Here is a 56827-nt window from a genome sequence, read left to right on the forward strand (position 1 = left end):
CCGCACACCCAAAATTAACTTGAGTGCCCCATCAGGTATTATTATTCATGTACATTCTAGACTTGCGTCTAACAAAGCAGTCATGTCAAAACGAACGATTATGATTAAAATCCATTTAACCAATAACTGAAAGCATTCTTACTTTTTGGTAGTACTAGTACTTTTATTTACAAACTGAATTTATTTGCATTCAAAATTACTTAAATTATAATCATGTGATGTGATCATTGATCAAGCATAAGAAGTTTACAATGAACGAAAATGAAAGACCTAAAAAGACCCTATTTTGCGGACTCGAGGAGGACTCGGCCGAGTCCTCAGGGTCCCAGTCCGAGTCCAAGTTCTTAGCTTCCGAGTCCAAGTCCGAGTCCGAGTCCTTGAAAAAAGGACTCGAGTCCGAGTCCGAGTCCCGAGTCCTCCAACACTGCAAATAGAGGGTTATTTGTTGAAAATTTTTTTAACCTTTGCAAAAAAAGAAAAAAAATTACAATAGATTTTGCCAACATTTTAAAAATGTTGTTGTATTGTGTTTTTTCATGCAGAACATTTCAAAATGTTTTCAAGACCTGCCATTTTGACTAAAACCAAAGAAAAACAAACCTTTTTAAAATGTTTCAAAACCATTATGCATTTTGTTGTTTCTCATTTGAAAAGGCACAAAAATGCTAAAAAAGACACCGAACAGGCCTAATGTGTTCCTGGAGTTTTGGCAAGTCGGTGACATCAATACACATTTCAGTTGATGCAGCTTCCAAATCGCAATCATTCGCTGTTCACTCAAAAGTGCTGGCGTACACATGCACTCGTTTGAAGACATGGCTAAGATGCATTTGTGAGGTTCAACACATTGACATCACTAACTTACCAGAACTAAAGATGCATATTACCATATTCTCTGTTATTAAAGCCCTGCTATCTCAAGAAATCCAAATGGACTATAGGGATTAAAACTGACAGGCCTGTGCATGAATAATGTTGGAACCTTCTTTTGTTGACAATCTGCAGATATCCCACCATGCATCGCCAGCCCTCGAATTAAGGATCTGAAGGGGCATGCCAACTTTTTTAGGGCAAGTTAATAATTCCCTTGGATTTTCACTGAAAAGGCAAGGCAGCTCGGCAGTTTGTAATATTTCAAGAGGGCATCATGGCAAGTGTTGAAAATTTGAGAAGGGCACCAACGCAAAGTGAACAAAACACACACAAACAGTCTGATAGATGATTTTATAATGAAGGGGCAGGGCTGGGGCACCGACGGCAACTTCATTAGAGGGCATGGCAAGTGACTGCCTTGGGTGAAGGACATATTTTGAGGGCATATACGGCAGTGGGGATGGGCACCCACAGCAAAATGCCATGGGTGCCGTGGGTTAATTCGAGGGCTGTGCATCACCTTTTTGTAATTCCAAACTTAGTAACAATCTACATTGATATCCCCTGGCAAGCCCCACTCATCACTTGGTTCAATCATATCATCCAACACTGAATCTAAAGTGTCTATTTCTCTAGTCCTGATAATATGCCCAATGGTGACAAAGTCCAGATGTAAGAACTCTTTGAACATTTCTTCAAATTGCTTATCAGCAGACATTATACTGCCTAAACTCTGCTGAAGGTCTGTCATCTCCTTGTCCTGTTGACTGCCACTTACATCTGAGCATGCTGCTGAAACTGCGACATCGACGTCTTTCTCAGATGAAGGTTTCCTGTCCACCTCCTCTTGGTTCTCAGATTCCACCATGTTTACAAGGAACACCCCTTGAAGGATTTGTAGCATGAAGCAAACCCTTTTAGCGGCCATCTTGCTGTCACTCAACATTCCCAACATCAGCCCAAGACATCCTGTGTTCCTCAGACAGTTCCTCAAGGAATCCAGTCCATCTTCAGAAGACTTTGACAACTGAGCTAACAACTTTTCCTGAGTAAGATTCCCACAATCAAAGAGCTTATAAAGTTCCTTAGCAACGGTATCACATGACTTGTCGTTCTTGACAAGCTGTGGCATATCCAAACTTACAACATACTCTGGTACATGGAGCTGGTACAGACAACCCCAGAAATCCAGTGTTTTGAAACTTGTCTCAACATCAGATGAATTTGTGGCTTGATACATCGTCGACAGAATCTGGTTCCCGATGTGTTGACTTGGAAGAGAGATCATTGATTTGACATCCTTTGTATCTTCTCTGCAAGATTCCATTGCCTTGTTATCAATATCTTGTACCTGATTGTCACTGGCCGCTTCTGAAGTTGATACATCCACCTCTGCTTCAAGAATATCTTGAAAATAGCCTGAGACTACACCAGGAACATCTTTAGGTGCTGGTTTCCTGTTCACTTCGTGTGGCGCAGATGGTAGAGAGGACATGGACACTGAGGGCGCATCATCTTTCTGTACTTGACAAGCTTGTAGCACACTTGATTTGATATCACTATGGTTTGTCAGCCATCTTGTGAGTGTTGCTATGGCAGCAGACCTCACAAACGGATTACCAGAAACTCTCAAGAAGTGCACAATGTCACTGACAACTGCAACCTGAAATGAATCAAAGAGACAGGGTGTATCAAAATTAAAAACTGCGTATTATAATGACTTGATAACACAAGTTTACTTAAATCCCCAAAGCGTAGGAAATTTTATTCAAGCAGATCATGCAGTGTATAAAAGCTTAGCCTGAGATGTTTAACTTGCCTGAAGTGAGTGGCCATTCACTTGTAATAGCCTGCACTGACCATTTAGCGCATAGATCCTTAAAACACTGAAGCTAAATTACCCCTGATTAGCGACATTTGGGGGTAATAAATTTTGTTCCACTGGTCTCATTTTCCGAAATTGGACACCAGAATTTGATCTCAAATACCATGACAGCTTTCAACACCTACTGTGAAGACAGCATGAAGTGCCTACACTGACCAGGGCTGGAATTGCTAGATGGGCATAATATAGTATGGTGTGATACTACAGCATCCAAGTGCAGCTGCAAATTGTGGCCAATGATGACAGGTTGACTATTGTGTGTTAACACACCATTTTATGCCCATGGCAATTAACTGTCAAAGCTGAAATAAAGTCTGGCTTCACAAGTTTGAAGGAACTATTGACAACATGCCATGGTCTTTTCAATTTGGAGAGCACTGCATGTGGTTGATATATGAAAGCGTACCTATTCTACACAGTAATAGACGTTGCAATTTTTCAAATCACACCAATTTCACAAAATCATTAAGATCTTTAAAGAATTTGGAATTAACAAAGGTGAGATATCAAACTGCAGCAAACAAATTTCTACACAGTACGGGTACGTCAGACATCAGCTGTTGTTTGAAAGACACATATTACGAGGAGCGGAAAACACCAAATTGGTGTATTATGACCTGTGACATTCTTTTGTGGAGAGCGACTATGCTTCAGTGGTCATGAAAGGATTCAAAAGATAACCTCTGCCCCAATAATCCCAAGCTATAGTCTGAAACTGCTCCTCGGAGGATGTATCATAATTGAAGAACTCTGACTGACAATCATTGAAGACTGAGCTCTGCAGTCTAGTCATGCATGTGCTCACCTCTGTTACTTGACAATGTTGTAGCATATCTTGCCATAGTTTAATCTTCTCATACAGTATAGGTAATGACGACACTGCTGATGCCTGGACAAAACCCTCATGGTCTCCTACACAGTACAGGTATGCCAGGCATGTACTCACCTCTGTTACTTGACATTGCTGTAGCATATCATGCCATAGTTTAATCTTCTCATACAGTATAGCTAATGCTGACACTGCTGATGCCTGGACAAACCCTCATGGTCTCCTACACAGTCCAGGTATGTCAGGCATGTACTCACCTCTGTTACTTGACACTGCTGTAGCATATCTTGCCATAGTTTAATCTTCTCATACAGTATAGGTAATGCTGACACTGCTGATGCCTGGACAAACCCCTCATGGTCACCTACACAGTACAGGTATGTCAGGCATGTACTCACCTCTGTTACTTGACATTCCTGTAGCATATCATGCCATAGTTTAATCTTCTCATACAGTATAAGTAATGCTGACACTGCTGATGCCTGGACAAAACCCTCATGGTCACCTACACAGTACAGGTATGTCAGGCATGTACTCACCTCTGTTACTTGACATTGCTGTAGCATATCTTGCCATAGTTCAATCTTCTCATACAGTATAGGTAATGCTGACACTGCTGATGCCTGCACAAACCCCTCATGGTCTCCTACACAGTCCCAAATTATAACGTGGTATCTCCTTTTCTTGGCTTCCATTAAATCAGAATCTAAGTGCAAATAACAACAGTATAAATTATGGTATTTACATGTATGTTCGGGGCACCTGAATTAAATCCAGTGTCTCAAAGCTTGTGTGAAATCAAAAACCTATGCCTATGATTTTTTTTTATTACTAATATTTTTTATGTGTCGCCAGTACAGGCTTTAGGACATGCACTGCATTTTGTAGAGAAAGTATCCAATGTCTGTTGCAAATGTTAGAATAGTAGACAAATAAAGTCACTGCTTCAAAATAATTCTTCCCTGTGTTGAAAGCTTCAAAACTTGAAATCAAACAGGAATTTTGCCTTTTTGTTTAAAAAAACAAATTTCTTGATTTTTAAAGATGACTATGTGCACAATTTTACTAACACCTGCGGCAGCTTTGAGACTCAGGATTTAATTAAGATGACCTTATCTATTGTGAGGATCAGTCACCAATATACAATAGTGTATCCAATAAATAGGTTTCAATGCATTACTTACAAATATGCTGTATACTATACACATTCCACAATGTGGGCGTCCAGGAGAAAACGCTAAACAAAGACCAAATAATTTTCCCCTATTATAAGCCGAACAAACTTTAGGATTTAGAATCTAACCCTTGCCATACTGAGTGAATAATGGCCACTAGGACACCTAAGGCTGAATCTATTATTTCCCAGCTGCACATACCCTCGTCAGCTAACTTCCAGAATCCAGGAGGTCTGCTGACAGTATACTGTGTGTTACACTAATACTTGTTTGTACAGCCACCTGTATTTTACTCAGCATTAGTATCTTACCATTGCCATACTGAATAATAGCCACCAAGACACCTAAGGCCGAATCTCTGATTTCCCAGCTGCATATATCCTCCTCAGCTAACTTCTGTATACAATCCAGCAGGTCTGCTGACAGTATGCCGTGTGTTGTACTCAGTAATGTGCTGCTTATATACAGCTTGGTGAGAGTGTCCAATGTTTTACACATGAGCTGTAATAATATAAAAAGAAAAAGTAGAAATATTGAAAGTTCTAAAATATAATGTTGACATTTTGACAATATTTCACTGATTTAATTTTGTGATTATCACGCAAATGAGGCTGTCAAATTTGTCACTATACCGAAAATATTAATTTCTCGATCCTGCAAGTATGAACGTACTGCGTGCACTGCGTAATGTCGCAAGTTTAGTGGAATGACACGATAGTGCGATCGATTATGCATGCACAGGAAATGCAGCGCTACCCAAAGCGTGTGTGGTAGGCGTTGTACGCGCTAAACGCAATTGTCATTGCGTGCCAATTGCGCTCTCAGGATTGAGAAACTATTAGTTATGAAATAAACATGAGATATTATGATCAAAGTGGATCATAATATATCATAATACTAATAACAGAGTGTCCGTCCGTCCGCGCGCTATCGCGTTCGCGCGGTTCGCGTTCTCGCGGTGCACTATCGCGTGCACGCGGTGCGCAATCGCGGAGTATCCACGGGAGTGTGCGCGGAGTACAGTGCGCGCATCGGAAAGCATTACAGTGTGACTAACAGGTGCATCTCATCGGACCAATAGGCCTATTCAACACATATCCTCCAACTAGCAGGACTGGGCTTGGAAGAGGCGAATGATGGGTTTCCAGATAATGGTAGGACTACCGAACTACCGAAGTACCGGTAAGCATCAGAGCTACAAAACAAACAGAGTTGATTAAGTTGTGTCAAGTTGCGTCAGACGCATTTCATAGTACAGTAGTTTAAAAGGTCAGGGCAGGTATATGGGTAACAGGTTTGGGTAATTAGAAATAGGCCTATCACGAGAAGCACCCGACCCGAGAACCGCGAAATCTAGTTTATTATAATTATGGATCTTTTGGTGGTGCAGTTAGTTGTATGTATGAAATTCAGGGAGTTGATCCTGGCAGTGAAGGTCAATTACGGAATGTCCAAAGGTGTGCGCTTCTTAGCTGCAAGTCCCTGTGTTGTTGTTTTTAAAATGATTTATATGAAATGATATCAGCGACAACTGTGTCGAGGCTTGTGGATCAACACCTAGGCATTGCGCAGCCTGTGCAATGCGCACTATAAACTACTACACTATTTTTAAAGTTCAGAATTCGGAAAAACCTTTTAAAGGCGGCAAAACTTACAGTTTGATCACCAATGCTTGTTGTCAACACATGTGTCAGCGAAATGCAAATTTCTTTCAGAACACCTTGTAGAGAATCTACATCCAGACAGGAATCGTCACTTTTACCTGATAAATAGAAAAATAATTACATCACATTTTGTCTTAGTATTATTCATTCGGCTTTGGTTTATAGCTTGTAAGTTGAAAGCACTGAATTTCATTGGTTCCTGCATGTTGTCTATCATACGGTAGATGGCAGTGGCTATGTTGTCACAGGACACGCTTGTTGATGTGAGCAAGATAGCAGTATGAACAACATAAAGGGTAAACAAGTTTTGTTAATTTCACATTATGGGGAGTTAGTTTTCATGACAGTAACTTAATTTTTGATGAATAAAATAGTGTTAGTAGTTATTCAAATAATATCTACCTGATTATATATGAGAAAAAAAAACGATACAAATTGTTGTTTTTTCTATCCTCTATTGTATGATACAGTTTGTCCACTCTGAAGTACAAAGTACCGACGCGGACGCACACAATGTGCCGACTTTGAAGGCACGCATACTTGCATCAGAGACGCAGCACTGGTTACGCGCTGTATACGCGCGAGATGTCACGTTGTACTTCAGAGTGGACAAACTGTAGACAATAGGCAGGTCCAATATTTTAGTGTAGCACCAACTGTATTTGGTATCCACTACTCAAAATTGAAGCCATGCCTATCATCTATCACATGAGGATAGTAAAAACAAAAAAGCATATTGTTCATCCTCTAGCATAATATGAATGGACACAATAATTGAGCAGAACTGCTACTCAGCATGATATGGTGGGTCAGCAAATAGTATAAACATCATGTTTTTATTTGTTTTGTTCTGCTAATTTTTTGTTTTGTTTGATGTTAATTTGTTAGCAAAAAATTACCTAATTATGATTGTTAATTTGGTCCAAAATATGTGACAAAATGTCATTCAATATTCATGATGCTGGCTCGTTCAGTATCTTATAATCCAGATCAGACCAGACTAATATAGATCTTTTAAAATTACTTGCTTGTAATGATTGCAACTCAATTGTCAACATTTCCGACTTTGGCCTTAGTGGATCAGACCGGGGGTCCATTTCACTAAACTTGGCAAAATTCACAAAGTCATACTGATTGCACCACAACTATTATCTATTCCAGCTAAAGTGACACCTCTTTAATGGACCTTTGGATGTATTGTAATATACAAATACAACATGTTTTGAGGGGAAGTAGTCAAAACTACTGGTCCCGAGGTGTTGGATGATTTGACTACTTCCCGACGCGTCATCTTTCCCGAAATGAAACATGTTGTATTTGTTTTACTATACCTCATAAATATTTTCACTATCACGGTAAAATTGTAAACAAAAGTCAAAACACACGCCAGACAACGTGCCGGCCGGCATGGTAAATAAGCTTAATATTTTGCTTACCTGATTTTATTGCAGGATTTCTGTTAAATCAATATTACATTTTGACCTATATTATTTAAAATATCTTTTTAACTTTCCATAAATAACATTTTGTTTCATAAAACGTCAAATTCGTGGGTATTATCCATCGGTAATCTCGGTAAAATAACTGCCGCAGACGCCATTTTCACGATAAACGCATCTGCATAATCGCCGTTGTGTAGCATAATGCTACGCCTGAAGGAACGGTGACACGCGGGGTAGAGACACCGTGTGGTAGTAGGGTTGCGGAAGTTTTTACTACTTCCCCGCGTGCGCGTAATCGCACAGGTGTGGGGAAGTAGTCAAAATACCGTACTCGGACGCTGGCGTTATTAACCAATACGATGTCTGGATTACCTAATAAATATTTATGCTAATAGATATTAGCATTTTACTTTGAAAAATCAATTATAACAGGGCTCTACAATTAGTACTAGTTTCCATGCCCCTCCAGTGAACATTTGCCTAATCCTACCCAGGACAACATATGACCAAATCTGATCCAATCAGTCTAAAGTCAGCAATAATGAAACTGAGATATAGGCAAACAGTGAGGAGAAAAAACAAGAAAAAAACATAAGAAAACCTGGGTATTCAACGTCAGTAAGTGTAGGTACTGAGCAAGTTAGTAAATGGTAGTATCTCAATTTTCAACATTTCCGACTTTGGCCTTAGTGGATCAGATTGGGTTCCATTTCCACTTAACTTTCAACCCTTCGTAAGTCAAGTAACCATTCGTAAAGTTATGAATACCCAATACTAGACGTAACTTTACGAAGGGTTCCTGTAGTAAATCCCTATTACTTACAAAGGGTACCCTCGTAAGTAAGTTAAGTGTAATGGAACTTACGACTCGTCGTAACAAGTCGTAAGTTACAAACAATTTTGAGACTTGGGAAGCTTTGTAAAATTTAGTGAAATGGACCCCGGGTCACTGGAATTAGGACACATATCAAGCAAAATCAGTCCGAAGTCAGACATATTCAATTTTAAGTTTCTGAAAGGATTGTAAACAGCATTTGCAAAGCTACATTTTGCAGAAAACCCAATTTAATTTGGACAACCAGTTCAAAAGATGTGAGCAGTTAAAGAGTTTCCAAAACAACAGGAAACAAGAGGCTATATCTCAAAATCAATATTTCCGCAACTTCTGACTGATTTTACTTGATCACATCACATATTAGAAAGAACAGTAAGGAAATTTACCATGTGTTAACTTATCCAAGATAGACGACAATAGAGTCAAAGCAGCTTTAGTGACCTTTGATGACCTGCTGAGTTTTTGACCCACATTGGTGACATCTGTTCCATCAGGTAGTTGTTGATTGTGAGACCAACAGAGAGATAACAAGGAGGAGAGATGTTTCATAAGATGAATATCTTGAATGAGTGTCAACACTGGTAGCTGTGAATGAGAAGTAAAAACATAATGTGACGATAATTATTTGTTTGTTTGTTTGTTTAAACAGGTGCTCCATGCAGAGACACACTTGGGTCATGATGTGACCAGTAACTTCACTAAAAAATGCTTAAGCTAGGCTACAAAGCTAAGCATGTTGGCCTAAGTGAAACAAATCCAAAAAAACAAAAAACAAATTTGAAGATAAAGATCAAGCAAAAGAAGGCCACTCCCAACAAATCAAGTGAACAATTTCAGCCTCTGGATCAAAAGAAAGGAAACTATGAATCCAACTGGCACTGGGCTTATGTTCCACAATGCTGGTCAACTACTGTTAATCAATTGTCTGTTTTGTTCATAGGCATGTAGCCATCCTACAGAAATGTGTAACTTTATTTTCTCTGATTGCAGTAAGTTGATTATAGTTTTGTATACAAGATCAAATCTTGTTTCATAAGATGACTGAAGGGGACACACAATATGCAATTCGCTGTTGAAGTGACGTAATAATCGGATTAACTACCATAGCAATGGGGTAAAACAATTTTTGAATGTATCGCGCTGCACTACAAGCAGGTTGTACTGACAATGTACTCATTACATGTTTATGTCTGCAATCATATTCGCTGTCCTAGTGCACGTTAGTAACCATTGGTTACTGGTTCAAGCCTGGGCTCATACACCTGTGCCGAATTTTGATATGCCATAGGCTTTTGTGTTGTGATCATTTCGATCAGTGGTTCGTAACAAAGAAAGCGTGAGCCAGTTGACCTAGCAACGGTCATATTCTAACTGCTAATAGATTGATATAATACCGCTCCTTTCAAATATACTAATCTTACAGGTGCGAGTGATCAGCTTGATATTGATCAATGCAGAGGTACCACGTGAACGTACCAGTGCAGCGCCGTATTTCAAAAATTGTTTTACCCCATTGCTATGGTAGTTAATCCGATTTATTACATCACTTCGATGACGTATACACACGGAAATACTCAAAGTGTACATACATGTATTATTGCAAGAGCTCTATAAAGATATCAACATGAAAAAATGTTTTTGAATTAGAGAATAAGCGATAGGACTTTTGTTTTTACTATCCTCTATCATGTGATAGGGGATAGGCAGGTCCAATATTTTGAGTAGTGGATGCCGACACATTCGGCATCCACTATGATAAATTATAATGTCTTGATGAATTCAAGTGCATGAAAATATTGGATCCAAAACATAATAATGATAAAATTGGATACTTCACGCCCAATTTTTATTGGCCTTGCTATGAGTTTTATAATATTGCACTCATCTCGTTTAATATTTTAAAACTCATAGCTCGACCAATAAATATGGGCTCAATCGATTCAATTTCTATTTTTACTTTGTTTATTCTCATTCTTAGTTTTGTGTTTACAAGCTAGACCACACCCACTGACTAAGAATACCTTTTCAACAACCTCCATGAGTGTGTCTACACACTGACACACCAACTTCACACAGGACACCTGGCCTTGGACAATCTGCAGGACTACTTCATCCTGGACTTCTGCAAGACGTGTAGCAGAATCAGTATGAGGGTTGATGGCAAATCCAAGCAGCTTTCTCCTTGGTCTGGGTACATCTGGAGATGACTGGAGGATGGATGTCAGAGGTACTAGCAGCATCTGGAGTTGTGATGGATTACTGTCTCTGCGAATAGCATCAAATGGTATATCAATTAAGGATTTGTCTCAGAAAACCAAACACATACAATGCATGTTAAAAGTTGTTTTAACACCTATATCAAAGTTGCACTGTATTTGGCCTTATTTCCATTATTTTTAACATCTGAAATTAACCTTATCTCACATCCTTCCCTTCCTCACCATGTAATCAATGTTGGGTAATGCCAGGTATACATCATTGCAGGATTCAGCATTGATCAAGGAAGGAGGGGGCGGAGCTCATTTACATTACCATATTGAAAGTGTCCAACACTTTTAACAAGCATTGTAGCTTGTGAAAAAGAAATCCATAATTTTGCATTATTGACCATCTTAATAAAAAAAAAATTTCTTCAAAATGTCATAAAAATATTGAAAGAATTTAAAGCTAATGCAGATACATTTTCTGCCACTTAGCCATGTTCATTAAGGCCCACCCAAAAGATTGCTTGCATGCTGGTCACTTTTGGATAAAAAAAAAGAAAGAAAAAGAGCCATCTATAAAAAGTGATCAGCTCTAATCGGCGAACCTTATGACATCGCGGATTAATATCAACATATTTTATTTTGAGAATTATCTTGTGACATCTCGCCAGAAGCATCTCAAGTTATTCATTGTAGTCCTATACTTTGTCTACTTCCTTTAACGCGCAAAATATATATCATACAGGTGAACTATAACACTCTTGACATGGATCTACCTTTCGGCATAGTGGTAAGAACTTAATAATTCTCGCCGATTACGAGCTGATCAAAGTATAATCCCAACCTGAAACCTAACCCTACTCCTAATATCTACATCTAGAGGTGGCAGCCAGGGTCTTAGCTAGAAATTGAGGGTTGCCCGTCATTTGAATAAAATTGCTCGTCCTAATTTGACCTTTAAAACATTTACCCGATGTCTATAGCCCATTGGGGGTTAAAAGAGTTCAAATATGTGCTGATATGGCCTTGTTCTACAAATCTGGTCTACTACAAAGGTCAATTGGATTCTCTTATAATACAGCATCTGTCAAATGCATTAATTTTGCCTGTCCCAGGAGCAAACTCCCTGTCTTAAATGATGGCCAGATGGGTGGCTAGCTAAGACACTGGTGGCAGCAGTATAATGTGACATGATCTGGTCCATGGAGGCCTAGGAGGCATTTTAGACAATTGAGTTACTTACATCATTACCTTATACAAACATTAAGCTATCATGAACTGAAAACACCAACAGTCTAGCATACTTGGTTCTATGAAGTTATGTCTTTTTTCTTATGTATTTTATTGGTTTTTTACTTCATATTTTGCCTTTATCTCAATTTCAAATTTGCCGCCTTTGGCCCCCATGGACCAGATTGTGTCATAGATTCTAAAGCCTTACCCATTTACTGATCTGATTTAACTCTGAGTGAAATTAAAATTGGTATACTTACACTTGTTTCAACAAATCATCTGGCATATTTTGAATCATTATGAGTCGTGCATTGTGCAGCGCCCTTGCTATCTGTAGGCTGCACTGAATTCCTTGCCAACGCAACACTTGGATGGGAAGCTGGAAGAAATCTGACAGCAATTTCACTTGCTGGGCATCCTGGGAGCTGTATGAGGTCAAAATAAGATGCACAGGGAAACTGTTATGCTGAGATACAATCTTGCAAAGTCAAATGTGATGTGATCAAGCAAAATGAGTCGGATGTCGGGAATATTGATTTTGTGATATAGCGAATAATAGCATTCAACATCTTTTGTATTTTATTGTTCTGAGCAACACCAAAATGGCCATATCCCTGGAACCATAATAGTCTAATTATTATGGTGTTTTCAGCAAATTAAAGCTCTGAGAATGGATCATGATCATGTATTGAAATTGAAAACTGAATTTTGATTTTGATCGACATCACACTCATTTTGCTTGATCGCATCACAAATATTGGAATGCACTAATTTGCAATGCAACATATCTTTACAGGCGTTGGCATTTAAAAGATTTTTTATCACGGTGTTGTTGAATAATTGTATTACACTGTGATTTCAAAGGTTCTGTTACATCCTGATATCACAGTGACTCGTATTATTCATGTTAGTACTTAATTTGGTATGAATGGAAAAAGAAGACCAATATACCTGTAATATACCTATAATACCATACACCTCCTATAGAAAACATGACCTTTATCTCCCAGACAGAGGGTTTAGATTTCCGTTGTTGAACAGGAAAAACCTCCTTAGTGCTTATGCCCCCTGAACATGTTTAAAACAAAACTCCCAACAGGTTTAATAGGAGGTTTTACTTTAAACATGTTCAGGGGCCAATGATACATGTTTTCCTGCCCAACAAAGCTATTCAGGTAACCCCATTTGAAATTCACACTACATGTGTGGATGATTAAGGTCATGTCTTCCACAGGGGGTATGGATTATAACAGTCTGGAAGAGTCCATTTATACCAAGTTAAATCTCCAAAAATATACTCAGAAGTGTTATTACCTCCATGGCCAATTTGTCAATACAACAGGCAAAGCTTCCACCACAGCAAGACGCACATCTCTTCCAAATTCCCCATCTTCCTGTAACGTCTTATAACACCAGGCCATCCATGACAGCTTCTCATCCAGTAGACTCAATGTGGCACTGTCCCCACATTGCCAGAGTCTCTTCACTACACCTATGGTTGCCAGTTTGAGTTTAGTTGTATGAGTGACAGGTTGATGTGTTACCAGATTGAGGGAAAGTCTTGATTGTGATGATGATGATTGAGTTGATGACTGGAAAAATATGGATGGAAACACAAACAAGCAAGCATTACTGCACCAAATCTTATCAAACCACTAAGGGAAACATCAAAGAACACAGCCAAATGGATATATTTTTGTGTGCTTTATTATATCATTATGAATTCGGCAGGCGGCCGAATCCGGATTCGGCTTTTGGTAAATTCCTTTTACGCACACATTACTTTTGAATTAGAGAACAAGGGATCAATGCTGTACATAATAGAGGGCAGTATATCATTTTTTTAACGGAGATCAGATGATAACAGCATAATAAGTAATCAAAAGAGGGCGACATACAGGGTTAGCTAACAGTGCATCGCAGTACGGTCAATGACGATAACCGTTAAAAAATCGATATGCTGCCCTCTATAGGTAAAGTATAGATCCCTTGTTCTCTAATTCAAAAATAATGCATGCGTAAAATGAATTTACCAAAAGCCGAATCCGGATTCGGCCGTCTGCCGAATTCATAACGATATCTAGTCAATGAATTTGTGTTGCACAAGCACAATATATAAAGCGAGATATGTGTAAGGAGATTCGCGTATACTGGGCGCATAAAATGCATGCAATACTTATAGAGTCATCCAATTTTTGTAATAAGTTTTTTTTTGCAACCATTAGAATGCCTAAAAAATATTTTAAAACTTAGAATGACTTTAGTGGTATGATAAATTTGTTATTAGTTTCAATAACATCACTATCAACATCACTATGGTATGTTGGTATCACTATGGTACGCCCACCATCACTAGTTTCAACATCACTATGGTATGGGAAATTATTGTGCACTCAGTGTTATACTGGGTTCAGCCTTCGGCTCAGAATGTATTGACTTACCTGAAGGTTGTTATTTAGCCTCTGCAGCAAAGTACAAAGTTGTTGCTCAGTAGATTGTAAAACTGAAGAAGAGGTAGCAGTTGTAGCAGAGTCTAATTTGATCATTTTTGCTGGTACTGTGTCATCAGTATCTGTGTGGTTGAAGACAAGAGATATATAGAAAAGAAAAGAAAAGCCCAGTGATATATATTGCGCTACTACGCACAGGCACAACGCCTAGACGTTGATCCACAAGCCTCAGCACACTTTACAGGTTGTCGCTGACCACTACGGCCCCACATCATTCCATAAACCATTGAACAATAAATCAGGGACTTTGCTGCTACAAGAGCGCACACCCTAGACATTCCACAAATAACCTTCACAACCAGGATCAGCTCCCCGAGTTTAGTACGAGTTACAACGAGACAATTAGCAGTAAGTTCCTTGTCCAGGGGCATTTCAAGCTAACTCAATTTTTCACGAGATCGTACTAGGCACCGCCAGGGTTCGAACAGAGATGTGGAGAAAAATAGAAAAAAGAAGAGAAAGAAAGATAGGAAGAAAGAAGGTGATAAAGCGCACAAAAGAATTAAGATAACAGTACACATATATGTGTACATCCATATGCACTTGCACTTGTCGACTGCTACATGTGTCTCATTTCACATAATAGCTAGGAATAAATACCAGGCTAATCTCAATTGGAGGTCACTTCCAATAATCACTAAGTCTCATGGTTAAAGAATGTTCTCTGTATTCCTAAACCATGCGACTTGGGAATGATTTGAAGTGACCTCGACTTGAGATGAGTCTGGTATTTATTGACTCGCCACTAATTGCAACAGAATTTTTTTCACTCCTATGAATGTCAGAGATGTCCACTGAACAGCATATAAAAAGTATACTAAAATATACTTGGTGGAAAGGTAGTTTTTGGCGGGAAAAGGTCATACAGGGGTCAAATTTCAAAATTGCTCCAATCATTTTAAAAACTATACCAAGTTATTCCTCTAGTCATAAGGATTCAGAAAAAATATAGTTTGCCATACCTGTGATGTACGGTTCTTGAGTTATAGCCGAAAAGGTCAAAGGTCAAATGTTGGGTTCAACAGAGGTCAAAAAACTAAAAATTGTCTGATTTAAACCAAAATGGTCTCAAATTGTTCGGCTTGCAAACATAATTCATTTAAAGAATATTGCACTGTTTAGGTTGTTTAATAACATGCGTAACAACGAAAACTAGGTCGGGGTCAATAGAGTTCAATGGTCAATGACCTCTTTTACCCTGCTACCTAGGTAACGAAGCATCCAAGATATGGCAAACTATTCTTCTTTTGGAGTGTTTTTAAAGGACGAACACATTGAGACCATTTTAAGGAGATCGGAGCATTTTTTCGAAGTTGACACACGTGGAGCTCAAAATTTGACCTTTGACCTTTTTGCTTATAACTTGAGAATGGTACAGCACAGATATGACAAACTATACTTTTTCTGAATCCTTAAGACTAGAGGAATGCTTTGGTATAGTTTTTAAAAAGATTAAAGCAATTTTGAAATCTGACCCCTGTATGACCTTTTCCCACCAAAAACTACCTTTCCACCAAGTATATTTTGGTATATTTTTGGTATGATGTTCAGGGACATCTCTAAAATGTATAAAACTGAAAAAAATTCTGTTGCAATTAGTGGTGGGTGACACCACTAATTTGTTTAGATTGACTGGACTATATGTGAAATGAGACACATGTAGCAGCCGACAAGTGCATCATTTTGATATGGATGTACACATATCCTAAACACAGACAGAAATGTCATTATTGGAACCAGCGCCCAATAGTTGCATTTAAGACCTCATTTGTTGAAATCATTCAAGAAATATAGACACAATGATCCAAAAACCAAGGAAGATGCATATTCCAAAGTTGCAGTTTTGTACACAAAGCGTTCTGGAAAAAGAGTGCCATGCTTTCCATTGATTAACACCAGGCTTTCATTGATTAGAACTGAAGAGCAACTTAACATCATGAAATAGAATGGTGTACATCTAAAGTGCACTTTTTTAGGCCTTACCATGATATGCATCATGTCTTACCATCTGTTTTCTCTGTTGCTTTTCTGAATTTTTCTTTCTGCTCGTTCATAACAAGCCAACAAAGTTTGTGGATCCATGAGCTGATGAGATCCTGTGCTGAAGCCACTACAAATAAACTGCTGTCATCCAAACAGATAAACGCAACATCAACAGCATCTGAACAATATGAGAGTACATGTATATCAAATTAAAATGATGCCCTAAATGTATTTGCCCTAAATGAACAGCGCGTATGTAAGATAATATCATCAGTCGCAACACATAGTGGCATAGAGTGATTTTGGTAATTTTTATGAAATTTGGCCAAATGATTTTAAATATCAAATTCTTCAAGTACACCAAGTACATATAAGAAAAGCTCAACTATAGATGAATCAAACAAGCCAAGTCATGGTCAGGATTTGGTCGGCCATTATTGGGTCCCCGCATGCACCAAACTGGTGTTGTGAGTGCCCAATTGGGTGGATTAAACCCACTTAAAATTCGATGTTAGATTCTTTTGTGTTGTAAACTGTCATCATTCTTTTGTCTATGTGCAACACGGGTGATAGAATGCAGTTTAAAATACCCTCCAAGGCTGCATCATTTCACATTTTAGGTGAGATAGAGCCAACGGGAACCCAGCTAATGGCTGGCATTGAGGTGTAGGAATGTGTGAAATTGGATTCGTCTATACGAGCCGAAATGCCCAAATCTTCCGTTCCACATAATGACAGATGATGTAGTGTATGATACAAAAAGACACAAAGTCCGATATGCTGTTTTTCACATAGTGGTGTATGTGTGACGTATGCTTAAAAAACGTGCCGAAATGCCCAAATGGCCCGTTTCACATAGTGGTGTATTAAGAGCTAGATATATACTATAAAAGTTATGTTAAATAGTTTAATCCTTTAACTTCATTTCAAATTTCAAATGGAATTGGTCCACTGAGAGAAAATATTGGAAGAATACTGACTGTGTTATTAGTAGCATATCCTTCAAACCCAATTTTGCATTTTTCCTGCACGTACGCCACTATGTGTTGCGACTGAGAATATGTGACACAAAATAATATTCGAGAGGATCACAAGTAAAGAATGAAAGCCAATGAAATTATAATAATTAAACAGAAAGGGATTTGCGACAGCCTGACATATAATAATTTGAGAGTGCAAGCAAATGTATCCCCATGAGAACTACTTGCTGATTGGCCAAAATGAATATTGTGTCCCATTTTGAACCAATCAAGGAGGGTATTATCAATAAGATCATCTGCAAATGCAAATAAATAGTTTAAACCCTAGGCATAATTGGCAATTGAAATGAGCATTTCAAGTTATCAACCAATCAGAAATGCTGTTAGATGACCAGTAGTCCAAATGGTTAAGAACAGTGGATTGAACCAGCACACTTGGAGCTCCCCCAACTGAGCCACACAGAACTGAGCAGTTCTGCTGTAGTTTAAAACTGATTGCAGTAGCAAGCAAACAGAGTTAACCAAAGTACCATGGTAAATACATGTAATAGCATAACATCTAGGAAGCTGGAGCATCTGTGAAGAAGCTAGTCCCCAATTTATACCCATCTTTGCAAAATGAACTTGTTGCACACTTCCTGTATCACCATTGCTGGTACATTGGGATATTCCATTTACATTCCACATTGCCAGTGGCAGCCTTAGGAATTTTTTGGAGGGGGCATGGGGGGGGGGAAGTCAATTTCATCAGGAGGGGGGCAAAATCAACAAATTGTGCACAAAATTGCAGCAAAAAGTGGTATTTTTCATCATTTTTTGTTTTTACTGGGGAAACAGGGGGACAAGAGTTCTGACTGGGGGCATTTGCCCCCCCCCCCCTGTGGAAGATTTTGGAAATATCTTCCACAGGGGGAGTACTAATTTCAAATGGAATGAACATATTAAGTGGCTCCATTTGAATTTCTTGCACCCTCTGAAAAAGATTCAACATGAATCTTCCACTGACAGAGGATGAGTTTCAAATGGAAATGCTAAAGGGTTCATTCTATTTAAAATTCATACTCCCCCTGTAGAAGGTATTTCCAAAATCTTCAACAGGGGTAGTGTGGATTGTATAAATGGAATATCCCATTACATGGTTCAATTCACTGTTTTTACCCAATTTTGCCTGATTTTCAACTAATTTTGTCTGCCGATTGTTAGCTTTGATTAGATACTATTTTTTATTTCATAAATTATTTCAATTTTGATCAGCTGTCTTTGCTATCCACTTGGGTCTTTTCTATACTGCACCAATAAAGTATCCTTACACTTGGAAAAATAATCACAATTTTCTCCAAAAAAAAGTTGAGATTGTTATACCACTGGATACCTCTGGCTACATAATGTTTATGTACCAAAAATGTCTTGCAGATTAATTCGTTTAGCAAGAATATCGCAAATTTGAATTTCGTTCTGGTATACCAGAACGAAATTACAACAGTGGCCTATGGAGCAGTGTAATACACTAAATCATGCATTACTCGCAAACGCAAAATCGGAATCAACTGCAATTTTGGGATTAAGCTTTTTTCCTGGATATGAAAAATGTCATAAAAAGAGCATGCTAGGATCACAAAAATAAAAATACCTACCAGTTTTGCCCAGCAAATACTGCATCTCGCTAACCTGTTCCACATCACTTGGTTTCATGAGCTCATTAACAGCTACTAGCCATGCATTCCTGACACTACCCTCATCCCAGTAGCCACATGTCCTTGCAGTCACCAACAAATCTATGAAACAATGACCTAGTATTTGACCTTTGACCTGATTCTGACCTCCAATGATAGCAGCATAGTTTGGAATTGTAGTCTCACTCGCATGCCAAAGTATGTTCCAGTCTGCACATGTTAATAGAGTGCTCCATAGTTTAAGGGCAAAAGTCATGACCCATGCTGGACCTTTGCTTTCTTTGCAAAAACTACTGAAGAAATTAACAACTCCAGTTTCTTCTTGTAACAGATTTCGTAGAAATTCTGAAATTAAATACAAATGTGAAAAAAGACATAAAGATCATTATGTAATCAATATCCTCCAGCAGAAATATGAAAAGAATTTTAATTAAAATTTTTACAAATCAGCAACTTAAGAGGTTCACAAGTTTCAAGCAAAATAAATCAATTTTTTTTGCGTAATTGAAATAATATAAAAGTTACTGGTACAGTGGTAGTCTATTTTGTTTTACACATCTGGTCAAATTTACAATGTCATACATTGTTGCATTCAGTCTTCAGTCACAGTGGCTCATTATGTAAGGAAAGGGGTACAATGTATACATAGTTTTGAAAGTTCTGGATCTGGATCTGGATTAGGTACTGCCCAACGCCCCTGAGGAGGGGTCACACGAGCAGGGTGGTGCTAATCTGCAGATGCTTTGGTGGTTGCTTATTTCTTGCTTTCTTTGTCTTTGATGTGCTGTTTGACTGATGACTTAAACTTGTCCTTGTCTTCTATGTCTGTGATTTGGTGCGGTAGGTTGTTCCAGTCTTTAATTGTATGGTTTATGAATGAGAATTTTAAACAGATTTTTGATGCTGGTAATTGTGAGGAGCATTGGACAGGGCGCAGGATATTATGCATTGGAATGGCGAGGTGACCCATCAGAGCTTGCTGGAGGACTGAAATTCTTGTTGTCTTCCTCCGATCTACAAGGAGCTCCCACTCGAGCTCTTCTTTCATTGATGTCACACTGCTGTATCTTTCGTAATCTGCCATTACAAATCTTGCTGCCCGATTCTGCACAGCTTCGAGCTTATGTGTGAGTTCCTGTGTATGTGGGTCCCACACGGATCCACAATACTCCATCCCTGGACGGATGAGGGATTTGTAAGGTTTTTTATTTGTCTAGAACATGAATACAGGTTTCTCTTAATAAATCCCAGAATTCTGTTTGCCTTTGCTGCTGTATTAATGTGTGAGTTCCAAGTTAGCTTTGAGTTCAATGAGAGTTGACTGAGCTTACTGAGAGTTGACTCAAGTTACACTATATTGTCCATTCAACCCTCATGGAGTCTGATGCAGAATAATGATCTAAATTCTACATGCTTTGTGAAAATTGACCAAACTGCAACTTTCAAAGCCGCATCTGTTCATATTTATAATGAGTCATTGCAACTGAATGCAACAATACATTAGGTTTTACTGCCTGAACAGAATTGATCACGTCTCACCTTCTTTTTCAACCAAATCTACGGTAGTTAGCTACCAACACTTAACCACAAATTACCTCAGGCAAAAGTCACTTCCTAAACACCACACAAGGTCATTTATGTAACTCGCTTGAACACATCTGTGTCATAAACTGCCAGGCTAGCTGTACTCTGTACAAATTGCCTATACTGATTCCGAGGACAAGACCTGTGTCACAGTCGCATCCCCTGCTTTGTACGCGTCGACTCAGGTCACAGTCTGTAGACGTGACAAACAGTGCAGGTCAGTCAGTTGCAATCTGTCTGCTGCCATTTACGTGATAAATCTGACAGTCACCTTTTTGTACCATTCGCAGAGCGTGACGTCTGCACAACAACAGCCTATAAATATGGGCATTTGCGGCGTGACGAACAGACTCTTACACAGGTACCGAGCTCACACTGTCCTCACTTTTGCGATCGAAGTAGCGCCTCTCTTAATTTAGTACTCTCAGACACTGCCATTAGCTATAATGACAGCCTTGTGATCTGGTCACCTAATTGACAGATAGTAAGTTGGGACTTTATTGACGCACCCAGTGTTGCCAAAAGATTTCAGCCCGAATCACGGGTCAAATAATCAAAAAGTCGCCCGATTTTTCTCTTTACCATTGGTTTCTATGGGGCAGGAACTATCGAAAGTCGCGGAGCCAATGTTGAAAAGTCGCCCACATCTTTTTTAACCATTGGTTTCTATGGGACAGGAATTTGTCAAAAGTCGCGGGGAAAATCTTCAAAAGTTGCCCAATTGGGCTACCAAATCGCGGGTTTGGCAACCCTGGACGCACCCAGTAACAAAACCAGAATAATTTTTGCCAATTATAAGTCAAACAAAGAATAACTCATACCTGGTTTCTGTAGTTGTATCTGGACTTGATCCAAAAAATCTATCAACTTTGAGATCTTCAACTGGCTTTGGTGATGCTTTCATCATTTGCTGTAACACATGTGATAGCTTACTGAGAGTCGACTCAAATCTGTTCACGTCAGTTCTGTTATCAGATGCCATGATCGCTGTATCATCCGGGATGCTAGATCAAGAGAAATATTTGGGAAATTTGTTAATGGTCACTCCCTAGACCAGGCTCAAACAAATTACAAAACTAAGTCAACTGGTTATCATTTATAAACACATTGCAAACACTTTCTTCAAGCTAGGGGTAGGGCTTTGGGGAAATAACAAAAATATCTGGGGGCCTCCCCGATTTGATGATGTGTTCACAAACACTTTGCAATTGGAATTTTACACAGAAATGAATGGTAAAAAAAATAACACAATAACAAATAATAAGGACCTCCCTCACCGATTTTTGAAAAAGTCCAGACGATATACATGTTATTTTTGTTACTTGGCTTAATATGGCTTTAATTAGGTATGAGAGGGAAACGTCAGTTAACACATTTGCTAGTCAGCCAAAACGGCCTAAATCGGCAATACAAATTTACATTGAAATTTAAAAGAACCGCTTGCTCAAGGAAACCTACATAAATATGTTGTCTATACTTCACTTGACCCAAATATATGATTCGCACATGGAATTTCAGAGGGATTTTGATAGCAGTTCCATTAAAAAAAGCTGCTATCGTCATGAGACTAAGATCTAGAAACACCCCCGAGATGCTTTTTTTTGGAATTTTGCTAGACTCTGAATCTTTTTGATGCAAGTCAATCTTTGACTAGATGTGACTTTGCTACGGAAAGTGCTATGACAAAAAGGTTTTCAGTGTTGGCTTTCTTTACTCAAGGGCTTTAATTTGATATATAAAATGATGCAGTTTGATGGCAAATTTGAATTCACCTGGCATACCTACTTTAATGTCAATGATATGACACATGAACAGTAGTTCGCAAGGCAAACTTAAAAAAAGCGGGCAAAACAGACATGTCATTTATCGGTACCGGTATGACATTTTCGTTATTGATGGTGCCCTATTTTAAGTTTGCACAGAAGAGGCATGTCAGTTTTAGACTTTAGTGCGTCGATTGTCAGTAAATTGCACATATACTCACTCTAAATTGTTCATCAAACTAATCCTGCGTTCCTTATGAAAAGAACCATATGCTGCATTGCATGTACAATCACCAAAAAAGATAAAAAACGCATCTAAAAAAATTCGGTATGCAACTCTACGGCACTAAAATCGAAGACACAATATTTATGTGTCAAACTCCAATTACACAGGGCGGATTACTCCAAAGGCTTGATTCATAGACTAGTGCACATTGTTTATTAGCTGATTGCGTACGGCCATGGGTGGCCGTAACACAATTTTCATTTCCTTCGCTGCGACTGGGAAAACAGCCTAAACGTCATCACTTTGCCCCAGAACTGACACGTGATCATGTCATGTGATATTTTGTATTTACGGCATTAAAATTTGAAGTTGCATTGGAATTGTGTGCTCTGGAAAACTTTTTTTTCTGGATTCATAATGGAGTATTAATTACAATACAATTTCAAACATGAACGTTTAGGCAAGAAGTACAACAGTCAACAACCCGTGTAATTAATATTATGACAAACATGCAGATATTTAAGCTACTGGAGCCTTGCATGCTTTCCTACAAGCTCTAATTGAAATTACGTTGCGTTAGCTTTCTGCATACAGATCAGCCCATACCGTACTAGCAGAGCTGCAGAGCTAAGTATGGTACGTATGGTAGGGTGCATCAAACGCCCTCATGTCAACCAATTTTTTTGTACCTAGTCTTAAAATATGCCATTGGTCATAAAAATAACCTATACCAATTTTAAATTCATTCTGATGTCGTCTTCTGGGTCCACCGTGAGCCTAGTCCGAATAATCAGACACAGAACAAATTATTAATTTCTGACATTATCGTGTACTGGGTCTGAACTGTTTTCATTCGAAATCTTGATGGCAAATTGGACAATAGAAGCACATGGTGCTACTTCACAGTTTTTTAATCCCCTATTCATGTTGCGTGAATCGCTGATTTAGTCTCTATTGTGGACCATCCTTTTGATACTTGAGTATTTGGACAAGCAGAACAGGTTTGACGGGCCCCTTTGTCTACCTCTCTGTTTGTAAACAAACGAGGAGGTCGAAATCGTCCTCCTCGCCGAATACGAAAGTTAGCGTAATAGTACGGCACTACCGTGAGCCTAAACTTTGGGCGTGATATCCTGCACTATGCAGCACAATACACATAAGGCAGCTATTCTAATACACAGATTTTCGGTACAAAATAATGGCTGCCATGTGCTTTACTTCTGGATTCGAGTATTTTGGGGAATGTTGGGTCCTTTTTCAGTCCCCAAAAATCATATTATAAGGATGTGACACCTGTTGGGACATGACAGTGAACATTACAAACATTTAATAGCTATGTATCAACATTTTAAATCAGACATTACTGCCATTTAATATATATTATATAGGTTCACAGTACATAAGCCGGTGTGTGGGCAAAGGATTAGAATTTGCCAGTTCATATGCAAAATTTCTGTTAGTTGTCATATAATTTACGCTTACGCAGCTGGGTTGGGCATGCATCTTTTACCTGTACTGCTTGACAACCTACAGATTTATAAGATCCTCCTTGAAGGTGGATCTCACAAGAGATGACAAGATTGTTGAACTGTGTATGATGTTTCTGAGTAGTCAGCAATCAGGAGCACTTCATAAGGCAATATGGATGGCCAAATTGGTGTACTCCATCAAGATCTCCACACAGGATCACATTCTACAGCTTCCACAAGGCACAGGGACAACAAACCATCAGCTGCCCAAGCTAAGAGACTTTCTCATACTCATCATATACAGCTCAAGGTGGATTGACTTGTAGTGTTGTTGCTGACCACAAAATGACCTTACCTGTACAAGCACGTATGGTATGTGAACAATGAACATGTAAATGCTGCAGTGTCTCAGAACACACTGAAGCAACATCTCTGGGATCTAACTGAAGAGATGGTCTCATTTACACTCTTCAGTACTTAAAAGAGTGCCGACAGAGGATAATTCAGCAAGCACTGCCTAGTTAACTTCATGTAGTTAAACTTTGGAAAGAAATGGTTGCACCATGTAACATAATTATTTTGGTACTGGCTTTGGAAAGCCAAAGTTCCCTGAAAATATTGATCCATCAACAGTCCTGGCTGATCAGCAAAAAAGGACATTTTTCACAAATGATTAAAATGCTAAAGATAGGTGATAAAAGTTCCTTGCAGAGATTGTAGAACACTGGCTACACTCTGCTGCTTCAGTCCTCAATCCTCATTAGTCGATGTTGGACTGTTGGTGCCATCATTGCAATCAATGATCCTGTTGATCACAAGTAAAAGTAAGAAACTGAGAGACATCAAAATGTTCCACAGGTTGTCAAGCATGACGGGAAAAAGATGCCCAACTTGTGTAAACGTAAATTATATGACAGCTAACAGAATTTTTGCACATGAACTGGGTTATCTTATTTTCATCATTGTGGTATTAAAGTTTTTCTAGTAATAGTATATTAACTTTGTTATTTAGGGAAATTGCATAATAACATATATGCCCTGTGTTTACTGGGTTCTTGTAACCTAAAATTATAAGTCTAGATATGCAAATGGCAGCAATATGTCTAATTTAACATATTGACACATAGGGCAGCTATTAAAGTTTTGGTAACATTGCATTGTCCTAACAGGTGTGACATCCTTATAATATATGATTTGGGACTGAAAGGGCCCAGCATTACCACAAGTACCCAAATCCAGAAGTAAAGCACATGGCAGCCATTATTATGTACCGAAAATCGGTGTATTATAATAGCTGTCTTATGGCCATTGTGCTGCATAGTGTAGGATATCACGCCCAAAGTGTAGGCTCACGGTGGAGCCAGAAGACGACTTCCGATTGAATTTAAATTTTGTGTAGGTTATTATTTTGACTAATGGCATATTTTAAGACTAGGTAGAAAAAATTGGGTTGACATGAGGGGCATTTGATGCACCCTAACGTATGGGTATGTATAGTATGGGTTCCTCGTACTTAACAGTGTGCAGTACTAGTGCCGTACTATTACGCTGACTTTCGTATTCGGCGAGGAGGACGATTTCGACCTCCTGGTTTGTTTACAAACAGAGAGGTTCTTGGTTCTTGGTGGCTTAATCCTAAAAGCTAAACATATAGCTAAACTAGGATGACTGTGAGGTGACGTCAAAGCCAGTGCTGGTGCAGAAGTGAAGAAACAAACAAATCCGAACAAAACGAAGATCAGGAAACCGAGGGTGCACTATGTACAAGGAGTTTGAAGAAATTACAGAAGCTTGGACCCTGCTGGGGGGCGCAGCATCCTGATGGTAGGCAGAGCTGAGTCCCTGAAGGCAGCAGTGGTTTGAGCAGTGACGGTGGTAGATGGTAGTTGGTTCCATATCCGGATACTTCTTGGATAGAAGGAGAATTTGTATGAATCAATTGTAGCAGCTGGGATGTTGTATTTGAACATATGATCTTGCCTTGCTAGGTAGGTGGCTGGTTGGAATGATGGAGGAAGGTTGAAATTGACTAGGTGGTTGTGAATCTTGAAGAACATGATGGCCTGTGCAGTGAGCCGACGGTGTGAAGGAGTCCCATCCAATGTTGTTGAGGAGAGTTGTGACAGAAGTTGTTCTCTGGTAGTCAGCATACACAAACCTTGCAGCTGCTCGCTGAACTTGCTCTAGTCGGTCCACTATAGATGTTGTATGAGGATTCCAGACTTGCAGCGTATTCTAAGCGAGGACGTACCAACGACGCGTAGGCTCTAACCTTCACATCTTTGTGGCATGGTGCAAGTGTTCTTCTGAGAAGACCTAGTGTTTGGTTGGCTTTGTTGATGATTTGGTGAGAATGACTCTTCCAGTTGAGATCATGGGATATGGTGACACCTAGATAGTCATGTTGGTTGACTCTGCCAAGAACGTCTCCAAAGATGGTGTATTGGTAGTTGCTTGGCTTCCTCTTGCGGGTAATACTGAGGATGGCACATTTCTTGATGTTGAATTCCATGAGCCATGTACTCGACCATTCTGCAAGAGCCTGAAGATCTTGTTGTAGGATTTTATGATCATCTGGTGAGTTTATTTCTCTATACACGATGCTATCATCGGCGAAGAGGCGAATGTTTGATTGGATATTATCTTGTATGTCGTTTATGTATAACAAAAATAAAGCTGGCCCAAGCACGGATCCCTGGGGGACGCCTGATGTAACATCAACCCATGGAGAATGTTGGCCATTGACAGAGACGGCTTGGGAGCGATTTGCAAGAAAAGCGTTAATCCAAAGCAGAGTAGACCCTCTGATGCCATAATAATGGAGCTTGGCGGACAAATGTTGGTGGGAAACTTTGTCAAGCGCTTTGCTAAAGTCCAATAAAAGCGACATCAGTCTGTCCCGGTGTTGAAGGGTGGAGGCCCAATCATTAACAGAAGTGATGAGTTGGGTGACTGTTGAAAGTCATTCCCTAAAGCCATGTTGCGAATCTAGTAAAATTTCATGGTGACTAAGGTGCTTTGCCATATGACTCAAGACGATGTGTTCAAGGATCTTACAACACAAACAGGTAAGCGAAATAGGCCTGTAGTTCGCTGGGTCTGACTTGGTGCCCTTCTTGAAGATTGGTGTTACGACCGCTTTCCTCCATTCATCTGGAACTTGGCCGGTGTTGATGGATTGTTGGTATAAGAATGAGAGAGCAGGAGCTAGTTCTTCAGCAACAAGTTTTAAGAGTCTAGGTGGCAGTTCATCAGGCCCACTTGCTTTTGATGGATTGAGATCATTTAGTTGTTTAGCCACACCTTCGGGATAAATAATAAGTTCTGATATGGATGGGAAAGGCGAGTTTGGTTTGACTGGTATTGACTGAGATGGCCTTGGGGTAAATACAGATTGGAATTGCTCGTTAAGAGCTTGAGCCTTTTCAAAGTTTGTTGTGCATAATTTACTCTGGGAGCGTAAAGCTGGTATACCAAGGTTGTCAGTCCTCATAAGCTTCACGTCGACCAAAACACCTTGGGTTTATCACCCAAGCTGGCACCAACAACATTGTTGACGTAGTTAGCATGGGCTTGGCTGATCACTTTGACAAGTTTGTTTCTAAACAGCTTGAACGACTTACAGTCCTGCGATAAGTTGGATTTCTTGGCTTTCAAGTAGAGACGATCTCTCTTCCTCATTTGGCGCTTTAGCTGGACAGTTATCCATGGAAGGCTTGTGCAAGTTTTACTCATTTTGAAGGGGATGTGTAAGTTCATAATGTTGTGGAGGTGGTCTTTGATCATCTCCCAGTTTGAGTTCACTGATCGCTTATTTGGATTTGACTCCAAGAAATTTTGGCAGAAGGCATTTGTTTTATCTTTCAATGAATCAACATTAGCTTTATTAAAGTTAAAGATTTTTCAAAAGACCGTTCCGCTTGTCCAAACACTCAAGTATCAGAAGGATGGTCCACAATTTAGCGTGATTCACGTAACATGAATAGGGATTAAAAAGCTGTCACGTAGAACCATGTGCTTCTATTGTCCAATTTGCCATCAAGATTTCATATGGAAACAGTTCAGACCCAGTACACGATCATATCATGTCAGAAATTAATTATTTTGTTCTGGGTCTGATTATTCGGACTAGTGCAGTACATCATTGTCATAGGTCATTTGTTCGTCCATTGGCAGAGTACGCCTCTTCTGTTTGGGATCCCTATACGAACAAAAACATCAACCAACTTGAATCCGTGCAAAAGAAGAGCTGCGGCGTTTCATAGTAGGCGATTACTCAAACAGAGAGCCAGGATGTGTCACTAAAATGCTTAAAGATCTCTCACTCGAGGAGCTATCATCAAGAAGAAAAATCAGGCGTTTATGCATTTTCCAGCAAGCAAGACAAGGTCACCTATCCCTGCCCATCGGAAATCTCCTGCAGCCTGTCCAGCGTCTCTCACGGCACCAACATCTAAATTCCTACTCCAAATTACAAACTCGCACAGACTGTTACAAATATTCATATGTGCCTAAGACAATAGCTGACTGGAACTCTCTGCCAGAACCCATCACTAACATCATCAAGCCAGAGGCCTTCAAAACAGCATTACAGGACCACTTCGGTATCGGTATCACAAGAAATCAAGCAATCAAGCAAGATCAATAAGCATAACTACAAGCACAGACACCACCCTGACCGTCTGACTCCAGCCAGGAGTGTTGGCCAGTACAACCACCAAGTACCAAGTGTTGTGATCACGCATGCATGATTATCATGCCTTTATTGTAATTATAAAATGTCTATATCAAACCCTTACTCTCAGAACTTTGACTACAAATCATTCAAAGTTCTAGATTAAACAAACCAGACAGCAAATTTCATATAAAACACCACCGTCTAAACTGAAGTCGGTCCACAAAAATACCAATGTGATTCTGCCAGAAAATCGATATATTGAAAATAAATTGGGCGCTCTATCATGTCTATTGGGTGTAAGGGCGCACACCACTAAATAATTGTCCCATTGAAATACGTGTAAAAACACCAGTTTTATTTGCTCGTTTTGAGGCCTTTTCGGCACATTCTGAGAAATTTAAGGATAACCAGTCGATTGCAAATCGATGAAAGTTTAACATATGTTTCAATGTATGGGTAGTCTTCCGTCTCGTTTTCCCGGTAGGAGCCGATAAACAGCGCCCTCACTGTTTTTGACATGCTCTCATGACTGTAAACCCGTTTCTGCCCATTTTTTAATACGCGGACCTATTTTCTCGATAATTATAAAAATGCGACTTTTTAGTGATTCAAATTCATGCACAGGCTTTACACTTTTATTTAAGCTATAATTCGCTACTCTTTCTGATTATTAGTCAAAGAGCAGCCCATTATACCTCAAAAACTTTCTGTATTTTACCGGAACTCAGTAGGGTTGCACAAATGGCGCATTGATTTAGTGGTGTGCTCCCTTCAAGGGTTTCTGATGTTCATAAAATTTAATTCTTTTATCTTTTTCTTGAAATATAAAATGTTTTGAGTAAAACGCTCGAAACAGAATTGCTCTGTGACATTCACTTCAAGAGAAATTCCCTTTCAAAGTTACATGGTGGATTCCGAAAATAGGCAAATTTTCAACATTTTGACCATTCATGCTTACTCTTCTATATTTGCATTAAATTCCAATTCTCTAGATAGTTTTTGACCTTCCATCTGATGAAATTCGGTTTTAAATGAGAGTAAATCACGTTTCACAATTGCATGGGTCTACTGTTAATGATTTATAACAATCACCCCCCGCCCATATAAAACCAAGATTTGGCAGCTTTAAACGGCACGCACCGATTTGTCACCTTAAGCCCAAATTGCTTTAAATCCAAGAAATCTTGTTTTCACACAATTTGTGGCAATTTCTTGAACTTTGAAGGCCTCTGGGGGAATGATCTTAGCGCAATTTGCATCTAAAACGCATTAAATATATTCACTAACATATAAACTATCTATTTAAATCGAAAAACTGCAATTTAATCAAAAGCCATTTCAATTTTGGCTGAATCTCTGAAAAGCACGGTTTTACTCCTAGGCCCTTCGAAGGGCGCACACCACTAAATAATTGTCCCATTGAAATACGTGTAAAAACACCAGTTTTATTTGCTCGTTTTGAGGCCTTTTCGGCACATTCTGAGAAATTTAAGGATAACCAGTCGATTGCAAATCGATGAAAGTTTAACATATGTTTCAATGTATGGGTAGTCTTCCGTCTCGTTTTCCCGGTAGGAGCCGATAAACAGCGCCCTCACTGTTTTTGACATGCTCTCATGACTGTAAACCCGTTTCTGCCCATTTTTTTTTATTTTGTCCTATTTTCTCGATAATTATAAAAATGCGACTTTTTAGTGATTCAAATTCATGCACAGGCTTTACACTTTTATTTAAGCTATAATTCGCTACTCTTTCTGATTATTAGTCCAAAGAGCAGCCCATTATACCTCAAAAACTTTCTGTATTTTACCGGAACTCAGTAGGGTTGCACAAATGGCGCATTGATTTAGTGGTGTGCTCCCTTCAAGGGTTTCTGATGTTCATAAAATTTAATTCTTTTATCTTTTTCTTGAAATATAAAATGTTTTGAGTAAAACGCTCGAAACAGAATTGCTCTGTGACATTCACTTCAAGAGAAATTCCCTTTCAAAGTTACATGGTGGATTCCGAAAATAGGCAAATTTTCAACATTTTGACCATTCATGCTTACTCTTCTATATTTGCATTAAATTCCAATTCTCTAGATAGTTTTTGACCTTCCATCTGATGAAATTCGGTTTTAAATGAGAGTAAATCACGTTTCACAATTGCATGGGTCTACTGTTAATGATTTATAACAATCACCCCCCCGCCCATATAAAACCAAGATTTGGCAGCTTTAAACGGCACGCACCGATTTGTCACCTTAAGCCCAAATTGCTTTAAATCCAAGAAATCTTGTTTTCACACAATTTGTGGCAATTTCTTGAACTTTGAAGGCCTCTGGGGGAATGATCTTAGCGCAATTTGCATCTAAAACGCATTAAATATATTCACTAACATATAAACTATCTATTTAAATCGAAAAAACTGCAATTTAATCAAAAGCCATTTCAATTTTGGCTGAATCTCTGAAAAGCACGGTTTTACTCCTAGGCCCTTCGAAGGGCGCACACCACTAAATAATTGTCCCATTGAAATACGTGTAAAAACACCAGTTTATTTGCTCGTTTTGAGGCCTTTTCGGCACATTCTGAGAAATTTAAGGATAACCAGTCGATTGCAAATCGATGAAAGTTTAACATATGTTTCAATGTATGGGTAGTCTTCCGTCTCGTTTTCCCGGTAGGAGCCGATAAACAGCGCCCTCACTGTTTTTGACATGCTCTCATGACTGTAAACCCGTTTCTGCCCATTTTTTAATACGCGGACCTATTTTCTCGATAATTATAAAAATGCGACTTTTTAGTGATTCAAATTCATGCACAGGCTTTACACTTTTATTTAAGCTATAATTCGCTACTCTTTCTGATTATTAGTCCAAAGAGCAGCCCATTATACCTCAAAAACTTTCTGTATTTTACCGGAACTCAGTAGGGTTGCACAAATGGCGCATTGATTTAGTGGTGTGCTCCCTTCAAGGGTTTCTGATGTTCATAAAATTTAATTCTTTTATCTTTTTCTTGAAATATAAAATGTTTTGAGTAAAACGCTCGAAACAGAATTGCTCTGTGACATTCACTTCAAGAGAAATTCCCTTTCAAAGTTACATGGTGGATTCCGAAAATAGGCAAATTTTCAACATTTTGACCATTCATGCTTACTCTTCTATATTTGCATTAAATTCCAATTCTCTAGATAGTTTTGACCTTCCATCTGATGAAATTCGGTTTTAAATGAGAGTAAATCACGTTTCACAATTGCATGGGTCTACTGTTAATGATTTATAACAATCACCCCCCGCCCATATAAAACCAAGATTTGGCAGCTTTAAACGGCACGCACCGATTTGTCACCTTAAGCCCAAATTGCTTTAAATCCAAGAAATCTTGTTTTCACACAATTTGTGGCAATTTCTTGAACTTTGAAGGCCTCTGGGGCGAATAATCTTAGCGCAATTTGCATCTAAAACGCATTAAATATATTCACTAACATATAAACTATCTATTTAAATCGAAAAACTGCAATGTAATCAAAAGCCATTTCAATTTTGGCTGAATCTCTGAAAAGCACGGTTTTACTCCTAGGCCCTTCGAAGGGCGCACACCACTAAATAATTGTCCCATTGAAATACGTGTAAAAACACCAGTTTTATTTGCTCGTTTTGAGGCCTTTTCGGCACATTCTGAGAAATTTAAGGATAACCAGTCGATTGCAAATCGATGAAAGTTTAACATATGTTTCAATGTATGGGTAGTCTTCCGTCTCGTTTTCCCGGTAGGAGCCGATAAACAGCGCCCTCACTGTTTTTGACATGCTCTCATGACTGTAAACCCGTTTCTGCCCATTTTTTAATACGCGGACCTATTTTCTCGATAATTATAAAAATGCGACTTTTTTTTGATTCAAATTCATGCACAGGCTTTGCACTTTTATTTAAGCTATAATTCGCTACTCTTTCTGATTATTAGTCCAAAGAGCAGCCCATTATACCTCAAAAACTTTCTGTATTTTACCGGAACTCAGTAGGGTTGCACAAAGGGCGCATTGATTTAGTGGTGTGCTCCCTTCAAGGGTTTCTGATGTTCATAAAATTTAATTCTTTTATCTTTTTCTTGAAATATAAAATGTTTTGAGTAAAACGCTCGAAACAGAATTGCTCTGTGACATTCACTTCAAGAGAAATTCCCTTTCAAAGTTACATGGTGGATTCCGAAAATAGGCAAATTTTCAACATTTTGACCATTCATGCTTACTCTTCTATATTTGCATTAAATTCCAATTCTCTAGATAGTTTTTGACCTTCCATCTGATGAAATTCGGTTTTAAATGAGAGTAAATCACGTTTCACAATTGCATGGGTCTACTGTTAATGATTTATAACAATCACCCCCCCCCCGCCCATATAAAACCAAGATTTGGCAGCTTTAAACGGCACGCACCGATTTGTCACCTTAAGCCCAAATTGCTTTAAATCCAAGAAATCTTGTTTTCACACAATTTGTGGCAATTTCTTGAACTTTGAAGGCCTCTGGGGGAATGATCTTAGCGCAATTTGCATCTAAAACGCATTAAATATATTCACTAACATATAAACTATCTATTTAAATCGAAAAAACTGCAATTTAATCAAAAGCCATTTCAATTTTGGCTGAATCTCTGAAAAGCACGGTTTTACTCCTAGGCCCTTCGAAGGGCGCACACCACTAAATAATTGTCCCATTGAAATACGTGTAAAAACACCAGTTTTATTTGCTCGTTTTGAGGCCTTTTCGGCACATTCTGAGAAATTTAAGGATAACCAGTCGATTGCAAATCGATGAAAGTTTAACATATGTTTCAATGTATGGGTAGTCTTCCGTCTCGTTTTCCCGGTAGGAGCCGATAAACAGCGCCCTCACTGTTTTTGACATGCTCTCATGACTGTAAACCCGTTTCTGCCCATTTTTTAATACGCGGACCTATTTTCTCGATAATTATAAAAATGCGACTTTTTAGTGATTCAAATTCATGCACAGGCTTTACACTTTTATTTAAGCTATAATTCGCTACTCTTTCTGATTATTAGTCCAAAGAGCAGCCCATTATACCTCAAAAACTTTCTGTATTTTACCGGAACTCAGTAGGGTTGCACAAATGGCGCATTGATTTAGTGGTGTGCTCCCTTCAAGGGTTTCTGATGTTCATAAAATTTAATTCTTTTATCTTTTTCTTGAAATATAAAATGTTTTGAGTAAAACGCTCGAAACAGAATTGCTCTGTGACATTCACTTCAAGAGAAATTCCCTTTCAAAGTTACATGGTGGATTCCGAAAATAGGCAAATTTTCAACATTTTGACCATTCATGCTTACTCTTCTATATTTGCATTAAATTCCAATTCTCTAGATAGTTTTTGACCTTCCATCTGATGAAATTCGGTTTTAAATGAGAGTAAATCACGTTTCACAATTGCATGGGTCTACTGTTAATGATTTATAACAATCACCCCCCCGCCCATATAAAACCAAGATTTGGCAGCTTTAAACGGCACGCACCGATTTGTCACCTTAAGCCCAAATTGCTTTAAATCCAAGAAATCTTGTTTTCACACAATTTGTGGCAATTTCTTGAACTTTGAAGCCCTCTGGGGGAATGATCTTAGCGCAATTTGCATCTAAAACGCATTAAATATATTCACTAACATATAAACTATCTATTTAAATCGAAAAACTGCAATTTAATCAAAAGCCATTTCAATTTTGGCTGAATCTCTGAAAAGCACGGTTTTACTCCTAGGCCCTTCGAAGGGCGCACACCACTAAATAATTGTCCCATTGAAATACGTGTAAAAACACCAGTTTTATTTGCTCGTTTTGAGGCCTTTTCGGCACATTCTGAGAAATTTAAGGATAACCAGTCGATTGCAAATCGATGAAAGTTTAACATATGTTTCAATGTATGGGTAGTCTTCCGTCTCGTTTTCCCGGTAGGAGCCGATAAACAGCGCCCTCACTGTTTTTGACATGCTCTCATGACTGTAAACCCGTTTCTGCCCATTTTTTAATACGCGGACCTATTTTCTCGATAATTATAAAATGCGACTTTTTTAGTGATTCAAATTCATGCACAGGCTTTACACTTTTATTTAAGCTATAATTCGCTACTCTTTCTGATTATTAGTCCAAAGAGCAGCCCATTATACCTCAAAAACTTTCTGTATTTTACCGGAACTCAGTAGGGTTGCACAAATGGCGCATTGATTTAGTGGTGTGCTCCCTTCAAGGGTTTCTGATGTTCATAAAATTTAATTCTTTTATCTTTTTCTTGAAATATAAAATGTTTTGAGTAAAACGCTCGAAACAGAATTGCTCTGTGACATTCACTTCAAGAGAAATTCCCTTTCAAAGTTACATGGTGGATTCGAAAATAGGCAAATTTTCAACATTTTGACCATTCATGCTTACTCTTCTATATTTGCATTAAATTCCAATTCTCTAGATAGTTTTTGACCTTCCATCTGATGAAATTCGGTTTTAAATGAGAGTAAATCACGTTTCACAATTGCATGGGTCTACTGTTAATGATTTATAACAATCACCCCCCCCGCCCATATAAAACCAAGATTTGGCAGCTTTAAACGGCACGCACCGATTTGTCACCTTAAGCCCAAATTGCTTTAAATCCAAGAAATCTTGTTTTCACACAATTTGTGGCAATTTCTTGAACTTTGAAGGCCTCTGGGGAATGATCTTAGCGCAATTTGCATCTAAAACGCATTAAATATATTCACTAACATATAAACTATCTATTTAAATCGAAAAAACTGCAATTTAATCAAAAGCCATTTCAATTTTGGCTGAATCTCTGAAAAGCACGGTTTTACTCCTAGGCCCTTCGAAGGGCGCACACCACTAAATAATTGTCCCATTGAAATACGTGTAAAAACACCAGTTTTATTTGCTCGTTTTGAGGCCTTTTCGGCACATTCTGAGAAATTTAAGGATAACCAGTCGATTGCAAATCGATGAAAGTTTAACATATGTTTCAATGTATGGGTAGTCTTCCGTCTCGTTTTCCCGGTAGGAGCCGATAAACAGCGCCCTCACTGTTTTTGACATGCTCTCATGACTGTAAACCCGTTTCTGCCCATTTTTTAATACGCGGACCTATTTTCTCGATAATTATAAAAATGCGACTTTTTAGTGATTCAAATTCATGCACAGGCTTTACACTTTTATTTAAGCTATAATTCGCTACTCTTTCTGATTATTAGTCCAAAGAGCAGCCCATTATACCTCAAAAACTTTCTGTATTTTACCGGAACTCAGTAGGGTTGCACAAATGGCGCATTGATGTAGTGGTGTGCTCCCTTCAAGGGTTTCTGATGTTCATAAAATTTAATTCTTTTATCTTTTTCTTGAAATATAAAATGTTTTGAGTAAAACGCTCGAAACAGAATTGCTCTGTGACATTCACTTCAAGAGAAATTCCCTTTCAAAGTTACATGGTGGATTCGAAAATAGGCAAATTTTCAACATTTTGACCATTCATGCTTACTCTTCTATATTTGCATTAAATTCCAATTCTCTAGATAGTTTTGACCTTCCATCTGATGAAATTCGGTTTTAAATGAGAGTAAATCACGTTTCACAATTGCATGGGTCTACTGTTAATGATTTATAACAATCACCCCCCCGCCCATATAAAACCAAGATTTGGCAGCTTTAAACGGCACGCACCGATTTGTCACCTTAAGCCCAAATTGCTTTAAATCCAAGAAATCTTGTTTTCACACAATTTGTGGCAATTTCTTGAACTTTGAAGGCCTCTGGGGGAATGATCTTAGCGCAATTTGCATCTAAAACGCATTAAATATATTCACTAACATATAAACTATCTAATTAAATCGAAAAAACTGCAATTTAATCAAAAGCCATTTCAATTTTGGCTGAATCTCTGAAAAGCACGGTTTTACTCCTAGGCCCTTCGAAGGGCGCACACCACTAAATAATTGTCCCATTGAAATACGTGTAAAAACACCAGTTTTATTTGCTCGTTTTGAGGCCTTTTCGGCACATTCTGAGAAATTTAAGGATAACCAGTCGATTGCAAATCGATGAAAGTTTAACATATGTTTCAATGTATGGGTAGTCTTCCGTCTCGTTTTCCCGGTAGGAGCCGATAAACAGCGCCCTCACTGTTTTTGACATGCTCTCATGACTGTAAACCCGTTTCTGCCCATTTTTTAATACGCGGACCTATTTTCTCGATAATTATAAAAATGCGACTTTTTTTTGTGATTCAAATTCATGCACAGGCTTTACACTTTTATTTAAGCTATAATTCGCTACTCTTTCTGATTATTAGTCCAAAGAGCAGCCCATTATACCTCAAAAACTTTCTGTATTTTACCGGAACTCAGTAGGGTTGCACAAATGGCGCATTGATTTAGTGGTGTGCTCCTTCAAGGGTTTCTGATGTTCATAAAATTTAATTCTTTTATCTTTTTCTTGAAATATAAAATGTTTTGAGTAAAACGCTCGAAACAGAATTGCTCTGTGACATTCACTTCAAGAGAAATTCCCTTTCAAAGTTACATGGTGGATTCCGAAAATAGGCAAATTTTCAACATTTTGACCATTCATGCTTACTCTTCTATATTTGCATTAAATTCCAATTCTCTAGATAGTTTTTGACCTTCCATCTGATGAAATTCGGTTTTAAATGAGAGTAAATCACGTTTCACAATTGCATGGGTCTACTGTTAATGATTTATAACAATCACCCCCCCGCCCATATAAAACCAAGATTTGGCAGCTTTAAACGGCACGCACCGATTTGTCACCTTAAGCCCAAATTGCTTTAAATCCAAGAAATCTTGTTTTCACACAATTTGTGGCAATTTCTTGAACTTTGAAGGCCTCTGGGGAATGATCTTAGCGCAATTTGCATCTAAAACGCATTAAATATATTCACTAACATATAAACTATCGATTTAAATCGAAAAAACTGCAATTTAATCAAAAGCCATTTCAATTTTGGCTGAATCTCTGAAAAGCACGGTTTTACTCCTAGGCCCTTCGAAGGGCGCACACCACTAAATAATTGTCCCATTGAAATACGTGTAAAAACACCAGTTTTATTTGCTCGTTTTGAGGCCTTTTCGGCACATTCTGAGAAATTTAAGGATAACCAGTCGATTGCAAATCGATGAAAGTTTAACATATGTTTCAATGTATGGGTAGTCTTCCGTCTCGTTTTCCCGGTAGGAGCCGATAAACAGCGCCCTCACTGTTTTTGACATGCTCTCATGACTGTAAACCCGTTTCTGCCCTTTTTTAATACGCGGACCTATTTTCTCGATAATTATAAAAATGCGACTTTTTAGTGATTCAAATTCATGCACAGGCTTTACACTTTTATTTAAGCTATAATTCGCTACTCTTTCTGATTATTAGTCCAAAGAGCAGCCCATTATACCTCAAAAACTTTCTGTATTTTACCGGAACTCAGTAGGGTTGCACAAATGGCGCATTGATTTAGTGGTGTGCTCCCTTCAAGGGTTTCTGATGTTCATAAAATTTAATTCTTTTATCTTTTTCTTGAAATATAAAATGTTTTGAGTAAAACGCTCGAAACAGAATTGCTCTGTGACATTCACTTCAAGAGAAATTCCCTTTCAAAGTTACATGGTGGATTCCGAAAATAGGCAAATTTTCAACATTTTGACCATTCATGCTTACTCTTCTATATTTGCATTAAATTCCAATTCTCTAGATAGTTTTTGACCTTCCATCTGATGAAATTCGGTTTTAAATGAGAGTAAATCACGTTTCACAATTGCATGGGTCTACTGTTAATGATTTATAACAATCACCCCCCCCGCCCATATAAAACCAAGATTTGGCAGCTTTAAACGGCACGCACCGATTTGTCACCTTAAGCCCAAATTGCTTTAAATCCAAGAAATCTTGTTTTCACACAATTTGTGGCAATTTCTTGAACTTTGAAGGCCTCTGTAGGAATGATCTTAGCGCAATTTGCATCTAAAACGCATTAAATATATTCACTAACATATAAACTATCTATTTAAATCGAAAAAACTGCAATTTAATCAAAAGCCATTTCAATTTTGGCTGAATCTCTGAAAAGCACGGTTTTACTCCTAGGCCCTTCGAAGGGCGCACACCACTAAATAATTGTCCCATTGAAATACGTGTAAAAACACCAGTTTTATTTGCTCGTTTTGAGGCCTTTTCGGCACATTCTGAGAAATTTAAGGATAACCAGTCGATTGCAAATCGATGAAAGTTTAACATATGTTTCAATGTATGGGTAGTCTTCCGTCTCGTTTTCCCGGTAGGAGCCGATAAACAGCGCCCTCACTGTTTTTGACATGCTCTCATGACTGTAAACCCGTTTCTGCCCATTTTTAATACGCGGACCTATTTTCTCGATAATTATAAAATGCGACTTTTTAGTGATTCAAATTCATGCACAGGCTTTACACTTTTATTTAAGCTATAATTCGCTACTCTTTCTGATTATTAGTCCAAAGAGCAGCCCATTATACCTCAAAAACTTTCTGTATTTTACCGGAACTCAGTAGGGTTGCACAAAGGGCGCATTGATTTAGTGGTGTGCTCCCTTCAAGGGTTTCTGATGTTCATAAAATTTAATTCTTTTATCTTTTTTTTGTTTTTTTAAATGTTTTGAGTAAAACGCTCGAAACAGAATTGCTCTGTGACATTCACTTCAAGAGAAATTCCCTTTCAAAGTTACATGGTGGATTCGAAAATAGGCAAATTTTCAACATTTTGACCATTCATGCTTACTCTTCTATATTTGCATTAAATTCCAATTCTCTAGATAGTTTTTTTTTTTCCATCTGATGAAATTCGGTTTTAAATGAGAGTAAATCACGTTTCACAATTGCATGGGTCTACTGTTAATGATTTATAACAATCACCCCCCCCGCCCATATAAAACCAAGATTTGGCAGCTTTAAACGGCACGCACCGATTTGTCACCTTAAGCCCAAATTGCTTTAAATCCAAGAAATCTTGTTTTCACACAATTTGTGGCAATTTCTTGAACTTTGAAGGCCTCTGGGGGAATGATCTTAGCGCAATTTGCATCTAAAACGCATTAAATATATTCACTAACATATAAACTATCTATTTAAATCGAAACAACTGCAATTTAATCAAAAGCCATTTCAATTTTGGCTGAATCTCTGAAAAGCACGGTTTTACTCCTAGGCCCTTCGAAGGGCGCACACCACTAAATAATTGTCCCATTGAAATACGTGTAAAAACACCAGTTTTATTTGCTCGTTTTGAGGCCTTTTCGGCACATTCTGAGAAATTTAAGGATAACCAGTCGATTGCAAATCGATGAAAGTTTAACATATGTTTCAATGTATGGGTAGTCTTCCGTCTCGTTTTCCCGGTAGGAGCCGATAAACAGCGCCCTCACTGTTTTTGACATGCTCTCATGACTGTAAACCCGTTTCTGCCCATTTTTAATACGCGGACCTATTTTCTCGATAATTATAAAATGCGACTTTTTAGTGATTCAAATTCATGCACAGGCTTTACACTTTTATTTAAGCTATAATTCGCTACTCTTTCTGATTATTAGTCCAAAGAGCAGCCCATTATACCTCAAAAACTTTCTGTATTTTACCGGAACTCAGTAGGGTTGCACAAATGGCGCATTGATTTAGTGGTGTGCTCCCTTCAAGGGTTTCTGATGTTCATAAAATTTAATTCTTTTATCTTTTTCTTGAAATATAAAATGTTTTGAGTAAAACGCTCGAAACAGAATTGCTCTGTGACATTCACTTCAAGAAATTCCCTTTCAAAGTTACATGGTGGATTCGAAAATAGGCAAATTTTCAACATTTTGACCATTCATGCTTACTCTTCTATATTTGCATTAAATTCCAATTCTCTAGATAGTTTTGACCTTCCATCTGATGAAATTCGGTTTTAAATGAGAGTAAATCACGTTTCACAATTGCATGGGTCTACTGTTAATGATTTATAACAATCACCCCCCCCGCCCATATAAAACCAAGATTTGGCAGCTTTAAACGGCACGCACCGATTTGTCACCTTAAGCCCAAATTGCTTTAAATCCAAGAAATCTTGTTTTCACACAATTTGTGGCAATTTCTTGAACTTTGAAGGACTCTGGGGGAATGATCTTAGCGCAATTTGCATCTAAAACGCATTAAATATATTCACTAACATATAAACTATCTATTTAAATCGAAAAAACTGCAATTTAATCAAAAGCCATTTCAATTTTGGCTGAATCTCTGAAAAGCACGGTTTTACTCCTAGGCCCTTCGAAGGGCGCACACCACTAAATAATTGTCCCATTGAAATACGTGTAAAAACACCAGTTTTATTTGCTCGTTTTGAGGCCTTTTCGGCACATTCTGAGAAATTTAAGGATAACCAGTCGATTGCAAATCGATGAAAGTTTAACATATGTTTCAATGTATGGGTAGTCTTCCGTCTCGTTTTCCCGGTAGGAGCCGATAAACAGCGCCCTCACTGTTTTTGACATGCTCTCATGACTGTAAACCCGTTTCTGCCCATTTTTAATACGCGGACCTATTTTCTCGATAATTATAAAAATGCGACTTTTTAGTGATTCAAATTCATGCACAGGCTTTACACTTTTATTTAAGCTATAATTCGCTACTCTTTCTGATTATTAGTCAAAGAGCAGCCCATTATACCTCAAAAACTTTCTGTATTTTACCGGAACTCAGTAGGGTTGCACAAATGGCGCATTGATTTAGTGGTGTGCTCCCTTCAAGGGTTTCTGATGTTCATAAAATTTAATTCTTTTATCTTTTTCTTGAAATATAAAATGTTTTGAGTAAAACGCTCGAAACAGAATTGCTCTGTGACATTCACTTCAAGAGAAATTCCCTTTCAAAGTTACATGGTGGATTCGAAAATAGGCAAATTTTCAACATTTTGACCATTCATGCTTACTCTTCTATATTTGCATTAAATTCCAATTCTCTAGATAGTTTTTGACCTTCCATCTGATGAAATTCGGTTTTAAATGAGAGTAAATCACGTTTCACAATTGCATGGGTCTACTGTTAATGATTTATAACAATCACCCCCCGCCCATATAAAACCAAGATTTGGCAGCTTTAAACGGCACGCACCGATTTGTCACCTTAAGCCCAAATTGCTTTAAATCCAAGAAATCTTGTTTTCACACAATTTGTGGCAATTTCTTGAACTTTGAAGGCCTCTGGGGAATGATCTTAGCGCAATTTGCATCTAAAACGCATTAAATATATTCACTAACATATAAACTATCTATTTAAATCGAAAAAACTGCAATTTAATCAAAAGCCATTTCAATTTTGGCTGAATCTCTGAAAAGCACGGTTTTACTCCTAGGCCCTTCGAAGGGCGCACACCACTAAATAATTGTCCCATTGAAATACGTGTAAAAACACCAGTTTTATTTGCTCGTTTTGAGGCCTTTTCGGCACATTCTGAGAAATTTAAGGATAACCAGTCGATTGCAAATCGATGAAAGTTTAACATATGTTTCAATGTATGGGTAGTCTTCCGTCTCGTTTTCCCGGTAGAACCGATAAACAGCGCCCTCACTGTTTTTGACATGCTCTCATGACTGTAAACCCGTTTCTGCCCATTTTTTAATACGCGGACCTATTTTCTCGATAATTATAAAAATGCGACTTTTTAGTGATTCAAATTCATGCACAGGCTTTACACTTTTATTTAAGCTATAATTCGCTACTCTTTCTGATTATTAGTCCAAAGAGCAGCCCATTATACCTCAAAAAACTTTCTGTATTTTACCGGAACTCAGTAGGGTTGCACAAATGGCGCATTGATTTAGTGGTGTGCTCCCTTCAAGGGTTTCTGATGTTCATAAAATTTAATTCTTTTATCTTTTCTTGAAATATAAAATGTTTTGAGTAAAACGCTCGAAACAGAATTGCTCTGTGACATTCACTTCAAGAGAAATTCCCTTTCAAAAAGTGACATGGTGGATTCCGAACATAGGCAAATTTTCAACAGTTTGACCATTCATGCTTACTCTTCTATATTTGCATTAAATTCCAATTCTCTAGATAGTTTTTGACCTTCCATCTGATGAAATTCGGTTTTAAATGAGAGTAAATCACGTTTCACAATTGCATGGGTCTACTGTTAATGATTTATAACAATCACCCCCCCGCCCATATAAAACCAAGATTTGGCAGCTTTAAACGGCACGCACCGATTTGTCACCTTAAGCCCAAATTGCTTTAAATCCAAGAAATCTTGTTTTCACACAATTTGTGGCAATTTCTTGAACTTTGAAGGCCTCTGGGGGGAATGATCTTAGCGCAATTTGCATCTAAAACGCATTAAATATATTCACTAACATATAAACTATCTATTTAAATCGAAAAACTGCAATTTAATCAAAAGCCATTTCAATTTTGGCTGAATCTCTGAAAAGCACGGTTTTACTCCTAGGCCCTTCGAAGGGCGCACACCACTAAATAATTGTCCCATTGAAATACGTGTAAAAACACCAGTTTTATTTGCTCGTTTTGAGGCCTTTTCGGCACATTCTGAGAAATTTAAGGATAACCAGTCGATTGCAAATCGATGAAAGTTTAACATATGTTTCAATGTATGGGTAGTCTTCCGTCTCGTTTTCCCGGTAGGAGCCGATAAACAGCGCCCTCACTGTTTTTGACATGCTCTCATGACTGTAAACCCGTTTCTGCCCATTTTTTAATACGCGGACCTATTTTCTCGATAATTATAAAAATGCGACTTTTTAGTGATTCAAATTCATGCACAGGCTTTACACTTTTATTTAAGCTATAATTCGCTACTCCGTATGATTATTAGTCCAAAGAACAGCCCATTATACCTCAAAAACTTTCTGTATTTTACCGGAACTCAGTAGGGTTGCACAAATGGCGCATTGATTTAGTGGTGTGCTCCCTTCAAGGGTTTCTGATGTTCATAAAATTTAATTCTTTTATCTTTTCTTGAAATATAAAATGTTTTGAGTAAAACGCTCGAAACAGAATTGCTCTGTGACATTCACTTCAAGAGAAATTCCCTTTCAAAGTTACATGGTGGATTCGAAAATAGGCAAATTTTCAACATTTTGACCATTCATGCTTACTCTTCTATATTTGCATTAAATTCCAATTCTCTAGATAGTTTTGACCTTCCATCTGATGAAATTCGGTTTTAAATGAGAGTAAATCACGTTTCACAATTGCATGGGTCTACTGTTAATGATTTATAACAATCACCCCCCGCCCATATAAAACCAAGATTTGGCAGCTTTAAACGGCACGCACCGATTTGTCACCTTAAGCCCAAATTGCTTTAAATCCAAGAAATCTTGTTTTCACACAATTTGTGGCAATTTCTTGAACTTTGAAGGCCTCTGAGGCGAATGATCTTAGCGCAATTTGCATCTAAAACGCATTAAATATATTCACTAACATATAAACTATCTATTTAAATCGAAAAAACTGCAATTTAATCAAAAGCCATTTCAATTTTGGCTGAATCTCTGAAAAGCACGGTTTTACTCCTAGGCCCTTCGAAGGGCGCACACCACTAAATAATTGTCCCATTGAAATACGTGTAAAAACACCAGTTTTATTTGCTCGTTTTGAGGCCTTTTCGGCACATTCTGAGAAATTTAAGGATAACCAGTCGATTGCAAATCGATGAAAGTTTAACATATGTTTCAATGTATGGGTAGTCTTCCGTCTCGTTTTCCCGGTAGAGCCGATAAACAGCGCCCTCACTGTTTTGACATGCTCTCATGACTGTAAACCCGTTTCTGCCCATTTTTTAATACGCGGACCTATTTTCTCGATAATTATAAAAATGCGACTTTTTAGTGATTCAAATTCATGCACAGGCTTTACACTTTTATTTAAGCTATAATTCGCTACTCTTTCTGATTATTAGTCAAAGAGCAGCCCATTATACCTCAAAAACTTTCTGTATTTTACCGGAACTCAGTAGGGTTGCACAAATGGCGCATTGATTTAGTGGTGTGCTCCCTTCAAGGGTTTCTGATGTTCATAAAATTTAATTCTTTTATCTTTTTCTTGAAATATAAAATGTTTTGAGTAAAACGCTCGAAACAGAATTGCTCTGTGACATTCACTTCAAGAGAAATTCCCTTTCAAAGTTACATGGTGGATTCGAAAATAGGCAAATTTTCAACATTTTGACCATTCATGCTTACTCTTCTATATTTGCATTAAATTCCAATTCTCTAGATAGTTTTGACCTTCCATCTGATGAAATTCGGTTTTAAATGAGAGTAAATCACGTTTCACAATTGCATGGGTCTACTGTTAATGATTTATAACAATCACCCCCCCGCCCATATAAAACCAAGATTTGGCAGCTTTAAACGGCACGCACCGATTTGTCACCTTAAGCCCAAATTGCTTTAAATCCAAGAAATCTTGTTTTCACACAATTTGTGGCAATTTCTTGAACTTTGAAGGCCTCTGGGGGAATGATCTTAGCGCAATTTGCATCTAAAACGCATTAAATATATTCACTAACATATAAACTATCTATTTAAATCAGAAAAAACTGCAATTTAATCAAAAGCCATTTCAATTTTGGCTGAATCTCTGAAAAGCACGGTTTTACTCCTAGGCCCTTCGAAGGGCGCACACCACTAAATAATTGTCCCATTGAAATACGTGTAAAAACACCAGTTTTATTTGCTCGTTTTGAGGCCTTTTCGGCACATTCTGAGAAATTTAAGGATAACCAGTCGATTGCAAATCGATGAAAGTTTAACATATGTTTCAATGTATGGGTAGTCTTCCGTCTCGTTTTCCCGGTAGGAGCCGATAAACAGCGCCCTCACTGTTTTTGACATGCTCTCATGACTGTAAACCCGTTTCTGCCCATTTTTTAATACGCGGACCTATTTTCTCGATAATTATAAAAATGCGACTTTTTTAGTGATTCAAATTCATGCACAGGCTTTACACTTTTATTTAAGCTATAATTCGCTACTCTTTCTGATTATTAGTCCAAGAGCAGCCCATTATACCTCAAAAACTTTCTGTATTTTACCGGAACTCAGTAGGGTTGCACAAATGGCGCATTGATTTAGTGGTGTGCTCCCTTCAAGGGTTTCTGATGTTCATAAAATTTAATTCTTTTATCTTTTTCTTGAAATATAAAATGTTTTGAGTAAAACGCTCGAAACAGAATTGCTCTGTGACATTCACTTCAAGAGAAATTCCCTTTCAAAGTTACATGGTGGATTCGAAAATAGGCAAATTTTCAACATTTTGACCATTCATGCTTACTCTTCTATATTTGCATTAAATTCCAATTCTCTAGATAGTTTTTGACCTTCCATCTGATGAAATTCGGTTTTAAATGAGAGTAAATCACGTTTCACAATTGCATGGGTCTACTGTTAATGATTTATAACAATCACCCCCCGCCCATATAAAACCAAGATTTGGCAGCTTTAAACGGCACGCACCGATTTGTCACCTTAAGCCCAAATTGCTTTAAATCCAAGAAATCTTGTTTTCACACAATTTGTAGCAATTTCATGAACAATGAAGACCTCTGGGGGAATAATATTAGCGCAATTTGCATCTAAAACGCATTAAATATATTCACTAACATATAAACTATCTATTTAAATCGAAAAAACTGCAATTTAATCAAAAGCCATTTCAATTTTGGCTGAATCTCTGAAAAGCACGGTTTTACTCCTAGGCCCTTCGAAGGGCGCACACCACTAAATAATTGTCCCATTGAAATACGTGTAAAAACACCAGTTTTATTTGCTCGTTTGAGGCCTTTTCGGCACATTCTGAGAAATTTAAGGATAACCAGTCGATTGCAAATCGATGAAAGTTTTAACATATGTTTCAATGTATGGGTAGTCTTCCGTCTCGTTTTCCCGGTAGGAGCCGATAAACAGCGCCCTCACTGTTTTGACATGCTCTCATGACTGTAAACCCGTTTCTGCCCATTTTTAATACGCGGACCTATTTTCTCGATAATTATAAAAATGCGACTTTTTAGTGATTCAAATTCATGCACAGGCTTTACACTTTTATTTAAGCTATAATTCGCTACTCTTTCTGATTATTAGTCCAACGAGCAGCCCATTATACCTCAAAAACTTTCTGTATTTTACCGGAACTCAGTAGGGTTGCACAAATGGCGCATTGATTTAGTGGTGTGCTCCCTTCAAGGGTTTCTGATGTTCATAAAATTTAATTCTTTTATCTTTTTCTTGAAATATAAAATGTTTTGAGTAAAACGCTCGAAACAGAATTGCTCTGTGACATTCACTTCAAGAGAAATTCCTTTCAAAGTTACATGGTGGATTCGAAAATAGGCAAATTTTCAACATTTTGACCATTCATGCTTACTCTTCTATATTTGCATTAAATTCCAATTCTCTAGATAGTTTTTGACCTTCCATCTGATGAAATTCGGTTTTAAATGAGAGTAAATCACGTTTCACAATTGCATGGGTCTACTGTTAATGATTTATAACAATCACCCCCCCCCATATAAAACCAAGATTTGGCAGCTTTAAACGGCACGCACCGATTTGTCACCTTAAGCCCAAATTGCTTTAAATCCAAGAAATCTTGTTTTCACACAATTTGTGGCAATTTCTTGAACTTTGAAGGCCTATGGGGGAATAAACTTAGCGCAATTTGCATCTAAAACGCATTAAATATATTCACTAACATATAAACTATCTATTTAAATCGAAAAAACTGCAATTTAATCAAAAGCCATTTCAATTTTGGCTGAATCTCTGAAAAGCACGGTTTTACTCCTAGGCCCTTCGAAGGGCGCACACCACTAAATAATTGTCCCATTGAAATACGTGTAAAAACACCAGTTTTATTTGCTCGTTTTGAGGCCTTTTCGGCACATTCTGAGAAATTTAAGGATAACCAGTCGATTGCAAATCGATGAAAGTTTAACATATGTTTCAATGTATGGGTAGTCTTCCGTCTCGTTTCCCGGTAGGAGCCGCTAAACAGCGCCCTCACTGTTTTTGACATGCTCTCATGACTGTAAACCCGTTTCTGCCCATTTTTTAATACGCGGACCTATTTTCTCGATAATTATAAAATGCGACTTTTTAGTGATTCAAATTCATGCACAGGCTTTACACTTTTATTTAAGCTATAATTCGCTACTCTTTCTGATTATTAGTCAAAAGAACAGCCCATTATACCTCAAAAACTTTCTGTATTTTACCGGAACTCAGTAGGGTTGCACAAATGGCGCATTGATTTAGTGGTGTGCTCCTTCAAGGGTTTCTGATGTTCATAAAATTTAATTCTTTTATCTTTTCTTGAAATATAAAATGTTTTGAGTAAAACGCTCGAAACAGAATTGCTCTGTGACATTCACTTCAAGAGAAATTCCTTTCAAAGTTACATGGTGGATTCGAAAATAGGCAAATTTTCAACATTTTGACCATTCATGCTTACTCTTCTATATTTGCATTAAATTCCAATTCTCTAGATAGTTTTTGGCCTTAGATCTGAAGAAATTCGGTTTTAAATGAGAGTAAATCACGTTTCACAATTGCATGGGTCTACTGTTAATGATTTATAACAATCACCCCCCGCCCATATAAAACCAAGATTTGGCAGCTTTAAACGGCACGCACCGATTTGGCACCTTAAGCCCAAATTGCTTTAAATCCAAGAAATCTTGTTTTCACACAATTTGTGGCAATTTCTTGAACTTTGAAGGCCTCTGGGGGATGATCTTAGCGCAATTTGCATCTAAAACGCATTAAATATATTCACTAACATATAAACTATCTATTTAAATCAGAAAAACTGCAATTTAATCAAAAGCCATTTCAATTTTGGCTGAATCTCTGAAAAGCACGGTTTTACTCCTAGGCCCTTCGAAGGGCGCACACCACTAAATAATTGTCCCATTGAAATACGTGTAAAAACACCAGTTTTATTTGCTCGTTTGAGGCCTTTTCGGCACATTCTGAGAAATTTAAGGATAACCAGTCGATTGCAAATCGATGAAAGTTTAACATATGTTTCAATGTATGGGTAGTCTTCCGTCTCGTTTTCCCGGTAGAGCCGATAAACAGCGCCCTCACTGTTTTTGACATGCTCTCATGACTGTAAACCCGTTTCTGCCCATTTTTTAATACGCGGACCTATTTTCTCGATAATTATAAAATGCGACTTTTTAGTGATTCAAATTCATGCACAGGCTTTACACTTTTATTTAAGCTATAATTCGCTACTCTTTCTGATTATTAGTCCAAAGGGCAGCCCATTATACCTCAAAAACTTTCTGTATTTTACCGGAACTCAGTAGGGTTGCACAAATGGCGCATTGATTTAGTGGTGTGCTCCTTCAAGGGTTTCTGATGTTCATAAAATTTAATTCTTTTATCTTTTCTTGAAATATAAAATGTTTTGAGTAAAACGCTCGAAACAGAATTGCTCTGTGACATTCACTTCAAGAGAAATTCCCTTTCAAAGTTACATGGTGGATTCGAAAATAGGCAAATTTTCAACATTTTGACCATTCATGCTTACTCTTCTATATTTGCATTAAATTCCAATTCTCTAGATAGTTTTTGTCTTTCCATTTGATGAAATTCGGTTTTAAATGAGAGTAAATCACGTTTCACAATTGCATGGGTCTACTGTTAATGATTTATAACAATCACCCCCCGCCCATATAAAACCAAGATTTGGCAGCTTTAAACGGCACGCGCCGATTTGTCACCGTAAGCCCAAATTGCTTTAAATCCAAGAAATCTTGTTTTCACACAATTTGTGGCAATTTCTTGAACTTTGAAGGCCTCTGGGGAATGATCTTAGCGCAATTTGCATCTAAAACGCATTAAATATATTCACTAACATATAAACTATCTATTTAAATCGAAAAAACTGCAATTTAATCAAAAGCCATTTCAATTTTGGCTGAATCTCTGAAAAGCACGGTTTTACTCCTAGGCCCTTCGAAGGGCGCACACCACTAAATAATTGTCCCATTGAAATACGTGTAAAAACACCAGTTTTATTTGCTCGTTTGAGGCCTTTTCGGCACATTCTGAGAAATTTAAGGATAACCAGTCGATTGCAAATCGATGAAAGTTTAACATATGTTTCAATGTATGGGTAGTCTTCCGTCTCGTTTTCCCGGTAGAGACCGATAAACAGCGCCCTCACTGTTTTGACATGCTCTCATGACTGTAAACCCGTTTCTGCCCATTTTTTAATACGCGGACCTATTTTCTCGATAATTATAAAATGCGACTTTTTAGTGATTCAAATTCATGCACAGGCTTTACACTTTTATTTAAGCTATAATTCGCTACTCTTTCTGATTATTAGTCAAAAGAAACAGCCCATTATACCTCAAAAACTTTCTGTATTTTACCGGAACTCAGTAGGGTTGCACAAATGGCGCATTGATTTAGTGGTGTGCTCCCTTCAAGGGTTTCTGATGTTCATAAAATTTAATTCTTTTATCTTTTTCTTGAAATATAAAATGTTTTGAGTAAAACGCTCGAAACAAATTGCTCTGTGACATTCACTTCAAGAGAAATTCCCTTTCAAAGTTACATGGTGGATTCGAAAATAGGCAAATTTTCAACATTTTGACCATTCATGCTTACTCTTCTATATTTGCATTAAATTCCAATTCTCTAGATAGTTTTGACCTTCCATCTGATGAAATTCGGTTTTAAATGAGAGTAAATCACGTTTCACAATTGCATGGGTCTACTGTTAATGATTTATAACAATCACCCCCCGCCCATATAAAACCAAGATTTGGCAGCTTTAAACAGCACGCACCGATTTGTCACCTTAAGCCCAAATTGCTTTAAATCCAAGAAATCTTGTTTTCACACAATTTGTGGCAATTTCTTGAACTTTGAAGGCCTCTGGGGGAATGATCTTAGCGCAATTTGCATCTAAAACGCATTAAATATATTCACTAACATATAAACTATCTATTTAAATCGAAAAAACTGCAATTTAATCAAAAGCCATTTCAATTTTGGCTGAATCTCTGAAAAGCACGGTTTTACTCCTAGGCCCTTCGAAGGGCGCACACCACTAAATAATTGTCCCATTGAAATACGTGTAAAAACACCAGTTTATTTGCTCGTTTTGAGGCCTTTTCGGCACATTCTGAGAAATTTAAGGATAACCAGTCGATTGCAAATCGATGAAAGTTTAACATATGTTTCAATGTATGGGTAGTCTTCCGTCTCGTTTTCCCGGTAGGAGCCGATAAACAGCGCCCTCACTGTTTTGACATGCTCTCATGACTGTAAACCCGTTTCTGCCCATTTTAATACGCGGACCTATTTTCTCGATAATTATAAAAATGCGACTTTTTAGTGATTCAAATTCATGCACAGGCTTTACACTTTTATTTAAGCTATAATTCGCTTCTCTTTCTGATTATTAGTCCAAACATCAGTCCATAATTCCTCAAAAACTTTCTGTATTTACCGGAACTCAGTAGGGTTGCACAAATGGCGCATTGATTTAGTGGTGTGCTCCCTTCAAGGGTTTCTGATGTTCATAAAATTTAATTCTTTTATCTTTTTTTTGAAATATAAAATGTTTTGAGTAAAACGCTCGAAACAGAATTGCTCTGTGACATTCACTTCAAGAGAAATTCCCTTTCAAAGTTACATGGTGGATTCCGAAAATAGGCAAATTTTCAACATTTTTACCATTCATGCTTACTCTTCTATATTTGCATTAAATTCCAATTCTCTAGATAGTTTTTGACCTTCCATCTGATGAAATTCGGTTTTTAAATGAGAGTAAATCACGTTTCACAATTGCATGGGTCTACTGTTAATGATTTATAACAATCACCCCCCCCCATATAAAACCAAGATTTGGCAGCTTTAAACGGCACGCACCGATTTGTCACCTTAAGCCCAAATTGCTTTAAATCAAGAAATCTTGTTTTCACACAATTTGTGGCAATTTCTTGAACTTTGAAGTCCTCGGGAGGAATGATCTTAGCGCAATTTGCATCTAAAACGCATTAAATATATTCACTAACATATAAACTATCTATTTAAATCAGAAAAAACTGCAATTTAATCAAAAGCCATTTCAATTTTGGCTGAATCTCTGAAAAGCACGGTTTTACTCCTAGGCCCTTCGAAGGGCGCACACCACTAAATAATTGTCCCATTGAAATACGTGTAAAAACACCAGTTTATTTGCTCGTTTTGAGGCCTTTTCGGCACATTCTGAGAAATTTAAGGATAACCAGTCGATTGCAAATCGATGAAAGTTTAACATATGTTTCAATGTATGGGTAGTCTTCCGTCTCGTTTTCCCGGTAGACCGATAAACAGCGCCCTCACTGTTTTTGACATGCTCTCATGACTGTAAACCCGTTTCTGCCCATTTTTTAATACGCGGACCTATTTTCTCGATAATTATAAAAATGCGACTTTTTAGTGATTCAAATTCATGCACAGACTTTCCACGTATATCAACGCTATATTTGCCTACTCTTTCTTATGAATAGTCCATAGAGCACGCCATTATCCCTCAAAAACTTTCTGTATGTTCCCGGAACTCAGTAGGGTTGCACAAATGGCCCTTTGATTTAGTGGTGTGCTCCCTTCAAGGGTTTCTGATGTTCATAAAATTTAATTCTTTTATCTTTTTCTTGAAATATAAAATGTTTTGAGTAAAACGCTAGAAACAGAATTGCTCTGTGACATTCACTTCAAGAGAAATTCCCTTTCAAAGTTACATGGTGGATTCGAAAATAGGCAAATTTTCAACATTTTGACCATTCATGCTTACTCTTCTATATTTGCATTAAATTCCAATTCTCTAGATAGTTTTTGACCTTCCATCTGATGAAATTCGGTTTAAATGAGAGTAAATCACGTTTCACAATTGCATGGGTCTACTGTTAATGATTTATAACAATCACCCCCCGCCATATAAAACCAAGATTTGGCAACCTTAAACGGCACCCACGCACCGATTTGTCACCTTAAGCCCAAATTGCTTTAAATCCAAGAAATCTTGTTTTCACACAATTTGTGGCAATTTCTTAAACTTTGAAGGCCTCTGGGAGAATAATCTTAGCGCAATTTGCATCTAAAACGAATTAAAAAAATTCACTAACATATAAACTATCTATTTAAATCAGAAAAAACTGCAATTTAATCAAAAAGCCATTTCAATTTTGGCTGAATCTCTGAAAAGCACGGTTTTTCTCTTAGGCCCTTAGAAGGGCGCACACCACTAAATAATTGTCCCATTGAAATACGTGTAAAAACACCAGTTTTATTTGCTCGTTTGAGGCCTTTTCGGCACATTCTGAAATTTAAGGATAACCAGTCGATTGCAAATCGATGAAAGTTTAACATATGTTTCAATGTATGGGTAGTCTTCGTCTCGTTTTCCCGGTAGGAGCCGATAAACAGCGCCCTCACTGTTTTTGACATGCTCTCATGACTGTAAACCCGTTTCTGCCCATTTTTTAATACGCGGACCTATTTTCTCGATAATTATAAAAATGCGACTTTTTTAGTGATTCAAATTCATGCACAGGCTTTACACTTTTTATTTAAGCTATAATTCGCTACTCTTTCTGATTATTAGTCCAAAGAGCAGCCCATTATACCTCAAAAAACTTTCTGTATTTTACCGGAACTCAGTAGGGTTGCACAAATGGCGCATTGATTTAGTGGTGTGCTCCCTTCAAGGGTTTCTGATGTTCATAAAATTTAATTCTTTTATCTTTTTCTTGAAATATAAAATGTTTTGAGTAAAACGCTCGAAACAGAATTGCTCTGTGACATTCACTTCAAGAGAAATTCCCTTTCAAAGTTACATGGTGGATTCGAAAATAGGCAAATTTTTCAACATTTTGACCATTCATGCTTACTCTTCTATATTTGCATTAAATTCCAATTCTCTAGATAGTTTTTGACCTTCCATCTGATGAAATTCGGTTTTAAATGAGAGTAAATCACGTTTCACAATTGCATGGGTCTACTGTTAATGATTTATAACAATCACCCCCCATACATATAAAACCAAGATTTGGCAGCTTTAAACGGCACACACCGATTTGTCACCTTAAGCCCAAATTGCTTTAAATCCAAGAAATCTTGTTTTCACACAATTTGTGGCAATTTCTTGAACTTTGAAGGCCTCTGGGGGAATGATCTTAGCGCAATTTGCATCTAAAACGCATTAAATATATTCACTAACATATAAACTATCTATTTAAATCGAAAAAACTGCAATTTAATCAAAAGCCATTTCAATTTTGGCTGACTCTCTGAAAAGCACGGTTTTACTCCTAGGCCCTTCGAAGGGCGCACACCACTAAATAATTGTCCCATTGAAATACGTGTAAAAACACCAGTTTTATTTGCTCGTTTTGAGGCCTTTTCGGCACATTCTGAGAAATTTAAGGATAACCAGTCGATTGCAAATCGATGAAGAAGTTTAACATATGTTTCAATGTATGGGTAGTCTTCCGTCTCGTTTTCCGGTAGGAGCCGATAAACAGCGCCCTCACTGTTTTGACATGCTCTCATGACTGTAAACCCGTTTCTGCCCATTTTTTAATACGCGGACCTATTTTCTCGATAATTATAAAAATGCGACTTTTTAGTGATTCAAATTCATGCACAGGCTTTACACTTTTATTTAAGCTATAATTCGCTACTCTTTCTGATTATTGAGTCCAAAAGAGCAGCCCATTATATACCTCAAAAACTTTCTGTATTTTACCGGAACTCAGTAGGGGTTGCACAAATGGCGCATTGATTTAGTGAATGATATTAACTCGCTTCAAGGGTTTCTGATGTTCATAAAATTTAATTCTTTTATCTTTTTCTTGAAATATAAAATGTTTTGAGTAAAACGCTCGAAACAGAATTGCTCTGTGACATTCACTTCAAGAGAAATTCCCTTTCAAAGTTACATGGTGGATTCCGAAAATAGGCAATTTTCAACATTTTGACCATTCATACTTACTCTTCTATATTTGCATTAAATTCCAATTCTCTCGGTAGTGTTTGACCTTCTACCAGATGAAATTCGGTTTTAAATGAGAGTAAATCACGTTCCACAATTGCATGGGTCTACTATTGTGATTTATAACCAATCACTTTATATATAAAACCAAGATTTGGCAAGCACCGACAGCACGCACCGATTTGTCACCTTAAGCCCAAATTGCTTTAAATCCAAGAAATCTTGTTTCACACACAATTTAGCAGCAATTTCTTGAACTTTAAGGGCCTCTGGAATGATCTTAGCGCAATTTACATCTAAACGCGTGCGTATATTCACTAACATAAACTATCTGTTAAATCGAAAAGCACACCCAGCGAATTTAATCAAAGCCATTTCAATTTTGGCTGAATCTCTCTGAAAAGCACGGTTTTTCTAGGCCTTCGAAGGGCGCACACCACTAATAATTGTCCATTGAAATACGTGTAAAGCACCAGTTTTATTTGCTCTCGTTTTGAGGCCTTTTTCGGCACATTCTAAAGAAATTTAAGATGATAACAGTCGGTGCAAATCGATGAAGAGTTCTTTTATGTTTCAATGTATGGTAAAATCTTCCGTCTCGTTTTCCGGTGAGATGATAAACAGCGCCCTCCTGTTTTGACGTACTCTCTCATGACTGTAAACCCGTTTCTGCCCATTTTTAATACGCCGGACCCTATTTTTCTCGATAATTATAAAAATGCGACTTTTAGTGATTCAAATTCATGCTGGGCTTTACACTTTTATTTAGCTATAATTCGCTACTCTTTTCTGATTATTAGTCCAAGAAACGTGATATACCTCAAAACCTTATTTTGGAACTCAGTAGGGTTGCACAAATGGCGCATTGATTTAGTGGTGTGCTCCCTTCAGGGTTTCTGATGTTCGCCATTTAATTCTTTTATCTTTTCTTGAAATATAAAATGTTTTGAGTAAAACGCTCGAAACAGAATTGCTCTGTGACATTCACTTCAGAGAATTCCCTTTCAAAGTTACATGGTGGATTCGAAATGAGCAAATTTCCAACATTTTGTTCATTCATTACTTACTCTTCCTATATTTGCATTAAATTCCAATTCTCTAGAATGGTTTGACCTTCCATCTGATGAAATTCGGTTTAAATGAGAGTAATCACGTTCACAATTGCATGGGTCTGTTAATGATTTAACAATCTTATCCCATATAAGAGCAAGATTTTGGCAGCTTCGGCCTTTGCACCGATTTGTCACCTTAAAGCCCAAATTGCTTTAAATCAGAAATCTTGTTTTCACACAATTTGTGGCAATTTCTTGAACTTTGAAGGCCTCTGGGGGAATGATCTTGGCGCAATTTGCATCTAAAACGCATTAAATATTCACTAACATATAAACTATCTATTTAAATCAGAAAAACTGCAATTAATCAAAGCCATTTCAATTTTAGTGAATCTCTGACGGTTTTACTCTAGGCCCTTCGAAGGGGCGCACACCGCCTAATAATTGTCCCATTGAAATACGTGTAAAACACCAGTTTATTTGCTCGTTTTGAAGCCTTTTCCGGCACATTCTGAGAAATTTAAGGATAATGATCGTTACAAATCGATGAAGAGGTTTCTTTCTCTTTCAATGTATGGAAGGTCTTCCGTCTCGTTTTTTTCCCGGTAGAACCGATAAACAGCGCCCTCACTGTTTTGACGGCGCATGACTATAAACCCATTTGCCCATTGCAATACGCGGACCTATTTTTCTCGATAATTA

The 56827-nt window shown here is 37.8% G+C and overlaps 1 protein-coding gene across 1 annotated transcript; it reads right to left on the reverse strand.

The window, feature by feature from the left end:
- Window positions 1–446: 446 nt before the first annotated feature.
- LOC140165063 (uncharacterized) lies at window positions 447–22032 on the reverse strand. Its single transcript, XM_072188482.1, has 12 exons — window positions 21692–22032; window positions 19248–19631; window positions 16656–16811; window positions 14582–14712; window positions 13455–13732; window positions 12401–12565; window positions 10725–10968; window positions 9090–9288; window positions 6418–6524; window positions 5074–5263; window positions 4127–4293; window positions 447–2536 (listed from the first exon to the last, which is right to left on the reverse strand). The coding sequence occupies exons 2-12, from the start codon at window positions 19540–19542 to the stop codon at window positions 1412–1414; spliced, it is 3057 nt and encodes a 1018-aa protein (XP_072044583.1). The 5' UTR covers window positions 19543–19631; window positions 21692–22032; the 3' UTR covers window positions 447–1411.
- Window positions 22033–56827: the final 34795 nt, after the last annotated feature.

This window comes from Amphiura filiformis, chromosome 11, assembly GCF_039555335.1.
Source record: "Amphiura filiformis chromosome 11, Afil_fr2py, whole genome shotgun sequence".
NCBI lineage: Eukaryota > Metazoa > Echinodermata > Ophiuroidea > Amphilepidida > Amphiuridae > Amphiura > Amphiura filiformis.

Bases quoted from the DNA above. Each gene is read 5' to 3' on its own strand.
- LOC140165063 (XM_072188482.1), bottom strand. From the start codon at position 19,542: ATGACTTTTGCCCTTAAACTATGGAGCACTCTATTAACATGTGCAGAC. The intron at 16,812-19,247 runs GTAGGTATTTTT...CATATTGTTCAG, and splicing joins GTATTTGCTGGGCAAAACTG to ATGCTGTTGATGTTGCGTTT. The intron at 9,289-10,724 runs GTATTCTTAGTC...TCTCATTCACAG, and splicing joins TCATGGAGGTTGTTGAAAAG to CTACCAGTGTTGACACTCAT.